At 43.9% G+C, this 69,445-nt stretch overlaps 8 non-coding genes across 8 annotated transcripts; all 8 read left to right on the top strand.

Annotated features, from left to right (window-relative positions):
* The first annotated feature begins 13,428 nt into the window (after positions 1-13,428).
* Positions 13,429-13,501, top strand: trnav-aac (transfer RNA valine (anticodon AAC)). The gene has a single exon. It is a non-coding gene; the product is annotated as a tRNA-Val (tRNA).
* Positions 13,502-14,082: 581 nt separating this feature from the next.
* On the top strand, positions 14,083-14,155 carry trnav-cac (transfer RNA valine (anticodon CAC)). Its single transcript has one exon. It is a non-coding gene; the product is annotated as a tRNA-Val (tRNA).
* Positions 14,156-15,370: 1,215 nt separating this feature from the next.
* On the top strand, positions 15,371-15,443 carry trnav-cac (transfer RNA valine (anticodon CAC)). Its single transcript has one exon. It is a non-coding gene; the product is annotated as a tRNA-Val (tRNA).
* A 16,186-nt stretch (positions 15,444-31,629) lies between these two features.
* trnav-aac (transfer RNA valine (anticodon AAC)) lies at positions 31,630-31,702 on the top strand. Its single transcript has one exon. It is a non-coding gene; the product is annotated as a tRNA-Val (tRNA).
* Positions 31,703-32,280: 578 nt separating this feature from the next.
* trnav-cac (transfer RNA valine (anticodon CAC)) lies at positions 32,281-32,353 on the top strand. Its single transcript has one exon. It is a non-coding gene; the product is annotated as a tRNA-Val (tRNA).
* A 1,214-nt stretch (positions 32,354-33,567) lies between these two features.
* Positions 33,568-33,641, top strand: trnav-cac (transfer RNA valine (anticodon CAC)). The gene has a single exon. It is a non-coding gene; the product is annotated as a tRNA-Val (tRNA).
* Positions 33,642-51,103: 17,462 nt separating this feature from the next.
* trnav-cac (transfer RNA valine (anticodon CAC)) lies at positions 51,104-51,176 on the top strand. The gene has a single exon. It is a non-coding gene; the product is annotated as a tRNA-Val (tRNA).
* Positions 51,177-67,871: 16,695 nt separating this feature from the next.
* On the top strand, positions 67,872-67,944 carry trnav-aac (transfer RNA valine (anticodon AAC)). Its single transcript has one exon. It is a non-coding gene; the product is annotated as a tRNA-Val (tRNA).
* Positions 67,945-69,445: the final 1,501 nt, after the last annotated feature.

Raw genomic sequence — 69,445 nt, 5'->3', positions numbered from 1 at the left:
GCGGCTTCTCTGTTTTACATTTATTATCAAGTCCTAATAAATATATTGTCTGTAAATAATATTGCGTTGTAGTGAATGTCTAAGGCTATTTTCAAAGGTCTAAAAAAGCTAAAGGTTTTGAATGTCCTGGACATGTTGTTTTAAGTTTGATTTCTGTCGCCGTTTAAAGATGTAAATGTAATGTATATTTTTATTCTTCCCAAGACTCTTGGGATAGTCATTCTGTGGATGAGCTATTGAGAACAATTACCCCGTCTAAGTGGGATCAAACATCTTCCCCGGTGAGATCACCGAGAGGATCCCCCACGGTGGTCTTGGAGACCCCCCAACATCTACTCAGGCCACAGCCTTCTGGGGGTAATTCAACACCCCAGATTCAGCCCGCCGCATTGTCGGGCGGAACAAATACAGGCATCCAACAACCTCATGGGTCGCCGTCAGTCAGGGCTGACACACCACCCAACGACGGCCTGGTTTCAACATCGTTCCCCCAGACCCATTTCTTGGCTACAGAAACGCGGAACAGTACCCCGCGCTTGGCCAGGGTGTCACCGCAAAGGCCTTCTTGGTCTCCGTCCATGAGTATACGCTCGCTCCCTGCCTCCTTCGACCGAGATTTACCGGAGCGACCATCCTTTGAAGCTGAGCCAGGCCACCAGCCCCCGGAGCTACTTCCTGAAGGTCGGCATGAGTTGCTACATACTTTGTTACAAAATCAAAGACTTGTGTTAGTGGGGCAAAACCTGGTGATAGAGAGCCAAAACACCCTTATTAATACCCTTACTAACGAATTGTACCGTATTTAATGTTTTAATAGACACAAAACGCCTTACTATTGTGGGTTGTTGGAAAAATAAAAAATAAATTAAAAAATGTCCTGACTTGGTAAAAGAACTCACAAACTAAAGGATTATGAACAAGCTAGGGCCCCAAAAAGACCTTCCCGAGAGAACATCCCCGGCCCTGTTGTGAACTCCTCTGATGTCCCAATGAACCTGGAACTATTACAAATGATAAATGATTTAAATAACCCCCAATTACCACTGATAGAATGTGAATTAACAGACTTACCGGTGAACCCCGACCTGTTACAGATGGTCAATGATCTAAATAACCACCTCCCACCGGTAGCGCTTATAGAGGTTCACCCCCTAGTTCACCCCGATTTGTTTGAAATGGTGGAGGCTTTGGAGGAGCTACCCCGACCAAATTCTGCCCCTATTATAAATGATTTGAGACAATTAGAACACAGGATGGCGGCAGAAGCAGCCATCACTATAGAGGAGGGTCTTGACATTAACCGGTTGGATATCTTTGAAGGACTTTTACAGGCTTTAAATGAGCCTCCTCAAAAAGGGGGTTTTGTAGATGTCAGCAGTGGGGGTGTTCGGAATGTGGAGGGTTCTGAGACTGATAAGGCTGTGGAGGACATGCTCTGTGAGAATGTAGGGGGTGAAGGCTTTGTTCAAAATGATGATGTGTCCAAGAGTACCAGTGATCCCGTGATTATAGATAGACCGGCCTATAACAATTTTGAAATGATTCAGCGTTTTAATTTTGCAGAACTTTTAAATTGTGACAATTATGCAGAAATATTTGTCAACATACACGAGGCCTTGCAGAAAATGCTTGAACAGGTTGCTGAAAGGGTCAGACCTCGAGATGTTGTACAGTTAGAACTCAGAGGGGATGATTTGTTTAGCAACCTATCTGTAATGCTGAGTGGAGATAATTTAGACGTCTGGCTAAAATCGAAGCGTTATTGCAAAGTAACGCAGCCATCATAGCTGATGAAAGTCTGTCTCTGGTAATGAATGTGGTTCGTAACCCTGAGGGTGGGGCGCTTAGAAGACTGTCGAAATGCTTGAAGAACGACATAATTAGGACCAAGCTCAGGCAATTAGTGGTGAGTTCCAGTGGGGACAATAAGCTCTGTTTTGCTTACAGTTTAATAAAACTACTCACCCCCGACATGCCTGAACCCCAAGCTCTGCAAGAGGCTTTAATGCTTCATCAGAGGGCCGGCTTAAACTCTCAACAGATGGTTGCCTTTTCAGACATCACCAAGTTTGAGGAGTTGTTGTCTTTAAAAATTGTTGTGTGGTACCGTTGTGAGGTAAAGGAAGTATTTGTGAAATTTCAGATACATCCTGAAACCCTTACACAGACACTGTTTCTCTTCCTAAGTGATAGTCATTACTTTGGAATAAAGAGTTTGACGGCTTTTTTGGGTTGTTCGTATGTTTGTCATTGGTGTTATAAGGCCTTCAATGATAAGCTTAAGCACCGCTGTGACGGTTACTGTAACGTCTGTTTCAATCCGCAATGTCGTAAGGGTTTGGCCCCTACCATCCGATGTAAAGATTGCTTAAGGATTTGTCTCTCAGCGTTCTGTTTTTCCGAGCATAAGGTACAGAGGGCCGCTGCTGAGGGGGTTAAAAAACGGAGTTATTGTGATCAAACTAAATATTGCCCGCAGTGTTGCCTCCAGTACCGTTTTCATGAGGTTAAACCACACAAATGTCTGGAGCCGAGATGCAGGATCTGTAATGCTGATTTAACCCCGGGGTCCGAACACCAGTGCTTTATTCAGCCGGTTAAAAAGGAGCCGCCGCACAACCGGTATGTCTTTTTTGCTTTTGAATGCCGGCAAGAAAACGGGGTCCACGTTGCTAATTATATACACTGTATTGACATGTTGGATCGTGAGTGGTCAGCTAGCGGTGAGAGTTGTGTCAGGGATTTCTTTACGCGGTATCGCGGTCCAAAATACCTCAATTACACATTTATTGCCCACAATGCTAAGGGTTATGATTCTTACATTTTGATGAAGTATCTGGTGGAAAATGGGGTGACCCCAAAAATAATAGCTCAGGGTAGCAAGATCATGTGTTTCACCGACGAAGCTTTCAACTAACGTTACATAGACTCGTTAAATTTCCTCCCCATGAAATTGAGCGCTTTGCCTAAGGCTCTGGGTTTTGAGGCTCAGAAGAAAGGTTGGTTCTGCCATTTTTTTAATACTAAGGACACTCAAAATTATCGAGGGTCCTACCCGCCCGCCTCTTATTATGGGGTTGATACTATGATGTCTCATGAGAGGGAGGAATTCTTTAAATGGTACAATACGGTTAAGGGAGGTGTTTTTGATTTCCGAGAAGAGATGGCCGCTTATTGTAAAAATGATGTGGTGATCCTTAAAGAAGCCTGTGTGCGTTTCCGCGCCGAGGTTATCAACACATCGGGTCTCGACCCTTTGCAAAGTGTGACCATAGCGTCTCTCTGCATGAAAATGTATCGGTCCAATTTCTTGCAGAAAAACACTATAGCGGTCACCACTTCTGACAACTATCGTGCTAGACAAAAGAACTTTTCGACTGTCTCCATACAGTGGCTGGAATACCTGAGTGCCCGGGATAACATCTTCATCAGACATGCTTTAAATCAAGGGGAAGTCAAAATGGGGCCTTATTACTTAGACGGTTTTAGCGACGTGTCCGGGCGGCGTACCGCTTATGAGTTTGCAGGTTGTATTTACCATGGCTGTCCTCAGTGCTTCGACCCAAACACCTTTAACCCCGTAACACAAAAACTCTGCGGTGATATGTACTATGATTTCCAGGAACGAATTGAAACTTTAAAAAACACCTATGGTTTGAACGTGCTGGTGATTTGGAAACACGAGTGGACGACCCTGAAGCAACAGGAAGCGGGGGTACAACGGTTTATGGAAACCTTGGACTTTCCTGAACGTCTAGAGCCCCGGGATGCGTTATTTGGGGGTCGTACCAACGCCCTCTGTTTACATTATGAGGTAAAGGAGGGTGAGAGAGTAGATTACTATGATTTCACCAGTCTGTACCCTTATGTCAACAAGACCAAAATGTACCCGGTGGGGCGTCCAACCATTGTTTATCGTGACTTTCTCGAAATCGGACATTACTTTGGTTTGATCAAAGTCACCATGTACCCTCCTCGCGAGCTGTTCTTACCCGTGTTGCCTTACAGGTGTTCGGGAAAATTGATATTCCCTCTGTGTAGAACGTGTGTGGAAACTGAAAATCAAACTACCTCTTGTCTGCACAGTGATGAAGAGAGAGCGCTGACGGGTGTCTGGTGTAGCATTGAGCTTGACAAGGCGGTGGAGAAAGGTTACAGAGTCGGTAAGGTGAATGAGGTTTGGCATTTTTCTGAAAAATCTGATACTCTTTTTGCTGATTACATTATGACCCATCTGAAAGGGAAACAGGAGGCATCGGGCTATCCCTCATGGTGTGTTGACTCCGCGGCCAAAGAGCGATACGTTCAGCAATATTTTGAAAAGGAAGGGATCCGTCTAGAGCCGGGGAACATAACTGTCAACCCCGCCAAGAGACAAATGTCCAAACTGATTTTAAACAGTCTGTGGGGTAAGTTTGGGGAAAGAAATTACCGTCTAAACACAACCTTGATTAAAACCCCTGAACAGTTTATAGAATTTATGTTTTCCAAACAACATGCAGTATCACACTTTCAATTCTTAAATGACCACGTGGCACAGGTCCAGTTGAGGGCCCCTAAAGATTTCCCCACCAAACAGGGGAACGTTAATGTTTTCATAGCGGTTTTTACCACGGCTTACGCCCGGCTTGAACTGTACAACTTAATGGATCAGTTGCAGGAACGCACGCTCTATCATGATACTGACTCTGTAATTTTTGTCACCAGGCCAGGGGATTGGGTCCCTCCCCTCGGGGACTACCTTGGGGAGTTAACGAGCGAACTAGATCCTCAGGACCACATAGTGGAGTTTGTTTCAGGGGGTCCTAAGACTTACGCATACAGAACGGCTGCGGGTAAGACCTGTATGAAAGTTAAGGGTTTCACTCTGAACCATTGTAACAACAAGCTCATTAACATCAAGTCTCTGACGACCCTGGTAGAAAGTTTTGTAACCGAGAAAGACGCGCCTCCTCGTGAGATTATTACAGCCGGAAATCAGATCTATCGCAATAAAAAGGGGTACACGTTGGAAAATAGATCACTAAACAAACGATTCAGGGTGGTGTACAATAAAAGAGTGTTGAAGACTGATTATACCACTCTGCCTTATGGATATTAGCGGTGGTTTTGATAACAGACTTCAACACCCTTTCTCCTGTATTATAGCCGGTCCCTCCAATTCGGGGAAGAGCTATCTTATAAAGAACATCATAGAAGATGTGGACGCAACCGTGTCCCAAGCTCTTGACAACATAGTGTGATGTTACTCTTGCTGGCAACCTCTCTACGATGATTTGGCTTCGAAAAAAAATAATCTGAAATTTGTGCAAGGTCTCCCCGCCTCGTTGTGTGACGATGACTTGTTCCCGCCCGGTCAAACTAATCTAGTGATCCTTGATGACCTGATGGAGCAGGCCGGTGACAACAGTGAAGTGGAAAAAGCTTTCACAAAGTACACTCATCATAGGAATTTAAGTATTATTTATTTAGTTCAAAATCTATTTTTTCAAGGTAAAAAAAGCCGCACTATTAATTTAAATGCCAATTATATAATTCTTTTTAAAAACCCCAGAGATAAACTACAGGTCACCGTCTTGGCTCGTCAAATATACCCTAACCAGACCAAGTTCTTTTTGGAGGCATTTAAAGATGCCACCAAAAAACCCTACGGGTACTTGATTGCGGACTTAAAAGCACAAACCCCAGAAGACTTTCGCCTCAGAACAGGTTTGTGCCCACCCGATAGGCCGGCAGTGTATGTGTTAAAGAAAAGGAAATAAATAAGAATGTCTGTTCGGATTAAAAGAAATCTGCCACTTTTGCAAATGTTATTTGAGGGGAGCCCGCGCCATAGGAAAGCTGTGCTGGCAGGGGCCCCCTCGGATTTGATCGAGACCCTGTGTGAAATAGCTTTTAACATCTTACGCGGTAATATACCCCTAACCCCTTCTCAACATTCTAAACTCAAAAAACAAAAAGCGGTTATCAAGATCATCGCTAATAAGAAGTATTCTATTAAAAGAAAAAGAAAGAAGATTAATCAAACCGGGGGTTTTATAGGACCGCTGTTGAGCATAGCCGTGCCTTTCCTAACCAGTCTTCTAGCTTCCAGAGTGGGTTAATAATGGAATATGCTCAGAAAATGTTTTTGATCCCTCAGGAGCAGCTTGAGAAACTGAGAAAAAATGTTGTCGGGCCAGAGCCCATTAGACAAACGGCCGAAAACAACCTGGACTCTGAAATGAAAGCTATACAGGCCAGGGCCGATTTAAATCAGTATTCCAAAGCCCAGTTGTATACCAACACGTTACAGCGCTACCTCCGTCTGGTTAGACAGGGTGAAAAAGATCAATACATTTTAACTTAAACCATGGCCTGTCAAGAAAATGTTTCTGGGGCTGATGCGGGGGGTACGGTTGATAAAGATGTTGCGGTGACCGAACCTGTTGAGAGTTCAGAGGGAGATGTTGTAACGGATGTTTTGAGAAACATGCCGGCCAGAAGCAAAAGACATGCACAATATATCCTGCACAAAATGGTTCAGAAACCGCGGGTAACTGCTTGGAATGAACAGGGTGAATTTGTTTTTAAAGGACAACTGATCAAAGGTTCACACATGTTTGATTTGTTGAAGAGTGTCACTAGCACTAATAAGGTACCCGATAGTCGCCGACCTGTAGGCTGGAATGCTTACCTACAGGCGATGGCCTGTCTGAACATGCCCCAATCCACAGTTCCTAACCAGGAAACGCGACAAAAAATCCGTCTGTGTAAAGAGGTGGAGCCTGATCTGACTCCGATATCTCATTACTCTGACCGTGCTGAGCGACCATCCTCAGGATCTATCCATCGTTGGGAAGCTTATTAATATCATGTTTTTATTTGTCTCCCCTGTAAATAATGACCCGACAAACAATTTTTTTTTTTTTTTTTTTTTTTCAAATGTTGTACATTTATTTATACCATAACCCCTGCTTTGTATAAGAATTGTGTTGAATAAAAACAAAACTAATGATTCAAAGGCTGTTTTCATTATTTTTCCCCCTTAACACGCATGACATCTTTTAAAATCCTCACAAGAACACCCCATCTGTATACATGGCTGGCTAGGGTCGTAAGTCATTGTGTTATAAGGGGGGGTCCACAGTGTCCTGACAAACTCTGCCACTTTTTTATCATTTTGGCCTAAATCCTCACTGTACAAGGCCATAATATCGGGGTATGACCTTCCTTTAGATCTATGATATAAGAAAAACACACAGTGTTGACCACAAGTGAAGGTCTGAAGACTTTGTACTTGACGACCGCTGTAAATGGTTTCTTGACAGTTGTTGAGCAGAAAGTTATTTATCTTCCGAGGGAAAGGTCTGAAATCCGGGGGGTTTGCATAGGAATCAAAAAATTCACGACGGTGGTCCTCCCTTAGATAAATAGCCAGCCAATGTTCTCCGGGCATATTTTTAGGGTGTGTGTTGATTATGTACATTGCAGGTAAATTCTTGATCTTAAATTTAGGCAGCTGATCGCAGGCGTAGACTCCTTGAAACAGTTTCCGTGAGCCGGCCAGGGCATTCATGATGTGGTTGAGCTCTCTGGTGTTCATTTTAATAATAATCATACAGAACGTTTCTCCTCTGATTCTCCTCAATAATGTTGTCAAACACAGCATTCACGACCATATTTACAGTGCGTGGTAGAGGCTGCTTGAAACGCATCACCAAACGCATATTGCACGTCTTCATCAGTGAAAAATGTTGTCCACACTCTTCGTCAGGGGTCAGGTTGAAACCGTACAGGGTGTAACCGCTGCAGTATTCCCGGCGATCGATCAGCAGAGTTTGATCCTTGAGATGGCGACCCGTAGCCAGTACTAGACTGTAATATTCACGAACCGCATTGCCGTTTTCAAAGTCAGGTTGAAAAGGTCTGGATGGAACCTGCACACCATCGATGTACAACGCTACAAATTCCGCGTTATAATGTTTAAAGATAAAGGGGTTCTTGTTGTAAACCCCGGTAAATGCATCATTATCCACGAGACCTATAATAACCTGTTTTGGGAGCTGTCCTAGAAACAGATTTTCCTGGTTCATCACCCGTGTCCCTGCGGGGATACTGTGGACTTTCATATAGACTCTTTCGATCGGGTACTTGGCGTTTGCCGTCATTAACGCCTGCGCGTGTCCTAGTTTAACCGCCGGGGAGACGGACACTTTTTTCACAAACAGCGAGGCCGATAATATGGTCAGTTTATATTTTTCAGTATCAGGGGTCATCAGACAAAAAGCACTTTTACTACGGATCATTTTAATTTTAATGTCTACCCCGTTGAGCATGAGTTTTTCTTGGAAAAATATGTCTGCATGGATATGCCCCATTAGCTCAAAGGTCCTCCCTTCTGTTGAAAATGCCGTTCTTTTTTGCAAACCCTTATTGAGTCCCTCCGGATCCTTGTCGTCCATAGCTTCCGGGATGTCTTTGAAGAAAAGGCCGGGGTTGAACTGTTTGCTTAGGGTCTCCTCACTATAATTAAGGATACACTCCATCATGGCTCTATAGGGGTAAGTATTGCTGCTTTGACTAATGAGCCGATCTCCCAGGGTCACATCCACCTGTGAAAACATGGTGGCCACCGGGTAATTGATGACCCCAGCGTTGGTCGTCTTCTCGATTGCATCGCCATCCTCATCAGTCACTTTACAGTTCATTAAAATAAATGTGTTATTCAAATCAATATAATCCTCGCCATTGCCAGCCATAAAAAACTCCAGAGGGGCCGTGTCTGAAATTGCAGAAAGAGGGGGAATCTCTACATATATGATCTTATCTATACTCGTTTGAGTGTATGGAACTGTAAACAGATCCAGTTCTGATTTGACGCATTCTTCCGATAGACTGTGGACAAAAGACATGTTTAAAAGATGTATCCTGAGGCTCTATTTTTCTTTCTTTTAGACTTTCTTTTTGCAGGTTTTTTCTTGTGCTGCTTCCTTCTCCGAGTGTTTCCACGATATGTTGGAGAATGAGAGATTCTTCGTTTTTTGTTAGCCACGGATCTTCGTCGCCCTGGTGGACACATGCTGTTTCTTCTTTTACCCCCCCTCCTCGCCATTACCATGAGACCCGAACCCTCCTGATGCTCATGGCTAGCTGCCCGGTTCATAACATTGGTGAACACGTCACTAACAATATTTTTAGCCGCTGATTTCAAGTGGGGTCTGGCTATAGCAAAGCCTCTCTTAAGCAGGGGTACGGCCATTCTAAAGAGACCACGAAAGAGTCCTCCTAGACCGGCGCCATACATTGTGGGGGCTCCTACAAAACCGGGCAAGCCGTTCCATCTTGCATCTTGTAATAATCCACATAGGCGCTAGGATCTACATAACCCCTCGAGGTAGCCATTTTAATAATGTACACACTGTTTCAGGGGTCGAAAATGTAGTTTGACATTAACTTTACCGAAGCGGAAGGGTACGTTGATATTCTGATCCGATTTTACTTCGATCGTGATGTTGTCAAATTGGGTCTTTGAGACTGGTACGTAGTGTGGTTTGTCATAAGTAATTGTGACCATGTCATTGCTTTTACCTTTAATAAGTACATTTCTCAAAAGGGGGACATAACTATCCCCGACCCTCTGGTGGGTTATGATATCCGTATACACATAAAGAGTGTAAAAGCCGCCCCACCACTTCTGAGAACCTGCTCTCTGTGTCAGAATAGAACCCAAATATACGCCCCAGTTGGCCGCTGGTTTGAATGCTAATACCTGGTTTTGACACCTTGTACACTCTGTTTTTAATAGGGTTGTAATATAGCTTGATGTTGGGGGTGCCTTCTGAGAACTGTTTATGCATCTCATCTAATATTTTATCCACATTGTCATAATAACCTCCTTGTATCGTGAATATCCATTGATTTTAACATCATCAAAAATGGCGAAGGTGGCATCCTTATCTTGTAAAACAGCCCAAGTGTAAGGATACTGTATTTCCGCCAACCCCACTTCCCACGACCCCCTTAGATCTATAGATTTTCCAAATTGTACCGTGTAACTGGATATTTCATTTTTAGGGTATATATCGAGAGAGGCGTTACTGGGTAGAGTCATGTAGAAGCCTCCTGATTCCATCTTGAGTACCGAAAGTAATGCCCCCAACACACCCACGGGCATGTTGTTATAAGGATTGAATATCGCAAACCTGTTGTTCCGGGACCCAACTATTGAACTTTTCAGGCCATCCAAGCCATTTCACCAACACGTATTTTTTCCGGTTCTGGGTTTTTTCAGCTAATATCTTTTCAACTCTGTATACACTGTCTTTACCCACAATCATTTTTTGTAACTCGGCTAACCTTTGGCAAAAGAACTCCTTAGCTTTGAAACGCGAACCACATCACCGATGTTGAACTTATAAGTAGTTTTTCCCTTCTTAATAAATGGTCCGTATAATTCTTTATAGACCTTAAAAGAATTACTTTGATCAACATCTATAGGCTTCATTTTAATACTGGTGTGATACCCTTGGTTGTAAGCATCGATAAAATCCTGAACTTTATCAAAATACTTGAACGTGTTGACCGCTGTAAAATATCTCCAGATTTTGGTCTTCATGGTGCGGTTAAACCTCTCCACTACCAATGCCTTAAGCTCATTACCGGTGGTGAAATGATGTATTTTGTGTCTCTTCAGTAGATTCTGAAATTCTCTGTTGAGAAACTCTTTTCCTTTATCAGTCTGCAGTTTTTTAGGACATCGACCCTGGGACAATATATCCTCAAAGGCCCTTGTCACCGCCCGACCTGTTTTTTTATGTAGAATGCGAGCCCAGGCATATTTTGATAACACATCGATACACATCAACATCAATTTGTGACCATTGTTATGTTTTGATAAATTTGACATATCGACTAGATCCATTTGCCATTGTGAGTCTATGTCAGTTGCATATACGCGGTTTCTTTTAAAGTTAATCCTGAGAGGTTTATGTAAGGTATAGGCGTCTTGTTCCCGTAACCATTCTGAAACAACCACATCATTAACCTTCACTCCGGCCTCAGCGAGTCCTCTTTGAAAACCCTTCTTACCCGCCAAACCCCCAATCTTGGCTGGGTTGTAGTATAGTTCCTGCATTTGGGGAGCTTGCCGAGTCATTCTGTCAAATAACCAAACAGACCCACACTATGCGCAAAGTTTTTATACAAGGTTTTTTATTCAACTTCAGGAGAGCAGATACCCCTTTTTAGACATTTGAGAAAAGTATAACATACACAACAATTTTTTCTACGGTCCAGACAAAAAGAAATCAGATGATTGGTTACTTGATCTATATCAACAAATATACCTGTTTCTTTATCTTGTAGGCACACACCTCAGTTACATATGTAAATAAAACAACAATATGACCTATTTTAAAAGTAAACAGAGGTGTATTAAACATGCTCAGCAAAAGGTCATACAGATGTTGATGAAATGGCCTAATATCATTCTTGGCCCCCTTGAGCGCTTCATCCCAGTGTTCGTACCCCCCGGTCTTTGTTACAGCAGCCATTCACTTTTCCAGGTTTGAAAGTTGATCCTCATCGATGGTTAAATCTGTAGAGAAAAGGCTCGCGTTGGCTACTTTTCGGTCAAGCACATGGTGTAATAGCGCTCTCAGGTTAGCTGCAGAGTGTTGATGACAGAACCAGTTGCAGAAGCAGTCCAGAACATTCCCCATGTTCAAAGTCCCTTAGTTCAGGTCAGAGTCTGAATCAGTGGCGTAGATGTCGAATTCCTCGTCGCTGCCCCCAGCTTTAACTTCTTTATGGAAGAAATAAGCTTTTAGCTTGCCAGCGGTTTTTCTACTCGGCTCATCCAGGTCATTGACCAGCTGCCCAAGTTTCTCTATTATAAACGGCTCCTTTTTCAGCTCCAGCAAAATCTCATCTATGATTTTCTGGACTTGTCCCGCAGTGACATGTATGTGGGAGTAAGACAGCGCCTTGATTAGTGCCGGTTTCAGCCACGGTTTGTTCAGTCTTCTGTAAAACACGTTGAAATAGAACAGGAAATAGTAACGGTCTGGTTCAAACAAACAACTGTGTCTCAACTGACTGGGGTGATTCACTTCACACCCCCGACAGACTTCTTTCAAAGCTCTGTCGTTGAGAGCACTCAGAATATACACCAGGGTGCTTTTAACCACTCTGCTTACTTGGTCACATACCCCGGGCATAAATCCTGCGTCTTCATCACGCCCCTGGGACAGTCCGATGCTCATTGGGTCGCCTGGTGGTTTGTGGGGTGTTTCTACATCCATTGGACTGACCCCCTCCTGAGACGCACAGACGGTAGACAGTTCGGCAAAATCGAGGCCCTCCATGAGCTCCAGAGGCTGGGGATCCCCGAGACTCATTTGGACATCCATCGCACCGCATGTTGTTTCGTCCTGAGGGACCGGGGTCTGAGGTCTTGGAGGGTAACCGCAGTCAGAGGGTTCCAGAGTGTATACAAAATCTGGGGAATAGAACCAGGGGTGATCCCGGGTTTGAAGAGGCCTGTAGAGCCTGTCGACGTCCGCAGCTTTCGGGTAAGACATTCTCTTTAATTTTAAACCATGAATGAATTGTTGCGCCTTTTATCCTATCTCTTCACTACGTCACGACACACCGCCCTCTTAGAAGAGAGTAGCCCCTGAGCCGTCAGACCCCCCTCCAAAACCCCACACGTCGTCGGTTTTATCATCGTCGTCGTCATTCAAGGGGGATATATAATCCATAATCCAGCATATTCTCCTTCTAACCAAATCCAGTTGCGAACATTTGGTCAAGATGTCAAAACCATCATTTATACAGTTTATGACCTCTTTCAAGAACGGCCAGTCCACGGCGTCAAACATAATTTCTGTAACCTGTTTTTCTGGATCCTCCACACCCCCTTCAATAGGGTTTGTAATCAGGGTACTGCTAAACAAAACCTTACGATCTGTAGTTTGAGATAGACTCTTCACCACTCTACCGTAGTTCTGCAAGCTTTCCCATTCACACCTTTCAAAACCCTGAGTCGGAGACTCCATTTCGCATTCTCTTGGACCCTCTTGCAAGCCTTCTAGAGTCTTATCCACAAGCCCCAGATCTCTCCAGGCCATCACCTTCAACCAGTCCTCATAAGAGTATTCAATTACCGTCTCAAAAGGTTCCAACGTACCCTCCTTCTCTCCCAAAGCAAAAAGCTCCACTCCAACACAGCTGGGATCCCTTTTAAAGCGCAGGGCGACCTGCCTTTGAAAGAGTTTCCAAAGTGTCCTGATGTGCCCTTTAGCAATGCCAAACAGGTCTGTGAAAATGGCATCCTTTCGCGGCACTTCAGACGCCATCTCACAGTCTAGCCGACCTGAAATGCGTGAGCCCGTTTTACGAGCAGGCTTCAACGGTAACCGTTTGAAGCAAGACGTTGCGGTGTCAGTTTCCGTAGTGTAGCGGTTATCACGTTCGCCTAACACGCGAAAGGTCCCCGGTTCGAAACCGGGCGGAAACAGCCTGCTGTGGGCCGGTCCGTTTCATCCTGTTTGCCCTCGTGGTTCCCCGGAGGCGGTGGGTAGCTTTTCTTCATTGGAGTGCCCGAAATCGGTGCTCTCAGAGCGTCCGTCCGTCGACAGGTTGAAATTGTAAACGCTGGTGTAGCCACTTTTAATTAAAATCTGATGATGATGATGATGATGATGTTGTTGTTGTTGTTGTTCCTGTTGTTGTTCTTGTTGTCATCGTGGTCGCCGTCATTATTATTGTTAAAGTAAAGCAGTAGTTAGATTTGTTGCTACCGTAAGGTGCAGAAGGCACAATAGCTCTGTGATTGTCTGATGGTGGCACAAGACGAGCAGCAGCTGTTTGAACAAGCCATTGAGCATCACCTTGTTGGGGTAAGTGTAAGTCTTGTCATTGCTCAGGGCGTTCTTCCTTTGAAAGAGTTTCCAAAGTGTCCTGATGTGCCCTTGAGCAATGCAATATAGGTCAGTGAAAATAGAAACCTTTATCTCACAGGCTGGCCCACGGGAAACGCCTGTGTGCGTTTTACCAGCCGGCTTCGATAGGAGTTATTCGAAATACCAGGACGGGTTGGTTTCCGTAGTGTAGTGGCTATCACGTTTGCCTCACACGCGAAAGGTCCCCGGTTCGAAACCGGGTGGAAACAACCCGTGGTGCACGTGTGCCAGTGCCGTGTTACCCGTCCCCCATCTCTCTGCCCCAAGGGTGGCTGTCATTTTCTCTTCCTCGGAGTGGCAAGAAATCCTGACCTTGAGAACAAACGATGTATGAAGGGTAGCTTTGCGAGGCGCTGGAACTGACACTTTTAAAATCGATACATGTTGTTGCTGTTACAATACGACCGTAGCAGGATCGGCGACATTGCTGTTACTCTTATGTAGTTGAAGGCGCAAAATAGCTCTGATAGTCTGGTGGTGACGGAAGACCACCAGCCGTTTGAACAAGCCATTCAGCATCACCTTGTTGGGCTAAGTGCAGGCACTGTCTGATCGCAGGGCGTCCTGCCTTTGAAAGAGTTTCCGAAGTATCCCGAAATCGGTGCACTCAGAGCATCCGTCCGTCGACAGGATGAAATTGTAAACGCTGGTGTAGCCACTTTTAATTAAAATCTGATGATGATGATGATGATGATGTTGTTGTTCTTGTTGTTGTTCTTGTTGTTCTTGTTGTCGTCGTGGTCGCCGTCATTATTATTGTTAAAGTAAAGCAGTAGTTAGATTTGTTGCTACCGTAAGGTGTAGAAGGCACAATAGCTCTGATAGTCTGGTGGTGAAGGAAGACCACCAGCCGTTTGAACAAGCCATTCAGCATCACCTTGTTGGGCTAAGTGCACGCACTGTCTGATCGCAGGGCGTCCTGCCTTTGAAAGAGTTTCCGAAGTATCCCGAAATCGGTGCACTCAGAGCGTCCGTCCGTCGACAGGTTGAAATTGTAAACGCTGGTGTAGCCACTTTTAATAAAAATCTGATGATGATGTTATTGTTCTTGTTGTTGTTGTTGTTGTTCTTGTTTTTCTTTTTGTCGTCGAGGTCGCCGTCATTATTATTGTTAAAGTAAAGCTACCGTAAGGTGTAGAAGGCACAATAGCTCTGTGATTGTCTGATGGTGGCACAAGACGAGCAGCAGCTGTTTGAACAAGCCAGTGAGCATCACCTTGTTGGGGTAAGTGTAAGTCTTGTCATAGCTCAGGGCGTTCTTCCTTTGAAAGAGTTTCCAAAGTGTCCTGATGTGTCCTTGAGCAATGCAAAATAGGTCAGTGAAAATAGAAACCTTTATCTCACAGGCTGGCCCACGGGAAACGCCTGTGCGCGTTTTACCAGCCGGCTTCGATGGGAGCCATTCGAAACACCACGACAGGTCGGTTTCCGTAGTGTAGTGGCTATCACGTTCGCCTCACACGCGAAAGGTCCCTGGTTCGAAACCGGGCGGAAACAACCCGCGGTGCACGCGTGATAGTGCTTTGTTATCTGTCCCTGTAACGCGGCCGGCCATCGTTTTCTCTTCCTCGGAGTGTCAAGAAATCCTGACCTTGAGAACAAACGATCACAGAAGGGTAGCTTTGCGAGGCGCTGGAACTGACAGTTTTAAAATCGATACATGTTGTTGCTGTTACAATACGACCGTAGCAGGATCGGCGACATTGCTGTTACTCTTATGAGTAGATAGTAGGGTTTTATGGGCGCGGCCTATTTTGTTATGACGTATGCCCTAAGCTTATTAATATTCCTACGTCATAATTGGGGGGCGTGATTTTAGGTAGAGTTATTTCCTTAATTATTCCTACGTCATATCCGTCAGAAAGTGTACACCCATAAAACCCTGAACAACAAGGCCGCCCATAACCTGTTGTTCTTGTTGTTCTTGTTGGTCAACTGTAGAGTGTGAATGGGTCGGCTCTTCCTGTAGTGTTTGGGGGTCTTTTTTAAATATACATGTAATGGTTTAGTAAATCTAAACCGTTATAAGATCAACAAGTTCTGTTGTCTGTAATGGTCCCAGGTCTTAACAATGCCAGTTTTGAATAGTGCGTTTATCATATTCACACTGTCTCTGTCTGTCTCTCTCTCTCTCTCGCCCAATCATTTTATAAGATCAACAAGTTCTGTTGTCTGTTATGATCCCAGGTCCTAACAATGCCTGTTTTGCATAGGGTACTTATGTTATCCACACTGTATCTGGCTCTGTCTCTCCCCTCAAATTTAATTAAAAATAAAATTAAAAAAGAGGGTGTGTGTGTGGGTGTTTGTGTGTATAGGTTAATTGTTTTTGTAAAAAAAAAAAAAAAAAGCTGTGGTTATATTTTATCTCTCACATAATGTGTTCAGTCGTTTTACTTAAATACATTCTAGGGTCTTAAAGCTCATAAGAGTTAGACTTAAGATAAGGATATGCTTTTAAGGTATTTTAGCAGTCTCAATCCCTGATGATAAGGAATCGTTTAAAAAATAAAAACAACTGATCACTCAATGCTAAATAGATCACAACACTCAAGGCTAAATCACTCACACCATGGGTGGCGGGGGTGGGCTCAGACAACAGTACGTATGGCATGTGGTATCAAAACATTCAGAATACTTTTAACCTATATAATTTATAAGCTTTGTAAAATAAACCCAAATATCTCTTTTGCGGGGATAAACGCTGTTCTGAGTAGTTTGTGACTTGTTTAATACCAAACAAAGCATCGCTATTAAAAAAAAAAAAAAAATCACTGTAAAAGCGCTAGTTATTTTAGATCTTTATAGTTATTTTCTTGGCTCAGGTTGTTTTTTAGCGCTTATAAAGGCCTGAAATATTCTTAGTGGTTTGTTGACTATAGGTCTTGATGCACAAAGGCCAGACCAGAACAATGCCTTACACGCAGATCCGGCATGTGGCCATCAGTATAAGTATGAAGGTCTGGTCTTCAGCTCGACAGACTCTTACTGACCTTTCGATTTAAGACTAAAGATCAACAATGTCCGGAAACAACATCAGCGACTTCGATTTAAATGAGTTTTTAGGCAAGTCTTCAGATTATTTTCATTGACTCAGAGCGTGTTGTGTGCATGTATTGTAAATAAGGCTATAACATCTGTTTTAAGTTCTGTAAAATTATTTTTCAGCCAGTCAACAGGAGTTAATTCCCAACGCTGAGGAGATCATCTGGAACAACGACGGTAAGATTTTTGTGTTTGCGCTCATGGGTTCTTATGTATGGGTGTGTGTGGTTTTGAAGCGGCTCATTAGAGTTATGAAAACGTTTTAATATATATTAATGCCGGTCTCTTTAATTACACAGAAACTATCGAAAGGCCTGTGATTAATGTCTCCGAGGATCGACCAAGAGAAGTGGTTGTCCCTAGACAGACTGTCTGCCGACCGGGTAAGAACTAAATCCCTGTTTGTTTGTATAACGTTTCTGTAAGATGTTTGAGTCCAGTTTTGTTAATTTTAAAAAATTATCCTGTCTAACAGTATTAAGAAACGTGGTTCGAGACAACGAAAGGCCTTCCACATCGAGGGCTTGTTTCGTTTTACCTTCGAGAACCGTAACCTTTCAAGAATCTGAAAGGCCGTCAGCCCCGGTATCTGATAGCTGTGAGTATATGTCTGCAGCCTGTAAGAGGTTAAAGCTTTTTATAAAGCGGTGTGGTTAAAGGTTAAACATGTCTCTTACCTTCACAGTGGTGCAAAAAGCTAAACCAGCCGAAAAAAATAAGAAACGATTATTCTGTGGAGGTAAGTAAGATCTTTCAAACTTTAATGTTTTTAAAAGGGCTTTGTTTGCCCGTTGAGGGCTAATATTTAAGCGATGGGTGACCGTTTCCTGTAGGGCGGGGGGTTCTGGGAAAGATCTTTAGAAGTCCGGACAGGTCTAGGCTTGTTTCTGGGGAACGTGTTTAGAAATGACCGATTGCCGTACCGTCTGGTTAGGAAGTAAAGCCGTCCGAAAGGGTTTAGTAAGTTGTTTGGCTTATCTCCCGCTATTATACTTCTGTTTTAAAGTGGTTGTAGGAAAAGGCTTGAAGGTGTTCATTGTATTTAATATTTAAACAGATCGTGAAAACGTTTGTGAAACAGGAAGTCCCGGGATCAGGAATCGTTTACACTTGGAAGGTTCGTTTAAAAATGAAATGTTGTTGTGTGTGTGTGTGTTTTATTAACAATATTACAGTTTTTAAAGAAACATTTAAGAAACAGTTTATTTACAGCGGCTTCTCTGTTTTACATTTATTATCAAGTCCTAATAAATATATTGTCTGTAAATAATATTGCGTTGTAGTGAATGTCTAAGGCTATTTTCAAAGGTCTAAAAAAGCTAAAGGTTTTGAATGTCCTGGACATGTTGTTTTAAGTTTGATTTCTGTCGCCGTTTAAAGATGTAAATGTAATGTATATTTTTATTCTTCCCAAGACTCTTGGGATAGTCATTCTGTGGATGAGCTATTGAGAACAATTACCCCGTCTAAGTGGGATCAAACATCTTCCCCGGTGAGATCACCGAGAGGATCCCCCACGGTGGTCTTGGAGACCCCCCAACATCTACTCAGGCCACAGCCTTCTGGGGGTAATTCAACACCCCAGATTCAGCCCGCCGCATTGTCGGGCGGAACAAATACAGGCATCCAACAACCTCATGGGTCGCCGTCAGTCAGGGCTGACACACCACCCAACGACGGCCTGGTTTCAACATCGTTCCCCCAGACCCATTTCTTGGCTACAGAAACGCGGAACAGTACCCCGCGCTTGGCCAGGGTGTCACCGCAAAGGCCTTCTTGGTCTCCGTCCATGAGTATACGCTCGCTCCCTGCCTCCTTCGACCGAGATTTACCGGAGCGACCATCCTTTGAAGCTGAGCCAGGCCACCAGCCCCCGGAGCTACTTCCTGAAGGTCGGCATGAGTTGCTACATACTTTGTTACAAAATCAAAGACTTGTGTTAGTGGGGCAAAACCTGGTGATAGAGAGCCAAAACACCCTTATTAATACCCTTACTAACGAATTGTACCGTATTTAATGTTTTAATAGACACAAAACGCCTTACTATTGTGGGTTGTTGGAAAAATAAAAAATAAATTAAAAAATGTCCTGACTTGGTAAAAGAACTCACAAACTAAAGGATTATGAACAAGCTAGGGCCCCAAAAAGACCTTCCCGAGAGAACATCCCCGGCCCTGTTGTGAACTCCTCTGATGTCCCAATGAACCTGGAACTATTACAAATGATAAATGATTTAAATAACCCCCAATTACCACTGATAGAATGTGAATTAACAGACTTACCGGTGAACCCCGACCTGTTACAGATGGTCAATGATCTAAATAACCACCTCCCACCGGTAGCGCTTATAGAGGTTCACCCCCTAGTTCACCCCGATTTGTTTGAAATGGTGGAGGCTTTGGAGGAGCTACCCCGACCAAATTCTGCCCCTATTATAAATGATTTGAGACAATTAGAACACAGGATGGCGGCAGAAGCAGCCATCACTATAGAGGAGGGTCTTGACATTAACCGGTTGGATATCTTTGAAGGACTTTTACAGGCTTTAAATGAGCCTCCTCAAAAAGGGGGTTTTGTAGATGTCAGCAGTGGGGGTGTTCGGAATGTGGAGGGTTCTGAGACTGATAAGGCTGTGGAGGACATGCTCTGTGAGAATGTAGGGGGTGAAGGCTTTGTTCAAAATGATGATGTGTCCAAGAGTACCAGTGATCCCGTGATTATAGATAGACCGGCCTATAACAATTTTGAAATGATTCAGCGTTTTAATTTTGCAGAACTTTTAAATTGTGACAATTATGCAGAAATATTTGTCAACATACACGAGGCCTTGCAGAAAATGCTTGAACAGGTTGCTGAAAGGGTCAGACCTCGAGATGTTGTACAGTTAGAACTCAGAGGGGATGATTTGTTTAGCAACCTATCTGTAATGCTGAGTGGAGATAATTTAGACGTCTGGCTAAAATCGAAGCGTTATTGCAAAGTAACGCAGCCATCATAGCTGATGAAAGTCTGTCTCTGGTAATGAATGTGGTTCGTAACCCTGAGGGTGGGGCGCTTAGAAGACTGTCGAAATGCTTGAAGAACGACATAATTAGGACCAAGCTCAGGCAATTAGTGGTGAGTTCCAGTGGGGACAATAAGCTCTGTTTTGCTTACAGTTTAATAAAACTACTCACCCCCGACATGCCTGAACCCCAAGCTCTGCAAGAGGCTTTAATGCTTCATCAGAGGGCCGGCTTAAACTCTCAACAGATGGTTGCCTTTTCAGACATCACCAAGTTTGAGGAGTTGTTGTCTTTAAAAATTGTTGTGTGGTACCGTTGTGAGGTAAAGGAAGTATTTGTGAAATTTCAGATACATCCTGAAACCCTTACACAGACACTGTTTCTCTTCCTAAGTGATAGTCATTACTTTGGAATAAAGAGTTTGACGGCTTTTTTGGGTTGTTCGTATGTTTGTCATTGGTGTTATAAGGCCTTCAATGATAAGCTTAAGCACCGCTGTGACGGTTACTGTAACGTCTGTTTCAATCCGCAATGTCGTAAGGGTTTGGCCCCTACCATCCGATGTAAAGATTGCTTAAGGATTTGTCTCTCAGCGTTCTGTTTTTCCGAGCATAAGGTACAGAGGGCCGCTGCTGAGGGGGTTAAAAAACGGAGTTATTGTGATCAAACTAAATATTGCCCGCAGTGTTGCCTCCAGTACCGTTTTCATGAGGTTAAACCACACAAATGTCTGGAGCCGAGATGCAGGATCTGTAATGCTGATTTAACCCCGGGGTCCGAACACCAGTGCTTTATTCAGCCGGTTAAAAAGGAGCCGCCGCACAACCGGTATGTCTTTTTTGCTTTTGAATGCCGGCAAGAAAACGGGGTCCACGTTGCTAATTATATACACTGTATTGACATGTTGGATCGTGAGTGGTCAGCTAGCGGTGAGAGTTGTGTCAGGGATTTCTTTACGCGGTATCGCGGTCCAAAATACCTCAATTACACATTTATTGCCCACAATGCTAAGGGTTATGATTCTTACATTTTGATGAAGTATCTGGTGGAAAATGGGGTGACCCCAAAAATAATAGCTCAGGGTAGCAAGATCATGTGTTTCACCGACGAAGCTTTCAACTAACGTTACATAGACTCGTTAAATTTCCTCCCCATGAAATTGAGCGCTTTGCCTAAGGCTCTGGGTTTTGAGGCTCAGAAGAAAGGTTGGTTCTGCCATTTTTTTAATACTAAGGACACTCAAAATTATCGAGGGTCCTACCCGCCCGCCTCTTATTATGGGGTTGATACTATGATGTCTCATGAGAGGGAGGAATTCTTTAAATGGTACAATACGGTTAAGGGAGGTGTTTTTGATTTCCGAGAAGAGATGGCCGCTTATTGTAAAAATGATGTGGTGATCCTTAAAGAAGCCTGTGTGCGTTTCCGCGCCGAGGTTATCAACACATCAGGTCTCGACCCTTTGCAAAGTGTGACCATAGCGTCTCTCTGCATGAAAATGTATCGGTCCAATTTCTTGCAGAAAAACACTATAGCGGTCACCACTTCTGACAACTATCGTGCTAGACAAAAGAACTTTTCGACTGTCTCCATACAGTGGCTGGAATACCTGAGTGCCCGGGATAACATCTTCATCAGACATGCTTTAAATCAAGGGGAAGTCAAAATGGGGCCTTATGACTTAGACGGTTTTAGCGACGTGTCCGGGCGGCATACCGCTTATGAGTTTGCAGGTTGTATTTACCATGGCTGTCCTCAGTGCTTCGACCCAAACACCTTTAACCCCGTAACACAAAAACTCTGCGGTGATATGTACTATGATTTCCAGGAACGAATTGAAACTTTAAAAAACACCTATGGTTTGAACGTGCTGGTGATTTGGAAACACGAGTGGACGACCCTGAAGGAACAGGAAGCGGGGGTACAACGGTTTATGGAAACCTTGGACTTTCCTGAACGTCTAGAGCCCCGGGATGCGTTATTTGGGGGTCGTACCAACGCCCTCTGTTTACATTATGAGGTAAAGGAGGGTGAGAGAGTAGATTACTATGATTTCACCAGTCTGTACCCTTATGTCAACAAGACCAAAATGTACCCGGTGGGGCGTCCAACCATTGTTTATCGTGACTTTCTCGAAATCGGACATTACTTTGGTTTGATCAAAGTCACCATGTACCCTCCTCGCGAGCTGTTCTTACCCGTGTTGCCTTACAGGTGTTCGGGAAAATTGATGTTCCCTCTGTGTAGAACGTGTGTGGAAACTGAAAATCAAACTACCTCTTGTCTGCACAGTGATGAAGAGAGAGCGCTGACGGGTGTCTGGTGTAGCATTGAGCTTGACAAGGCGGTGGAGAAAGGTTACAGAGTCGGTAAGGTGAATGAGGTTTGGCATTTTTCTGAAAAATCTGATACTCTTTTTGCTGATTACATTATGACCCATCTGAAAGGGAAACAGGAGGCATCGGGCTATCCCTCATGGTGTGTTGACTCCGCGGCCAAAGAGCGATACGTTCAGCAATATTTTGAAAAGGAAGGGATCCGTCTAGAGCCGGGGAACATAACTGTCAACCCCGCCAAGAGACAAATGTCCAAACTGATTTTAAACAGTCTGTGGGGTAAGTTTGGGGAAAGAAATTACCGTCTAAACACAACCTTGATTAAAACCCCTGAACAGTTTATAGAATTTATGTTTTCCAAACAACATGCAGTATCACACTTTCAATTCTTAAATGACCACGTGGCACAGGTCCAGTGGAGGGCCCCTAAAGATTTCCCCACCAAACAGGGGAACGTTAATGTTTTCATAGCGTTTTTTACCACGGCTTACGCCCGGCTTGAACTGTACAACTTAATGGATCAGTTGCAGGAACGCACGCTCTATCATGATACTGACTCTGTAATCTTTGTCACCAGGCCAGGGGATTGGGTCCCTCCCCTCGGGGACTACCTTGGGGAGTTAACGAGCGAACTAGATCCTCAGGACCACATAGTGGAGTTTGTTTCAGGGGGTCCTAAGACTTACGCATACAGAACGGCTGCGGGTAAGACCTGTATGAAAGTTAAGGGTTTCACTCTGAACCATTGTAACAACAAGCTCATTAACATCAAGTCTCTGACGACCCTGGTAGAAAGTTTTGTAACCGAGAAAGACGCGCCTCCTCGTGAGATTATTACAGCCGGAAATCAGATCTATCGCAATAAAAAGGGGTACACGTTGGAAAATAGATCACTAAACAAACGATTCAGGGTGGTGTACAATAAAAGAGTGTTGAAGACTGATTATACCACTCTGCCTTATGGATATTAGCGGTGGTTTTGATAACAGACTTCAACACCCTTTCTCCTGTATTATAGCCGGTCCCTCCAATTCGGGGAAGAGCTATCTTATAAAGAACATCATAGAAGATGTGGACGCAACCGTGTCCCAAGCTCTTGACAACATAGTGTGGTGTTACTCTTGCTGGCAACCTCTCTACGATGATTTGGCTTCGAAAAAAAATAATCTGAAATTTGTGCAAGGTCTCCCCGCCTCGTTGTGTGACGATGACTTGTTCCCGCCCGGTCAAACTAATCTAGTGATCCTTGATGACCTGATGGAGCAGGCCGGTGACAACAGTGAAGTGGAAAAAGCTTTCACAAAGTACACTCATCATAGGAATTTAAGTATTATTTATTTAGTTCAAAATCTATTTTTTCAAGGTAAAAAAAGCCACACTATTAATTTAAATGCCAATTATATAATTCTTTTTAAAAACCCCAGAGATAAACTACAGGTCACCGTCTTGGCTCGTCAAATATACCCTAACCAGACCAAGTTCTTTTTGGAGGCATTTAAAGATGCCACCAAAAAACCCTACGGGTACTTGATTGCGGACTTAAAAGCACAAACCCCAGAAGACTTTCGCCTCAGAACAGGTTTGTGCCCGCCCGATTGGCCGGCAGTGTATGTGCTAAAGAAAAGGAAATAAATAAGAATGTCTGTTCGGATTAAAAGAAATCTGCCACTTTTGCAAATGTTATTTGAGGGGAGCCCGCGCCATAGGAAAGCTGTGCTGGCAGGGGCCCCCTCGGATTTGATCGAGACCCTGTGTGAAATAGCTTTTAACATCTTACGCGGTAATATACCCCTAACCCCTTCTCAACATTCTAAACTCAAAAAACAAAAAGCGGTTATCAAGATCATCGCTAATAAGAAGTATTCTATTAAAAGAAAAAGAAAGAAGATTAATCAAACCGGGGGTTTTATAGGACCGCTGTTGAGCATAGCCGTGCCTTTCCTAACCAGTCTTCTAGCTTCCAGAGTGGGTTAATAATGGAGTATGCTCAGAAAATGTTTTTGATCCCTCAGGAGCAGCTTGAGAAACTGAGAAAAAATGTTGTCGGGCCAGAGCCCATTAGACAAACGGCCGAAAACAACTTGGACTCTGAAATGAAAGCTATACAGGCCAGGGCCGATTTAAATCAGTATTCCAAAGCCCAGTTGTATACCAACACGTTACAGCGCTACCTCCGTCTGGTTAGACAGGGTGAAAAAGATCAATACATTTTAACTTAAACCATGGCCTGTCAAGAAAATGGTTCTGGGGCTGATGCGGGGGGTACGGTTGATAAAGATGTTGCGGTGACCGAACCTGTTGAGAGTTCAGAGGGAGATGTTGTAACGGATGTTTTGAGAAACATGCCGGCCAGAAGCAAAAGACATGCACAATATATCCTGCACAAAATGGTTCAGAAACCGCGGGTAACTGCTTGGAATGAACAGGGTGAATTTGTTTTTAAAGGACAACTGATCAAAGGTTCACACATGTTTGATTTGTTGAAGAGTGTCACTAGCACTAATAAGGTACCCGATAGTCGCCGACCTGTAGGCTGGAATGCTTACCTACAGGCGATGGCCTGTCTGAACATGCCCCAATCAACAGTTCCTAACCAGGAAACGCTACAAAAAATCCGTCTGTGTAAAGAGGTGGAGCCTGATCTGACTCCGATATCTCATTACTCTGACCGTGCTGAGCGACCATCCTCAGGATCTATCCATCGTTGGGAAGCTTATTAATATCATGTTTTTATTTGTCTCCCCTGTAAACAATGACCCGATAAACAATTTTTTTTTTTTTTTTTTTTTTCAAATGTTGTACATTTATTTATACCATAACCCCTGCTTTGTATAAGAATTGTGTTGAATAAAAACAAAACTAATGATTCAAAGGCTGTTTTCATTATTTTTTCACCTTAACACGCATGACATCTTTTAAAATCCTCACAAGAACACCCCATCTGTATACATGGCTGGCTAGGGTCGTAAGTCATTGTGTTATAAGGGGGGGTCCACAGTGTCCTGACAAACTCTGCCACTTTTTTATCATTTTGGCCTAAATCCTCACTGTACAAGGCCATAATATCGGGGTATGACCTTCCTTTAGATCTATGATATAAGAAAAACACACAGTGTTGACCACAAGTGAAGGTCTGAAGACTTTGTACTTGACGACCGCTGTAAATGGTTTCTTGACAGTTGTTGAGCAGAAAGTTATTTATCTTCCGAGGGAAAGGTCTGAAATCCGGGGGGTTTGCATAGGAATCAAAAAATTCACCACGGTGGTCCTCCCTTAGATAAATAGCCAGCCAATGTTCTCCGGGCATATTTTTAGGGTGTGTGTTGATTATGTACATTGCAGGTAAATTCTTGATCTTAAATTTAGGCAGCTGATCGCAGGCGTAGACTCCTTGAAACAGTTTCCGTGAGCCGGCCAGGGCATTCATGATGTGGTTGAGCTCTCTGGTGTTCATTTTAATAATAATCATACAGAACGTTTCTCCTCTGATTCACCTCAATAATGTTGTCAAACACAGCATACACGACCATATTTACAGTGCGTGGTAGAGGCTGCTTGAAACGCATCTCCAAACGCATATTGCCCGTCTTCATCAGTGAAAAATGTTGTCCACACTCTTCGTCAGGGGTCAGGTTGAAACCGTACAGGGTGTAACCGCTGCAGTATTCCCGGCGATCGATCAGCAGAGTTTGATCCTTGAGATGGCGACCCGTAGCCAGTACTAGACTGTCATATTCACGAACCGCATTGCCGTTTTCAAAGTCAGGTTGAAAAGGTCTGGATGGAACCTGCACACCATCGACGTACAACGCTATAAATTCCGCGTTATAATGTTTAAAGTTAAAGGGGTTCTTGTTGTAAACCCCGGTAAATGCATCATTATCCACGAGACCTATAATAACCTGTTTTGGGAGCTGTCCTAGAAACAGATTTTCCTGGTTCATCACCCGTGTCCCTGCGGGGATACTGTGGACTTTCATATAGACTCTTTCGATCGGGTACTTGGCGTTTGCCGTCATTAACGCCTGCGCGTGTCCTAGTTTAACCGCCGGGGAGACGGACACTTTTTTCACAAACAGCGAGGCCGATAATATGGTCAGTTTATATTTTTCAGTATCAGGGGTCATCAGACAAAAAGCACTTTTACTACGGATCATTTTAATTTTAATGTCTACCCCGTTGAGCATGAGTTTTTCTTGGAAAAATATGTCTGCATGGATATGCCCCATTAGCTCAAAGGTCCTCCCTTCTGTTGAAGAGGCCGTTCTTTTTTGCAAACCCTTATTGAGTCCCTCTGGATCCTTGTCGTCCATAGCTTCCGGGATGTCTTTGAAGAAAAGGCCGGGGCTGAACTGTTTGCTCAGGGTCTCCTCACTATAATTAAGGATACACTCCATCATGGCTCTATAGGGGTAAGTATTGCTGCTTTGACTAATGAGCCGATCTCCCAGGGTCACATCCACCTGTGAAAACATGGTGGCCACCGGGTAATTGATGACCCCAGCGTTGGTCGTCTTCTCGATTGCATCGCCATCCTCATCAGTCACTTTACAGTTCATTAAAATAAATGTGTTATTCAAATCAATATAATCCTCGCCATTGCCAGCCATAAAAAACTCCAGAGGGGCCGTGTCTGAAATTGCAGATAGAGGGGGAATCTCTACATATATGATCTTATCTATACTCGTTTGAGTGTATGGAACTGTAAACAGATCCAGTTCTGATTTGACGCATTCTTCCGATAGACTGTGGACAAAAGACATGTTTAAAAGATGTATCCTGAGGCTCTATTTTTCTTTCTTTTAGACTTTCTTTTTGCAGGTTTTTTCTTGTGCTGCTTCCTTCTCCGAGTGTTTCCACGATATGTTGGAGAATGAGAGATTCTTCGTTTTTTGTTAGCCACGGATCTTCGTCGCCCTGGTGGACACATGCTGTTTCTTCTTTTACCCCCCCTCCTCGCCATTACCATGAGACCCGAACCCTCCTGATGCTCATGGCTAGCTGCCCGGTTCATAACATTGGTGAACACGTCACTAACAATATTTTTAGCCGCTGATTTCAAGTGGGGTCTGGCTATAGCAAAGCCTCTCTTAAGCAGGGGTACGGCCATTCTAAAGAGACCACGAAAGAGTCCTCCTAGACCGGCGCCATACATTGTGGGGGCTCCTACAAAACCGGGCAAGCCGTTCCATCTTGCATCTTGTAATAATCCACATAGGCGCTAGGATCTACATAACCCCTCGAGGTAGCCATTTTAATAATGTACACACTGTTTCAGGGGTCGAAAATGTAGTTTGACATTAACTTTACCGAAGCGGAAGGGTACGTTGATATTCTGATCCGATTTTACTTCGATCGTGATGTTGTCAAATTGGGTCTTTGAGACTGGTACGTAGTGTGGTTTGTCATAAGTAATTGTGACCATGTCATTGCTTTTACCTTTAATAAGTACATTTCTCAAAAGGGGGACATAACTATCCCCGACCCTCTGGTGGGTTATGATATCCGTATACACATAAAGAGTGTAAAAGCCGCCCCACCACTTCTGAGAACCTGCTCTCTGTGTCAGAATAGAACCCAAATATACGCCCCAGTTGGCCGCTGGTTTGAATGCTAATACCTGGTTTTGACACCTTGTACACTCTGTTTTTAATAGGGTTGTAATATAGCTTGATGTTGGGGGTGCCTTCTGAGAACTGTTTATGCATCTCATCTAATATTTTATCCACATTGTCATAATAACCTCCTTGTATCGTGAATATCCATTGATTTTAACATCATCAAAAATGGCGAAGGTGGCATCCTTATCTTGTAAAACAGCCCAAGTGTAAGGATACTGTATTTCCGCCAACCCCACTTCCCACGACCCCCTTAGATCTATAGATTTTCCAAATTGTACCGTGTAACTGGATATTTCATTTTTAGGGTATATATCGAGAGAGGCGTTACTGGGTAGAGTCATGTAGAAGCCTCCTGATTCCATCTTGAGTACCGAAAGTAATGCCCCCAACACACCCACGGGCATGTTGTTATAAGGATTGAATATCGCAAACCTGTTGTTCCGGGACCCAACTATTGAACTTTTCAGGCCATCCAAGCCATTTCACCAACACGTATTTTTTCCGGTTCTGGGTTTTTTCAGCTAATATCTTTTCAACTCTGTATACACTGTCTTTACCCACAATCATTTTTTGTAACTCGGCTAACCTTTGGCAAAAGAACTCCTTAGCTTTGAAACGCGAACCACATCACCGATGTTGAACTTATAAGTAGTTTTTCCCTTCTTAATAAATGGTCCGTATAATTCTTTATAGACCTTAAAAGAATTACTTTGATCAACATCTATAGGCTTCATTTTAATACTGGTGTGATACCCTTGGTTGTAAGCATCGATAAAATCCTGAACTTTATCAAAATACTTGAACGTGTTGACCGCTGTAAAATATCTCCAGATTTTGGTCTTCATGGTGCGGTTAAACCTCTCCACTACCAATGCCTTAAGCTCATTACCGGTGGTGAAATGATGTATTTTGTGTCTCTTCAGTAGATTCTGAAATTCTCTGTTGAGAAACTCTTTTCCTTTATCAGTCTGCAGTTTTTTAGGACATCGACCCTGGGACAATATATCCTCAAAGGCCCTTGTCACCGCCCGACCTGTTTTTTTATGTAGAATGCGAGCCCAGGCATATTTTGATAACACATCGATACACATCAACATCAATTTGTGACCATTGTTATGTTTTGATAAATTTGACATATCGACTAGATCCATTTGCCATTGTGAGTCTATGTCAGTTGCATATACGCGGTTTCTTTTAAAGTTAATCCTGAGAGGTTTATGTAAGGTATAGGCGTCTTGTTCCCGTAACCATTCTGAAACAACCACATCATTAACCTTCACTCCGGCCTCAGCGAGTCCTCTTTGAAAACCCTTCTTACCCGCCAAACCCCCAATCTTGGCTGGGTTGTAGTATAGTTCCTGCATTTGGGGAGCTTGCCGAGTCATTCTGTCAAATAACCAAACAGACCCACACTATGCGCAAAGTTTTTATACAAGGTTTTTTATTCAACTTCAGGAGAGCAGATACCCCTTTTTAGACATTTGAGAAAAGTATAACATACACAACAATTTTTTCTACGGTCCAGACAAAAAGAAATCAGATGATTGGTTACTTGATCTATATCAACAAATATACCTGTTTCTTTATCTTGTAGGCACACACCTCAGTTACATATGTAAATAAAACAACAATATGACCTATTTTAAAAGTAAACAGAGGTGTATTAAACATGCTCAGCAAAAGGTCCTACAGATGTTGATGAAATGGCCTAATATCATTCTTGGCCCCCTTGAGCGCTTCATCCCAGTGTTCGTACCCCCCGGTCTTTGTTACAGCAGCCATTCACTTTTCCAGGTTTGAAAGTTGATCCTCATCGATGGTTAAATCTGTAGAGAAAAGGCTCGCGTTGGCTACTTTTCGGTCAAGCACATGGTGTAATAGCGCTCTCAGGTTAGCTGCAGAGTGTTGATGACAGAACCAGTTGCAGAAGCAGTCCAGAACATTCCCCATGTTCAAAGTCCCTTAGTTCAGGTCAGAGTCTGAATCAGTGGCGTAGATGTCGAATTCCTCGTCGCTGCCCCCAGCTTTAACTTCTTTACGGAAGAAATAAGCTTTTAGCTTGCCAGCGGTTTTTCTACTCGGCTCATCCAGGTCATTGACCAGCTGCCCAAGTTTCTCTATTATAAACGGCTCCTTTTTCAGCTCCAGCAAAATCTCATCTATGATTTTCTGGACTTGTCCCGCAGTGACATGTATGTGGGAGTAAGACAGCGCCTTGATTAGTGCCGGTTTCAGCCACGGTTTGTTCAGTCTTCTGTAAAACACGTTGAAATAGAACAGGAAATAGTAACGGTCTGGTTCAAACAAACAACTGTGTCTCAACTGACTGGGGTGATTCACTTCACACCCCCGACAGACTTCTTTCAGAGCTCGGTCGATGAGAGCACTCAGAATATACACCAGGGTGCTTTTAACCACTCTGCTTACTTGGTCACATACCCCGGGCATAAATCCTGTGTCTTCATCACGCCCCTGGGACAGTCCGATGCTCATTGGGTCGCCTGGTGGTTTGTGGGGTGTTTCTACATCCATTGGACTGACCCCCTCCTGAGACGCACAGACGGTAGACAGTTCGGCAAAATCGAGGCCCTCCATGAGCTCCAGAGGCTGGGGATCCCCGAGACTCATTTGGACATCCATCGCACCGCATGTTGTTTCGTCCTGAGGGACCGGGGTCTGAGGTCTTGGAGGGTAACCGCAGTCAGAGGGTTCCAGAGTGTATACAAAATCTGGGGAATAGAACCAGGGGTGATCCCGGGTTTGAAGAGGCCTGTAGAGCCTGTCGACGTCCGCAGCTTTCGGGTAAGACATTCTCTTTAATTTTAAACCATGAATGAATTGTTGCGCCTTTTATCCTATCTCTTCACTACGTCACGACACACCGCCCTCTTAGAAGAGAGTAGCCCCTGAGCCGTCAGACCCCCCTCCAAAACCCCACACGTCGTCGGTTTTATCATCGTCGTCGTCATTCAAGGGGGATATATAATCCATAATCCAGCATATTCTCCTTCTAACCAAATCCAGTTGCGAACATTTGGTCAAGATGTCAAAACCATCATTTATACAGTTTATGACCTCTTTCAAGAACGGCCAGTCCACGGCGTCAAACATAATTTCTGTAACCTGTTTTTCTGGATCCTCCACACCCCCTTCAATAGGGTTTGTAATCAGGGTACTGCTAAACAAAACCTTACGATCTGTAGTTTGAGATAGACTCTTCACCACTCTACCGTAGTTCTGCAAGCTTTCCCATTCACACCTTTCAAAACCCTGAGTCGGAGACTCCATTTCGCATTCTCTTGGACCCTCTTGCAAGCCTTCTAGAGTCTTATCCACAAGCCCCAGATCTCTCCAGGCCATCACCTTCAACCAGTCCTCATAAGAGTATTCAATTACCGTCTCAAAAGGTTCCAACGTACCCTCCTTCTCTCCCAAAGCAAAAAGCTCCACTCCAACACAGCTGGGATCCCTTTTAAAGCGCAGGGCGACCTGCCTTTGAAAGAGTTTCCAAAGTGTCCTGATGTGCCCTTTAGCAATGCCAAACAGGTCTGTGAAAATGGCATCCTTTCGCGGCACTTCACACGCCATCTCACAGTCTAGCCGACCTGAAATGCGTGAGCCCGTTTTACGAGCAGGCTTCAACGGTAACCGTTTGAAGCAAGACGTTGCGGTGTCAGTTTCCGTAGTGTAGCGGTTATCACGTTCGCCTAACACGCGAAAGGTCCCCGGTTCGAAACCGGGCGGAAACAGCCTGCTGTGGGCTGGTCCGTTTCATCCTGTTTGCCCTCGTGGTTCCCCGGAGGCGGTGGGTAGCTTTTCTTCATTGGAGTGCCCGAAATCGGTGCTCTCAGAGCCTCCGTCCGTCGACAGGTTGAAATTGTAAACGCTGGTGTAGCCACTTTTAATTAAAATCTGATGATGATGATGATGATGTTGTTGTTGTTGTTGTTGTTGTTGTTGTTCTTGTTGTCATCGTGGTCGCCGTCATTATTATTGTTAAAGTAAAGCAGTAGTTAGATTTGTTGCTACCGTAAGGTGCAGAAGGCACAATAGATCTGTGATTGTCTGATGGTGGCACAAGACGAGCAGCAGCTGTTTGAACAAGCCATTGAGCATCACCTTGTTGGGGTAAGTGTAAGTCTTGTCATTGCTCAGGGCGTTCTTCCTTTGAAAGAGTTTCCAAAGTGTCCTGATGTGCCCTTGAGCAATGCAATATAGGTCAGTGAAAATAGAAACCTTTATCTCACAGGCTGGCCCACGGGAAACGCCTGTGTGCGTTTTACCAGCCGGCTTCGATAGGAGTTATTCGAAATACCAGGACGGGTTGGTTTCCGTAGTGTAGTGGCTATCACGTTTGCCTCACACGCGAAAGGTCCCCGGTTCGAAACCGGGTGGAAACAACCCGCGGTGCACGTGTGCCAGTGCCGTGTTACCCGTCCCCCATCTCTCTGCCCCAAGGGTGGCTGTCGTTTTCTCTTCCTCGGAGTGGCAAGAAATCCTGACCTTGAGAACAAACGATGTAAGAAGGGTAGCTTTGCGAGGCGCTGGAACTGACACTTTTAAAATCGATACATGTTGTTGCTGTTACAATACGACCGTAGCAGGATCGGCGACATTGCTGTTACTCTTATGTAGTTGAAGGCGCAAAATAGCTCTGATAGTCTGGTGGTGACGGAAGACCACCAGCCGTTTGAACAAGCCATTCAGCATCACCTTGTTGGGCTAAGTGCAGGCACTGTCTGATCGCAGGGCGTCCTGCCTTTGAAAGAGTTTCCGAAGTATCCCGAAATCGGTGCACTCAGAGCGTCCGTCCGTCGACAGGATGAAATTGTAAACGCTGGTGTAGCCACTTTTAATTAAAATCTGATGATGATGATGATGATGATGTTGTTGTTCTTGTTGTTGTTCTTGTTGTTCTTGTTGTCGTCGTGGTCGCCGTCATTATTATTGTTAAAGTAAAGCAGTAGTTAGATTTGTTGCTACCGTAAGGTGTAGAAGGCACAATAGCTCTGATAGTCTGGTGGTGAAGGAAGACCACCAGCCGTTTGAACAAGCCATTCAGCATCACCTTGTTGGGCTAAGTGCACGCACTGTCTGATCGCAGGGCGTCCTGCCTTTGAAAGAGTTTCCGAAGTATCCCGAAATCGGTGCACTCAGAGCGTCCGTCCGTCGACAGGTTGAAATTGTAAACGCTGGTGTAGCCACTTTTAATAAAAATCTGATGATGATGTTATTGTTCTTGTTGTTGTTGTTGTTGTTCTTGTTTTTCTTTTTGTCGTCGAGGTCGCCGTCATTATTATTGTTAAAGTAAAGCTACCGTAAGGTGTAGAAGGCACAATAGCTCTGTGATTGTCTGATGGTGGCACAAGACGAGCAGCAGCTGTTTGAACAAGCCAGTGAGCATCACCTTGTTGGGGTAAGTGTAAGTCTTGTCATAGCTCAGGGCGTTCTTCCTTTGAAAGAGTTTCCAAAGTGTCCTGATGTGTCCTTGAGCAATGCAAAATAGGTCAGTGAAAATAGAAACCTTTATCTCACAGGCTGGCCCACGGGAAACGCCTGTGCGCGTTTTACCAGCCGGCTTCGATGGGAGCCATTCGAAACACCACGACAGGTCGTTTTCCGTAGTGTAGTGGCTATCACGTTCGCCTCACACGCGAAAGGTCCCTGGTTCGAAACCGGGCGGAAACAACCCGCGGTGCATGCGTGCTAGTGCTTTGTTATCTGTCCCTGTAACGCGGCCGGCCATCGTTTTCTCTTCCTCGGAGTGTCAAGAAATCCTGACCTTGAGAACAAACGATCACAGAAGGGTAGCTTTGCGAGGCGCTGGAACTGACAGTTTTAAAATCGATACATGTTGTTGCTGTTACAATACGACCGTAGCAGGATCGGCGACATTGCTGTTACTCTTATGAGTAGATAGTAGGGTTTTATGGGCGCGGCCTATTTTGTTATGACGTATGCCCTAAGCTTATTAATATTCCTACGTCATAATTGGGGGGCGTGATTTTAGGTAGAGTTATTTCCTTAATTATTCCTACGTCATATCCGTCAGAAAGTGTACACCCATAAAACCCTGAACAACAAGGCCGCCCATAACCTGTTGTTCTTGTTGTTCTTGTTGGTCAACTGTAGAGTGTGAATGGGTCGGCTCTTCCTGTAGTGTTTGGGGGTCTTTTTTAAATATACATGTAATGGTTTAGTAAATCTAAACCGTTATAAGATCAACAAGTTCTGTTGTCTGTAATGGTCCCAGGTCTTAACAATGCCAGTTTTGAATAGTGCGTTTATCATATTCACACTGTCTCTGTCTGTCTCTCTCTCTCTCTCGCCCAATCATTTTATAAGATCAACAAGTTCTGTTGTCTGTTATGATCCCAGGTCCTAACAATGCCTGTTTTGCATAGGGTACTTATGTTATCCACACTGTATCTGGCTCTGTCTCTCCCCTCAAATTTAATTAAAAATAAAATTAAAAAAGAGGGTGTGTGTGTGGGTGTTTGTGTGTATAGGTTAATTGTTTTTGTAAAAAAAAAAATAAAAAGCTGTGGTTATATTTTATCTCTCACATAATGTGTTCAGTCGTTTTACTTAAATACATTCTAGGGTCTTAAAGCTCATAAGAGTTAGACTTAAGATAAGGATATGCTTTTAAGGTATTTTAGCAGTCTCAATCCCTGATGATAAGGAATCGTTTAAAAAATAAAAACAACTGATCACTCAATGCTAAATAGATCACAACACTCAAGGCTAAATCACTCACACCATGGGTGGCGGGGGTGGGCTCAGACAACAGTACGTATGGCATGTGGTATCAAAACATTCAGAATACTTTTAACCTATATAATTTATAAGCTTTGTAAAATAAACCCAAATATCTCTTTTGCGGGGATAAACGCTGTTCTGAGTAGTTTGTGACTTGTTTAATACCAAACAAAGCATCGCTATTAAAAAAAAAAAAAAAATCACTGTAAAAGCGCTAGTTATTTTAGATCTTTATAGTTATTTTCTTGGCTCAGGTTGTTTTTTAGCGCTTATAAAGGCCTGAAATATTCTTAGTGGTTTGTTGACTATAGGTCTTGATGCACAAAGGCCAGACCAGAACAATGCCTTACACGCAGATCCGGCATGTGGCCATCAGTATAAGTATGAAGGTCTGGTCTTCAGCTCGACAGACTCTTACTGACCTTTCGATTTAAGACTAAAGATCAACAATGTCCGGAAACAACATCAGCGACTTCGATTTAAATGAGTTTTTAGGCAAGTCTTCAGATTATTTTCATTGACTCAGAGCGTGTTGTGTGCATGTATTGTAAATAAGGCTATAACATCTGTTTTAAGTTCTGTAAAATTATTTTTCAGCCAGTCAACAGGAGTTAATTCCCAACGCTGAGGAGATCATCTGGAACAACGACGGTAAGATTTTTGTGTTTGCGCTCATGGGTTCTTATGTATGGGTGTGTGTGGTTTTGAAGCGGCTCATTAGAGTTATGAAAACGTTTTAATATATATTAATGCCGGTCTCTTTAATTACACAGAAACTATCGAAAGGCCTGTGATTAATGTCTCCGAGGATCGACCAAGAGAAGTGGTTGTCCCTAGACAGACTGTCTGCCGACCGGGTAAGAACTAAATCCCTGTTTGTTTGTATAACGTTTCTGTAAGATGTTTGAGTCCAGTTTTGTTAATTTTAAAAAATTATCCTGTCTAACAGTATTAAGAAACGTGGTTCGAGACAACGAAAGGCCTTCCACATCGAGGGCTTGTTTCGTTTTACCTTCGAGAACCGTAACCTTTCAAGAATCTGAAAGGCCGTCAGCCCCGGTATCTGATAGCTGTGAGTATATGTCTGCAGCCTGTAAGAGGTTAAAGCTTTTTATAAAGCGGTGTGGTTAAAGGTTAAACATGTCTCTTACCTTCACAGCGGTGCAAAAAGCTAAACCAGCCGAAAAAAATAAGAAACGATTATTCTGTGGAGGTAAGTAAGATCTTTCAAACTTTAATGTTTTTAAAAGGGCTTTGTTTGCCCGTTGAGGGCTAATATTTAAGCGATGGGTGACCGTTTCCTGTAGGGCGGGGGGTTCTGGGAAAGATCTTTAGAAGTCCGGACAGGTCTAGGCTTGTTTCTGGGGAACGTGTTTAGAAATGACCGATTGCCGTACCGTCTGGTTAGGAAGTAAAGCCGTCCGAAAGGGTTTAGTAAGTTGTTTGGCTTATCTCCCGCTATTATACTTCTGTTTTAAAGTGGTTGTAGGAAAAGGCTTGAAGGTGTTCATTGTATTTAATATTTAAACAGATCGTGAAAACGTTTGTGAAACAGGAAGTCCCGGGATCAGGAATCGTTTACACTTGGAAGGTTCGTTTAAAAATGAAATGTTGTTGTGTGTGTGTGTGTTTTATTAACAATATTACAGTTTTTAAAGAAACATTTAAGAAACAGTTTATTTACAGCGGCTTCTCTGTTTTACATTTATTATCAAGTCCTAATAAATATATTGTCTGTAAATAATATTGCGTTGTAGTGAATGTCTAAGGCTATTTTCAAAGGTCTAAAAAAGCTAAAGGTTTTGAATGTCCTGGACATGTTGTTTTAAGTTTGATTTCTGTCGCCGTTTAAAGATGTAAATGTAATGTATATTTTTATTCTTCCCAAGACTCTTGGGATAGTCATTCTGTGGATGAGCTATTGAGAACAATTACCCCGTCTAAGTGGGATCAAACATCTTCCCCGGTGAGATCACCGAGAGGATCCCCCACGGTGGTCTTGGAGACCCCCCAACATCTACTCAGGCCACAGCCTTCTGGGGGTAATTCAACACCCCAGATTCAGCCCGCCGCATTGTCGGGCGGAACAAATACAGGCATCCAACAACCTCATGGGTCGCCGTCAGTCAGGGCTGACACACCACCCAACGACGGCCTGGTTTCAACATCGTTCCCCCAGACCCATTTCTTGGCTACAGAAACGCGGAACAGTACCCCGCGCTTGGCCAGGGTGTCACCGCAAAGGCCTTCTTGGTCTCCGTCCATGAGTATACGCTCGCTCCCTGCCTCCTTCGACCGAGATTTACCGGAGCGACCATCCTTTGAAGCTGAGCCAGGCCACCAGCCCCCGGAGCTACTTCCTGAAGGTCGGCATGAGTTGCTACATACTTTGTTACAAAATCAAAGACTTGTGTTAGTGGGGCAAAACCTGGTGATAGAGAGCCAAAACACCCTTATTAATACCCTTACTAACGAATTGTACCGTATTTAATGTTTTAATAGACACAAAACGCCTTACTATTGTGGGTTGTTGGAAAAATAAAAAATAAATTAAAAAATGTCCTGACTTGGTAAAAGAACTCACAAACTAAAGGATTATGAACAAGCTAGGGCCCCAAAAAGACCTTCCCGAGAGAACATCCCCGGCCCTGTTGTGAACTCCTCTGATGTCCCAATGAACCTGGAACTATTACAAATGATAAATGATTTAAATAACCCCCAATTACCACTGATAGAATGTGAATTAACAGACTTACCGGTGAACCCCGACCTGTTACAGATGGTCAATGATCTAAATAACCACCTCCCACCGGTAGCGCTTATAGAGGTTCACCCCCTAGTTCACCCCGATTTGTTTGAAATGGTGGAGGCTTTGGAGGAGCTACCCCGACCAAATTCTGCCCCTATTATAAATGATTTGAGACAATTAGAACACAGGATGGCGGCAGAAGCAGCCATCACTATAGAGGAGGGTCTTGACATTAACCGGTTGGATATCTTTGAAGGACTTTTACAGGCTTTAAATGAGCCTCCTCAAAAAGGGGGTTTTGTAGATGTCAGCAGTGGGGGTGTTCGGAATGTGGAGGGTTCTGAGACTGATAAGGCTGTGGAGGACATGCTCTGTGAGAATGTAGGGGGTGAAGGCTTTGTTCAAAATGATGATGTGTCCAAGAGTACCAGTGATCCCGTGATTATAGATAGACCGGCCTATAACAATTTTGAAATGATTCAGCGTTTTAATTTTGCAGAACTTTTAAATTGTGACAATTATGCAGAAATATTTGTCAACATACACGAGGCCTTGCAGAAAATGCTTGAACAGGTTGCTGAAAGGGTCAGACCTCGAGATGTTGTACAGTTAGAACTCAGAGGGGATGATTTGTTTAGCAACCTATCTGTAATGCTGAGTGGAGATAATTTAGACGTCTGGCTAAAATCGAAGCGTTATTGCAAAGTAACGCAGCCATCATAGCTGATGAAAGTCTGTCTCTGGTAATGAATGTGGTTCGTAACCCTGAGGGTGGGGCGCTTAGAAGACTGTCGAAATGCTTGAAGAACGACATAATTAGGACCAAGCTCAGGCAATTAGTGGTGAGTTCCAGTGGGGACAATAAGCTCTGTTTTGCTTACAGTTTAATAAAACTACTCACCCCCGACATGCCTGAACCCCAAGCTCTGCAAGAGGCTTTAATGCTTCATCAGAGGGCCGGCTTAAACTCTCAACAGATGGTTGCCTTTTCAGACATCACCAAGTTTGAGGAGTTGTTGTCTTTAAAAATTGTTGTGTGGTACCGTTGTGAGGTAAAGGAAGTATTTGTGAAATTTCAGATACATCCTGAAACCCTTACACAGACACTGTTTCTCTTCCTAAGTGATAGTCATTACTTTGGAATAAAGAGTTTGACGGCTTTTTTGGGTTGTTCGTATGTTTGTCATTGGTGTTATAAGGCCTTCAATGATAAGCTTAAGCACCGCTGTGACGGTTACTGTAACGTCTGTTTCAATCCGCAATGTCGTAAGGGTTTGGCCCCTACCATCCGATGTAAAGATTGCTTAAGGATGTGTCTCTCAGCGTTCTGTTTTTCCGAGCATAAGGTACAGAGGGCCGCTGCTGAGGGGGTTAAAAAACGGAGTTATTGTGATCAAACTAAATATTGCCCGCAGTGTTGCCTCCAGTACCGTTTTCATGAGGTTAAACCACACAAATGTCTGGAGCCGAGATGCAGGATCTGTAATGCTGATTTAACCCCGGGGTCCGAACACCAGTGCTTTATTCAGCCGGTTAAAAAGGAGCCGCCGCACAACCGGTATGTCTTTTTTGCTTTTGAATGCCGGCAAGAAAACGGGGTCCACGTTGCTAATTATATACACTGTATTGACATGTTGGATCGTGAGTGGTCAGCTAGCGGTGAGAGTTGTGTCAGGGATTTCTTTACGCGGTATCGCGGTCCAAAATACCTCAATTACACATTTATTGCCCACAATGCTAAGGGTTATGATTCTTACATTTTGATGAAGTATCTGGTGGAAAATGGGGTGACCCCAAAAATAATAGCTCAGGGTAGCAAGATCATGTGTTTCACCGACGAAGCTTTCAACTAACGTTACATAGACTCGTTAAATTTCCTCCCCATGAAATTGAGCGCTTTGCCTAAGGCTCTGGGTTTTGAGGCTCAGAAGAAAGGTTGGTTCTGCCATTTTTTTAATACTAAGGACACTCAAAATTATCGAGGGTCCTACCCGCCCGCCTCTTATTATGGGGTTGATACTATGATGTCTCATGAGAGGGAGGAATTCTTTAAATGGTACAATACGGTTAAGGGAGGTGTTTTTGATTTCCGAGAAGAGATGGCCGCTTATTGTAAAAATGATGTGGTGATCCTTAAAGAAGCCTGTGTGCGTTTCCGCGCCGAGGTTATCAACACATCAGGTCTCGACCCTTTGCAAAGTGTGACCATAGCGTCTCTCTGCATGAAAATGTATCGGTCCAATTTCTTGCAGAAAAACACTATAGCGGTCACCACTTCTGACAACTATCGTGCTAGACAAAAGAACTTTTCGACTGTCTCCATACAGTGGCTGGAATACCTGAGTGCCCGGGATAACATCTTCATCAGACATGCTTTAAATCAAGGGGAAGTCAAAATGGGGCCTTATGACTTAGACGGTTTTAGCGACGTGTCCGGGCGGCATACCGCTTATGAGTTTGCAGGTTGTATTTACCATGGCTGTCCTCAGTGCTTCGACCCAAACACCTTTAACCCCGTAACACAAAAACTCTGCGGTGATATGTACTATGATTTCCAGGAACGAATTGAAACTTTAAAAAACACCTATGGTTTGAACGTGCTGGTGATTTGGAAACACGAGTGGACGACCCTGAAGGAACAGGAAGCGGGGGTACAACGGTTTATGGAAACCTTGGACTTTCCTGAACGTCTAGAGCCCCGGGATGCGTTATTTGGGGGTCGTACCAACGCCCTCTGTTTACATTATGAGGTAAAGGAGGGTGAGAGAGTAGATTACTATGATTTCACCAGTCTGTACCCTTATGTCAACAAGACCAAAATGTACCCGGTGGGGCGTCCAACCATTGTTTATCGTGACTTTCTCGAAATCGGACATTACTTTGGTTTGATCAAAGTCACCATGTACCCTCCTCGCGAGCTGTTCTTACCCGTGTTGCCTTACAGGTGTTCGGGAAAATTGATGTTCCCTCTGTGTAGAACGTGTGTGGAAACTGAAAATCAAACTACCTCTTGTCTGCACAGTGATGAAGAGAGAGCGCTGACGGGTGTCTGGTGTAGCATTGAGCTTGACAAGGCGGTGGAGAAAGGTTACAGAGTCGGTAAGGTGAATGAGGTTTGGCATTTTTCTGAAAAATCTGATACTCTTTTTGCTGATTACATTATGACCCATCTGAAAGGGAAACAGGAGGCATCGGGCTATCCCTCATGGTGTGTTGACTCCGCGGCCAAAGAGCGATACGTTCAGCAATATTTTGAAAAGGAAGGGATCCGTCTAGAGCCGGGGAACATAACTGTCAACCCCGCCAAGAGACAAATGTCCAAACTGATTTTAAACAGTCTGTGGGGTAAGTTTGGGGAAAGAAATTACCGTCTAAACACAACCTTGATTAAAACCCCTGAACAGTTTATAGAATTTATGTTTTCCAAACAACATGCAGTATCACACTTTCAATTCTTAAATGACCACGTGGCACAGGTCCAGTGGAGGGCCCCTAAAGATTTCCCCACCAAACAGGGGAACGTTAATGTTTTCATAGCGTTTTTTACCACGGCTTACGCCCGGCTTGAACTGTACAACTTAATGGATCAGTTGCAGGAACGCACGCTCTATCATGATACTGACTCTGTAATCTTTGTCACCAGGCCAGGGGATTGGGTCCCTCCCCTCGGGGACTACCTTGGGGAGTTAACGAGCGAACTAGATCCTCAGGACCACATAGTGGAGTTTGTTTCAGGGGGTCCTAAGACTTACGCATACAGAACGGCTGCGGGTAAGACCTGTATGAAAGTTAAGGGTTTCACTCTGAACCATTGTAACAACAAGCTCATTAACATCAAGTCTCTGACGACCCTGGTAGAAAGTTTTGTAACCGAGAAAGACGCGCCTCCTCGTGAGATTATTACAGCCGGAAATCAGATCTATCGCAATAAAAAGGGGTACACGTTGGAAAATAGATCACTAAACAAACGATTCAGGGTGGTGTACAATAAAAGAGTGTTGAAGACTGATTATACCACTCTGCCTTATGGATATTAGCGGTGGTTTTGATAACAGACTTCAACACCCTTTCTCCTGTATTATAGCCGGTCCCTCCAATTCGGGGAAGAGCTATCTTATAAAGAACATCATAGAAGATGTGGACGCAACCGTGTCCCAAGCTCTTGACAACATAGTGTGGTGTTACTCTTGCTGGCAACCTCTCTACGATGATTTGGCTTCGAAAAAAAATAATCTGAAATTTGTGCAAGGTCTCCCCGCCTCGTTGTGTGACGATGACTTGTTCCCGCCCGGTCAAACTAATCTAGTGATCCTTGATGACCTGATGGAGCAGGCCGGTGACAACAGTGAAGTGGAAAAAGCTTTCACAAAGTACACTCATCATAGGAATTTAAGTATTATTTATTTAGTTCAAAATCTATTTTTTCAAGGTAAAAAAAGCCACACTATTAATTTAAATGCCAATTATATAATTCTTTTTAAAAACCCCAGAGATAAACTACAGGTCACCGTCTTGGCTCGTCAAATATACCCTAACCAGACCAAGTTCTTTTTGGAGGCATTTAAAGATGCCACCAAAAAACCCTACGGGTACTTGATTGCGGACTTAAAAGCACAAACCCCAGAAGACTTTCGCCTCAGAACAGGTTTGTGCCCACCCGATTGGCCGGCAGTGTATGTGCTAAAGAAAAGGAAATAAATAAGAATGTCTGTTCGGATTAAAAGAAATCTGCCACTTTTGCAAATGTTATTTGAGGGGAGCCCGCGCCATAGGAAAGCTGTGCTGGCAGGGGCCCCCTCGGATTTGATCGAGACCCTGTGTGAAATAGCTTTTAACATCTTACGCGGTAATATACCCCTAACCCCTTCTCAACATTCTAAACTCAAAAAACAAAAAGCGGTTATCAAGATCATCGCTAATAAGAAGTATTCTATTAAAAGAAAAAGAAAGAAGATTAATCAAACCGGGGGTTTTATAGGACCGCTGTTGAGCATAGCCGTGCCTTTCCTAACCAGTCTTCTAGCTTCCAGAGTGGGTTAATAATGGAATATGCTCAGAAAATGTTTTTGATCCCTCAGGAGCAGCTTGAGAAACTGAGAAAAAATGTTGTCGGGCCAGAGCCCATTAGACAAACGGCCGAAAACAACTTGGACTCTGAAATGAAAGCTATACAGGCCAGGGCCGATTTAAATCAGTATTCCAAAGCCCAGTTGTATACCAACACGTTACAGCGCTACCTCCGTCTGGTTAGACAGGGTGAAAAAGATCAATACATTTTAACTTAAACCATGGCCTGTCAAGAAAATGGTTCTGGGGCTGATGCGGGGGGTACGGTTGATAAAGATGTTGCGGTGACCGAACCTGTTGAGAGTTCAGAGGGAGATGTTGTAACGGATGTTTTGAGAAACATGCCGGCCAGAAGGAAAAGACATGCACAATATATCCTGCACAAAATGGTTCAGAAACCGCGGGTAACTGCTTGGAATGAACAGGGTGAATTTGTTTTTAAAGGACAACTGATCAAAGGTTCACACATGTTTGATTTGTTGAAGAGTGTCACTAGCACTAATAAGGTACCCGATAGTCGCCGACCTGTAGGCTGGAATGCTTACCTACAGGCGATGGCCTGTCTGAACATGCCCCAATCAACAGTTCCTAACCAGGAAACGCTACAAAAAATCCGTCTGTGTAAAGAGGTGGAGCCTGATCTGACTCCGATATCTCATTACTCTGACCGTGCTGAGCGACCATCCTCAGGATCTATCCATCGTTGGGAAGCTTATTAATATCATGTTTTTATTTGTCTCCCCTGTAAATAATGACCCGATAAACAATTTTTTTTTTTTTTTTTTTTTCAAATGTTGTACATTTATTTATACCATAACCCCTGCTTTGTATAAGAATTGTGTTGAATAAAAACAAAACTAATGATTCAAAGGCTGTTTTCATTATTTTTTCACCTTAACACGCATGACATCTTTTAAAATCCTCACAAGAACACCCCATCTGTATACATGGCTGGCTAGGGTCGTAAGTCATTGTGTTATAAGGGGGGGTCCACAGTGTCCTGACAAACTCTGCCACTTTTTTATCATTTTGGCCTAAATCCTCACTGTACAAGGCCATAATATCGGGGTATGACCTTCCTTTAGATCTATGATATAAGAAAAACACACAGTGTTGACCACAAGTGAAGGTCTGAAGACTTTGTACTTGACGACCGCTGTAAATGGTTTCTTGACAGTTGTTGAGCAGAAAGTTATTTATCTTCCGAGGGAAAGGTCTGAAATCCGGGGGGTTTGCATAGGAATCAAAAAATTCACCACGGTGGTCCTCCCTTAGATAAATAGCCAGCCAATGTTCTCCGGGCATATTTTTAGGGTGTGTGTTGATTATGTACATTGCAGGTAAATTCTTGATCTTAAATTTAGGCAGCTGATCGCAGGCGTAGACTCCTTGAAACAGTTTCCGTGAGCCGGCCAGGGCATTCATGATGTGGTTGAGCTCTCTGGTGTTCATTTTAATAATAATCATACAGAACGTTTCTCCTCTGATTCACCTCAATAATGTTGTCAAACACAGCATACACGACCATATTTACAGTGCGTGGTAGAGGCTGCTTGAAACGCATCTCCAAACGCATATTGCCCGTCTTCATCAGTGAAAAATGTTGTCCACACTCTTCGTCAGGGGTCAGGTTGAAACCGTACAGGGTGTAACCGCTGCAGTATTCCCGGCGATCGATCAGCAGAGTTTGATCCTTGAGATGGCGACCCGTAGCCAGTACTAGACTGTCATATTCACGAACCGCATTGCCGTTTTCAAAGTCAGGTTGAAAAGGTCTGGATGGAACCTGCACACCATCGACGTACAACGCTATAAATTCCGCGTTATAATGTTTAAAGTTAAAGGGGTTCTTGTTGTAAACCCCGGTAAATGCATCATTATCTTCGAGACCTATAATAACCTGTTTTGGGAGCTGTCCTAGAAACAGATTTTCCTGGTTCATCACCCGTGTCCCTGCGGGGATACTGTGGACTTTCATATAGACTCTTTCGATCGGGTACTTGGCGTTTGCCGTCATTAACGCCTGCGCGTGTCCTAGTTTAACCGCCGGGGAGACGGACACTTTTTTCACAAACAGCGAGGCCGATAATATGGTCAGTTTATATTTTTCAGTATCAGGGGTCATCAGACAAAAAGCACTTTTACTACGGATCATTTTAATTTTAATGTCTACCCCGTTGAGCATGAGTTTTTCTTGGAAAAATATGTCTGCATGGATATGCCCCATTAGCTCAAAGGTCCTCCCTTCTGTTGAAGAGGCCGTTCTTTTTTGCAAACCCTTATTGAGTCCCTCTGGATCCTTGTCGTCCATAGCTTCCGGGATGTCTTTGAAGAAAGGCTGAACTGTTTGCTTAGGGTCTCCTCATTATAATTAAGGATACACTCCATCATGGCTCTATAGGGGTAAGTATTGCTGCTTTGACTAATGAGCCGATCTCCCAGGGTCACATCCACCTGTGAAAACATGGTGGCCACCGGGTAATTGATGACCCCAGCGTTGGCCGTCTTCTCGATTGCATCGCCATCCTCATCAGTCACTTTACAGTTCATTAAAATAAATGTGTTATTCAAATCAATATAATCCTCGCCATTGCCAGCTATAAAAAACTCCAGAGGGGCCGTGTCTGAAATTTCCACGATATGTTGGAGAATGAGAGATTCTTCGTTTTTTGTTAGCCACGGATCTTCGTCGCCCCCTGGTGGACACATGCTGTTTCTTCTTTTACCCCCCTCCTCGCCATTACCATGAGACCCGAACCCTCCTGATGCTCATGGCTAGCTGCCCGGTTCATAACATTGGTGAACACGTCACTAACAATATTTTTAGCCGCTGATTTCAAGTGGGGTCTGGCTATAGCAAAGCCTCTCTTAAGCAGGGGTACGGCCATTCTAAAGAGACCACGAAAGAGTCCTCCTAGACCGGCGCCATACATTGTGGGGGCTCCTACAATACCGGGCAAGCCGTTCCCGGCTTGCATCTTGTAATAATCCACATAGGCGCTAGGATCTACATAACCCCTCGAGGTAGCCATTTTAATAATGTACACACTGTTTCAGGGGTCGAAAATGTAGTTTGACAATAACTTTACCGAAGCGGAAGGGTACGTTGATATTCTGATCCGATTTTACTTCGATCGTGATGTTGTCAAAGTGGGTCTTTGAGACTGGTACGTAGTGTGGCTTGTCATAAGTAATTGTGACCATGTCATTGCTTTTACCTTTAATAAGTACATTTCTCAAAAGGGGGACATAACTATCCCCGACCCTCTGGTGGGTTATGATATCCGTATACACATAAAGAGTGTAAAAGCCGCCCCACCACTTCTGAGAACCTGCTCTCTGTGTCAGAATAGAACCCTAATATACGCCCCAGTTGGCCGCTGGTTTGAATGCTAATACCTGGTTTTGACACCTTGTACACTCTGTTTTTAATAGGGTTGTAATATAGCTTGATGTTGGGGGTGCCTTCTGAGAACTGTTTATGAATCTCATCTAATATTTTATCCACATTGTCATAATAACCTCCTTGTATCGTGAATGTCCATTGACTCTTTTTAACATCATCAAAAATGGCGAAGGTGGCATCCTTATCTTGTAAAACAGCCCAAGTGTAAGGATACTGTATTTCCGCCAACCCCACTTCCCACGACCCCCTTAGATCTATAGATTTTCCAAATTGTACCGTGTAACTGGATATTTCATTTTTAGGGTATATATCGAGAGAGGCGTTACTGGGTAGAGTCACGTAGAAGCCTCCTGATTCCATCTTGAGTATCGAAAGTAATGCCCCCAACACACCCGCAGGCATGTTGTTATAAGGATTGAATATCGCAAACCTGTTGTTCCGGGACCCAACTATTGAACTTTTCAGGCCATCCAAGCCATTTCACCAACACATATTTTTTCCGGTTCTGGGTTTTTTCAGCTAATATCTTTTCAACTCTGTATACACTGTCTTTACCCACAATCATTTTTTGTAACTCGGCTTCGTAAAACGTTCCTTCTATATCCTCCCCGTCATAGTCTTTTAACCGGTACACGGGGGGGTCTCTAGCCAACTGTTCGGTAACTGTAAAATATTCGTCAGAAAATGTTTGTTCATAACCTTTGGCAAAAGTACTCCTTAGCTTTGAAACGCGAACCACATCACCGATGTTGAACTTATAAGTAGTTTTTCCCTTCTTAATAAATGGTCCGTATAATTCTATATAGACCTTAAAAGAATTACTTTGATCAACATCTATAGGCTTCATTTTAATACTGGTGTGATACCCTTGGTTGTAAGCATCGATAAAATCCTGAACTTTATCAAAATACTTGAACGTGTTGACCGCTGTAAAATATCTCCAGATTTTGGTCTTTATGGTGCGGTTAAACCTCTCCACTACCGATGCCTTAAGCTCATTACCGGTGGTGAAATGATATATTTTGTGTCTCTTCAGTAGATTCTGAAATTCTCTGTTGAGAAACTCTTTTCCTTTATCAGTCTGCAGTTTTTTAGGACATCGACCCTGGGACAATATATCCTCAAAGGCCCTTGTCACCGCCCGACCTGTTTTATTATGTAGAATGCGAGCCCAGGCATATTTTGATAACACATCGATACACATCAACATCAATTTGTGACCATTATTATGTTTTGATAAATTTGACATATCGACTAGATCCATTTGCCATTGTGAGTCTATGTCAGTTGCATATACGCGGTTTCTTTTAAAGTTAATCCTGAGAGGTTTATGTAAGGTATAGGCGTCTTGTTCCCGTAACCATTCTGAAACAACCACATCATTAACCTTCACTCTGGCCTCAGCGAATCCTCTTTGAAAACCCTTCTTACCCGCCAAACCCCCAATCTTGGCTGGGTTGTAGTATAGTTCCTGCATTTGGGGAGCTTGCCGAGTCTTTCTGTCAAATAACCACACAGACCCACACTATGCGCAAAGTTTTTATACAAGGTTTTTTATTCAACTTCAGGAGAGCAGATACCCCTTTTTACACATTTGAGAAAAGTATAACATACACAACAATTTTTGACAAAAAGAAATCAGATGATTGGTTACTTGATCTATATCAACAAATATACCTGTTTCTTTATCTTGTAGGCACACACCTCAGTTACATATGTAAATAAAACAACAATATGACCTATTTTAAAAGTAAACAGAGGTGTATTAAACATGCTCAGTAAAAGGTCATACAGATGTTGATGAAATGGCCTAATATCATTCTTGGCCCCCTTGAGCGCTTCATCCCAGTGTTCGTACCCTCCGGTCTTTGTTACAGCAGCCATTAACTTTTCCAGGTTTGAAAGTTGATCCTCATCGATGGTTAAATCTGTAGAGAAAAGGCTCGCGTTGGCTACTTTTCTGTCAAGCACATGGTGTAATAGCGCTCTCAGGTTAGCTGCATGGTTAGCTGTTGATGACAGAACCAGTTGCAGAAGCAGTCCAGAACATTCCCCATGTTCAAAGTCCCTTAGTTCAGGTCAGAGTCTGAATCAGTGGCGTAGATGTTGAATTCTTCGTCGCTGTCCCCAGCTTTAACTTCTTTACGGAAGAAATAAGCTTTTAGCTTGCCAGCGGTTTTTCTACTCGGCTCATCCAGGTCATTGAGCAGCTGCCCAAGTTTCTCTATTATAAACGGCTCCTTTTTCAGCTCCAGCAAAATCTCATCTATGATTTTCTGGACTTGTCCCGCAGTGACATGTATGTGGGAGTAAGACAGCGCCTTGATTAGTGCCGGTTTCAGCCACGGTTTGTTCAGTCTTCTGTAAAACACGTTGAAATAGAACAGGAAATAGTAACGGTCTGGTTCAAACAAACAACTGTGTCTCAACTGACTGGGGTGATTCACTTCACACCCCCGACAGACTTCTTTCAGAGCTCGGTCGATGAGAGCACTCAGAATATACACCAGGGTGCTTTTAACTACTCTGCTTACTTGGTCACATACCCCGGGCATAAATCCTGCGTATTCATCACGCCCCCGGGACAGTCCGATGCTCATTGGGTCGCCTGGTGGTTTGTGGGGTGTTTCTACATCCATTGGACTGACCCCCTCCTGAGACGCACAGACGGTAGACAGTTCGGCAAAATCGAGGCCCTCCATGAGCTCCAGAGGCTGGGGATCCCCGAGACTCATTTGGACATCTATCGCACCGCATGTTGTTTCGTCCTGAGGGACCGGGGTCTGAGGTCTTGGAGGGTAACCGCAGTCAGAGGGTTCCGGAGTATATACAAAATCTGGGGAATAGAACCAGGGGTGATCCCGGGTTTGATGAGGCCTGTAGAGCCTGTCGACGTCCGCAGCTTTCGGGTAAGACATTCTCTTTAATTTTAAACCATGAATGAATTGTTGCGCCTTTTATCCTATCTCTTCACTACGTCACGACACACCGCCCTCTTAGAAGAGAGTAGCCCCTGAGCCGTCAGACGGCGTCAAACATAATTTCAGTAACCTGTTTTTCTGGATCCTCCACACCCCCTTCAATAGGGTTTGTAATCAGGGTACTGCTAAACAAAACCTTACGATCTGTAGTTAGAGAAAGACTCTTCACCACTCTACCATAGTTCTGCAAGCTTTCCCATTCACCACCTTTCAAAACCCTGAGTCGGAGACTCCATTTCGCATTCTCTTGGACCCTCTTGCAAGCCATCTAGAGTCTTATCCACAAGCCCCAGATCTCTCCAGGCCATCACCTTCAACCAGTCCTCATAAGAGTATTCAATTACCGTCTCAAAAGATTCCAACGTACCCTCCTTCTCTCCCAAAGCAAAAAGCTCCACTCCAACATAGCTGGGATCCCTTTTAAAGCGGTAACCCCGTCGAGCCCCCCAGAACAACACCCAGGAGCGTTCAATCTTTAAATTGGTGAGTACAGGAACCCTTGCCCGGGATTGTTTCTTGCGGGGTATCATGTTGATGTCGCTGGACATGTTGAAGAAGCGGGATGTTTCTGATGCTGAGAATTAAAGAGGTATTGCCTAAAAGCAGCGCGGGTTCTTAAATAGAGAGGAGAGTTTCGGGGCATTGCCTTCAGAGGGGTGGGGGTATTTATGGGTGGCCTTGTTGTTCAGGGTTTTATGGGTGTACACTTTCTGACGGATATGACGTAGGAATAATTAAGGAAATAACTCTACCTAAAATCACGCCCCCCAATTACGACGTAGGAATATTAATAAGCTTAGGGCATACATCATAACAAAATAGGCCGCGCCCAAAAAACCCTACTATCTACTCTTATGTAGTTGAAGGCGCAGTATAGCTCTGATAGTCTGGTGGTGACGGAAGACCACCAGCCGTTTGAACAAGCCATTCAGCATCACCTTGTTGGGCTAAGTGCAGGCACTGTCAGAGCGCAGGGCGACCTGCCTTTGAAAGAGTTTCCTAAGTGTCCCGAAATCGGTGCACTCAGAGCGTCCGTCCGTCGACAGGTTGAAATTGTAAACGCGGGTGTAGCCACTTTTAATTAAAATCTGATGATGATGATGATGATGATGCTGTTCTTGCTGTTGTTCTTGTTGTTCTTGTTGTCGTCGTGGTCGCTGTCATTATTATTGTTAAAGTAAAGCAGTAGTCAGATTTGTTGCTACCGTAAGGTGTAGAAGGCACAATAGCTCTGATAGTCTGGTGGTGAAGGAAGACCACCAGCCGTTTGAACAAGCCATTCAGCATCACCTTGTTGGGCTAAGTGCAGGCACTGTCAGAGCGCAGGGCGTCCTGCCTTTGAAAGAGTTTCCAAAGTGTCCTGATGTGCCCTTGAGCAATGCAAAATAGGTCAGTGAAAATAGAAACCTTTATCTCACAGGCTGGCCCACGGGAAACGCCTGTGCGCGTTTTACCAGCCTGCTTCGATGGGAGCCATTCGAAACGCCAGGACGGGTCGGTTTTACCAGCAGTCTCCAACGGTAACCGTTCTAAGCAAGAGGTGACGGTGTCAGTTTCCGAAGTGTAGCGGTTATCACGTTCTCCTAACGCACGAAAGGTCCCCGGTTTGAAACCGGGCGGAAAGAGCCTGCTGTGGGCCGGCCCTTTTCGTCCTGCTTGCCCTCGTGGTTCCCCGGAGGCGGTAGGTGGCTTTTCTTCATTGGAGTTCCCGAAATTGGTGGACTCAGAGCGTCCGTCCGTCGACAGGTTGAAATTGTAAACGCTGGTGTAGCCACTTTTAATTAAAATCTGATGATGATGTTATTGTTCTTGTTGTTGTTGTTGTTGTTCTTGTTTTTCTTTTTGTCGTCGAGGTCGCCGTCATTATTATTGTTAAAGTAAAGCTACCGTAAGGTGTAGAAGGCACAATAGCTCTGTGATTGTCTGATGGTGGCACAAGATGAGCAGCAGCTGTTTGAACAAGCCAGTGAGCATGACCTTGTTGGGGTAAGTGTAAGTCTTGTCATAGCTCAGGGCGTTCTTCCTTTGAAAGAGTTTCCAAAGTGTCCTGATGTGTCCTTGAGCAATGCAAAATAGGTCAGTGAAAATAGAAACCTTTATCTCACAGGCTGGCCCACGGGAAACGCCTGTGCGCGTTTTACCAGCCGGCTTCGATGGGAGCCATTCGAAACACCAGGACAGGTCGGTTTCCGTAGTGTAGTGGCTATCACGTTCGCCTCACACGCGAAAGGTCCCTGGTTCGAAACCGGGCGGAAACAACCCGCGGTGCACGCGTGCTAGTGCTTTGTTATCTGTCCCTGTAACGCGGCCGGCCATCGTTTTCTCTTCCTCGGAGTGTCAAGAAATCCTGACCTTGAGAACAAACGATCGCAGAAGGGTAGCTTTGCGAGGCGCTGGAACTGACAGTTTTAAAATCGATACATGTTGTTGCTGTTACAATACGACCGTAGCAGGATCGGCGACATTGCTGTTACTCTTATGAGTAGATAGTAGGGTTTTATGGGCGCGGCCTATTTTGTTATGACGTATGCCCTAAGCTTATTAATATTCCTACGTCATAATTGGGGGGCGTGATTTTAGGTAGAGTTATTTCCTTAATTATTCCTACGTCATATCCGTCAGAAAGTGTACACCCATAAAACCCTGAACAACAAGGCCGCCCATAACCTGTTGTTCTTGTTGTTCTTGTTGGTCAACTGTAGAGTGTGAATGGGTCGGCTCTTCCTGTAGTGGTTGGGGGTCTTTTTTAAATATACATGTAATGGTTTAGTAAATCTAAACCGTTATAAGATCAACAAGTTCTGTTGTCTGTAATGGTCCCAGGTCTTAACAATGCCAGTTTTGAATAGTGCGTTTATCATATTCACACTGTCTCTGTCTGTCTCTCTCTCTCTCTCGCCCAATCATTTTATAAGATCAACAAGTTCTGTTGTCTGTTATGATCCCAGGTCCTAACAATGCCTGTTTTGCATAGGGTACTTATGTTATCCACACTGTATCTGGCTCTGTCTCTCCCCTCAAATTTAATTAAAAATAAAATTAAAAAAGAGGGTGTGTGTGTGGGTGTTTGTGTGTATAGGTTAATTGTTTTAAAAAAAAAAAAAAAAAAAGCTGTGGTTATATTTTATCTCTCACATAATGTGTTCAGTCGTTTTACTTAAATACATTCTAGGGTCTTAAAGCTCATAAGAGTTAGACTTAAGATAAGGATATGCTTTTAAGGTATTTTAGCAGTCTCAATCCCTGATGATAAGGAATCGTTTAAAAAATAAAATGCTAAATAGATCACAACACTCAAGGCTAAATCACTCACACCATGGGGGGCGGGGGTGGGCTCAGACAACAGTAGGTATGGCGTGTGGTATCAAAACATTCAGAATACTTTTAACCTATATAATTTATAAGCTTTGTAAAATAAACCCAAATATCTCTTTTGCGGGGATAAACGCTGTTCTGAGTAGTTTGTGACTTGTTTAATACCAAACAAAGCATCGCTATTAAAAAAAAAAAAAAAAATCACTGTAAAAGCGCTAGTTATTTTAGATCTTTATAGTTATTTTCTTGGCTCAGGTTGTTTTTTAGCGCTTATAAAGGCCTGAAATATTCTTAGTGGTTTGTTGACTATAGGTCTTGATGCTTAAAAATGTTTTTTTGAGAGACCTAAAGGTTCTAATAAAAGTTTAGAGTAGAGAGGAAGAGATCGTCTCCATCTTGGTTTCTATTTGAAATTTGATGCAGTGTCATTTTATTGGTTGGTTTTGATATGTTAATTGGTAACAGGGCGGCACAAAGGCCAGACCAGAACAATGCCTTACAAGCAGATCCGGCATGTGGCCATCAGTATAAGTATGAAGGTCTGGTCTTCAGCTCGACAGACTCATACTGACCTTTCGATTTAAGACTAAAGATCAACAATGTCCGGAAACAACATCAGCGACTTCGATTTAAACGAGTTTTTAGGCAAGTCTTCAGATTATTTTCATTGACTCAGAGCGTGTTGTGTGCATGTATTGTAAATAAGGCTATAACATCTGTTTTAAGTTCTGTAAAATTATTTTTCAGCCAGTCAACAGGAGTTAATTCCCAACGCTGAGGAGATCATCTGGAACAACGACGGTAAGATTTTTGTGTTTGCGCTCATGGGTTCTTATGTATGGGTGTGTGTGGTTTTGAAGCGGCTCATTAGAGTTATGAAAACATTTTAATATATATTAATGCCGGTCTCTTTAATTACACAGAAACTATCGAAAGGCCTGTGATTAATGTCTCGACCAAGAGAAGTGGTTGTCCCTAGACAGGCTGTCTGCCGACCGGGTAAGAACTAAACCCCTGTTTGTTTGTATAACGTTTCTGTAAGATGTTTGAGTCCAGTTTTGTTAATTTTAAAAAAATTATCCTGTCTAACAGTATTAAGAAACGTGGTTCGAGACAACGAAAGGCCTTCCACATCGAGGGCTTGTTTCGTTTTACCTTCGAGAACCGTAACCTTTCAAGAATCTGAAAGGCCGTCAGCCCCGGTATCTGATAGCTGTGAGTATATGTCTGCAGCCTGTAAGAGGTAAAAGCTTTTTATAAAGCGGTGTGGTTAAAGGTTAAACATGTCTCTAACCTTCACAGCGGTGCAAAAAGCTAAACCAGCCGAAAAACATAAGAAACGATTATTCTGTGGAGGTAAGTAAGATCTTTCAAACTTTAATGTTTTTAAAAGGGCTTTGTATGCCCGTTGAGGGCTAATATTTAAGCCATGGGTGACCGTTTCCTGTAGGGCGGGGGCTTCTGGGAAAGATCTTTAGAAGTCCGGACAGGTCTAGGCTTGTTTCTGGGGAACGTGTTTAGAAATGACCGATTGCCGTACCGTCTGGTTAGGAAGTAAAGCCGTCCGAAAGGGTTTAGTAAGTTGTTTGGCTTATCTCCCGCTATTATACTTCTGTTTTAAAGTGGTTGTAGGAAAAGGCTTGAAGGTGTTCATTGTATTTAATATTTAAACAGATTGTGAAAACGTTTGTGAAACAGGAAGTCCCGGGATCAGGAAGCGTTTACACTTGGAAGGTTCGTTTAAAAATGAAATGTTGTTGTGTGTGTGTGTGTTTTATTAACAATATTACAGTTTTTAAAGAAACATTTAAGAAACAGTTTATTTACAGCGGCTTCTCTGTTTTACATTTATTATCAAGTCCTAATAAATATATTGTCTGTAAATAATAAGGCGTTGTAGTGAATGTCTAAGGCTATTTTCAAAGGTCTAAAAAAGCTAAAGGTTTTGAATGTCCTGGACATGTTGTTTTAAGTTTGATTTCTGTCGCCGTTTAAAGATGTAAATGTAATGTATATTTTTATTCTTCCCAAGACTCTTGGGATAGTCATTCTGTGGATGAGCTATTGAGGACAATTACCCCGTCTAAGTGGGATCAAACATCTTCCCCGGTGAGATCACCGAGAGGATCCCCCACGGTGGTCTTGGAGACCCCCCAACATCTACTCAGGCCACAGCCTTCTGGGGGTAATTCAACACCCCAGATTTAGCCCGCCGCATTGTCGGGCGGAACAAATACAGGCATCCAACAACCTCAGGGGTCGCCGTCAGTCAGGGCTGACACACCACCCAACGACGGCCTGGTTTCAACATCGTCCCCCCAGACCCATTTCTTGGCTACAGAAACGCGGAACAGTACCCCGCGCTTGGCCAGGGTGTTACCGCAAAGGCCTTCTTGGTCTCCGTCCATGAGTATACGCTCGCTCCCTGCCTCCTTCGACCGAGATTTACCGGAGCGACCATCCTTTGAAGCTGAGCCAGGCCACCAGCCCCCGGAGCTACTTCCTGAAGGTCGGCATGAGTTGCTACATACTTTGTTACAAAATCAAAGACTTGTGTTAGTGGGGCAAAACCTGGTGATAGAGAGCCAAAACACCCTTATTAATACCCTTACTAACAAATTGTACCGTATTTAATGTTTTAATAGACACAAAACGCCTTACTATTGTGGGTTGTTGGAAAAATAAAAAATAAATTAAAAAATGTCCTGACTTGGTAAAAGAACTCACAAACTAAAGGATTATGAACAAGCTAGGGCCCCAAAAAGACCTTCCCGAGAGAACATCCCCGGCCCTGTTGTGAACTCCTCTGATGTCCCAATGAACCTGGAACTATTACAAATGATAAATGATTTAAATAACCCCCAATTACCACTGATAGAATGTGAATTAACACACTTACCTGTGAACCCCGACCTGTTACAGATGGTCAATGATCTAAATAACCACCTCCCACCGGTAGCGCTTATAGAGGTTCACCCCCTAGTTCACCCCGATTTGTTTGAAATGGTGGAGGCTTTGGAGGAGCTACCCCGACCAAATTCTGCCCCTATTATAAATGATTTGAGACAATTAGAACACAGGATGGCGGCAGAAGCAGCCATCACTATAGAGGAGGGTCTTGACATTAACCGGTTGGATATCTTTGAAGGACTTTTACAGGCTTTAAATGAGCCTCCTCAAAAAGGGGGTTTTGTAGATGTCAGCAGTGGGGGTGTTCGGAATGTGGAGGGTTCTGAGACTGATAAGGCTGTGGAGGACATGCTCTGTGAGAATGTAGGGGGTGAAGGCTTTGTTCAAAATGATGATGTGTCCAAGAGTACCAGTGATCCCGTGATTATAGATAGACCGGCCTATAACAATTTTGAAATGATTCAGCGTTTTAATTTTGCAGAACTTTTAAATTGTGACAATTATGCAGAAATATTTGTCAACATACACGAGGCCTTGCAGAAAATGCTTGAACAGGTTGCTGAAAGGGTCAGACCTCGAGATGTTGTACAGTTAGAACTCAGAGGGGATGATTTGTTTAGCAACCTATCTGTAATGCTGAGTGGAGATAATTTAGATGTCTGGCTAAAATCGAAGCGTTATTGCAAAGTAACGCAGCCATCTTAGCTGATGAAAGTCTGTCTCTGGTAATGAATGTGGTTCGTAACCCTGAGGGTGGGGCGCTTAGAAGACTGTCGAAATGCTTGAAGAACGACATAATTAGGACCAAGCTCAGGCAATTAGTGGTGAGTTCCAGTGGGGACAATAAGCTCTGTTTTGCTTACAGTTTAATAAAACTACTCACCCCCGACATGCCTGAACCCCAAGCTCTGCAAGAGGCTTTAATGCTTCATCAGAGGGCCGGCTTAAACTCTCAACAGATGGTTGCCTTTTCAGACATCACCAAGTTTGAGGAGTTGTTGTCTTTAAAAACTGTTTTGTGGTACCGTTGTGAGGTAAAGGAAGTATTTGTGAAATTTCAGATACATCCTGAAACCCATACACAGACACTGTTTCTCTTCCTAAGTGATAGTCATTACTTTGGAATAAAGAGTTTGACGGCTTTTTTGGGTTGTTCGTATGTTTGTCATTGGTGTTATAAGGCCTTCAATGATAAGCTTAAGCACCGCTGTGACGGTTACTGTAACGTCTGTTTCAATCCGCAATGTCATAAGGGTTTGGCCCCTACCATCCGATGTAAAGATTGCTTAAGGATTTGTCTCTCAGCGTTCTGTTTTTCCGAGCATAAGGTACAGAGGGCCGCTGCTGAGTGTGTTAAAAAACGGAGTTATTGTGATCAAACTAAATATTGCCCGCAGTGTTGCCTCCAGTACCGTTTTCATGAGGTTAAACCACACAAATGTCTGGAGCCGAGATGCAGGATCTGTAATGCTGATTTAACCCCGGGGTCCGAACACCAGTGCTTTATTCAGCCGGTTAAAAAGGAGCCGCCGCACAACCGGTATGTCTTTTTTGCTTTTGAATGCCGGCAAGAAAACGGGGTCCACGTTGCTAATTATATACACTGTATTGACATGTTGGATCGTGAGTGGTCAGCTAGCGGTGAGAGTTGTGTCAGGGATTTCTTTACGCGGTATCGCGGTCCAAAATACCTCAATTACACATTTATTGCCCACAATGCTAAGGGTTATGATTCTTACATTTTGATGAAGTATCTGGTGGAAAATGGGGTGACCCCAAAAATAATAGCTCAGGGTAGCAAGATCATGTGTTTCACCGACGAAGCTTTCAACTAACGTTACATAGACTCGTTAAATTTCCTCCCCATGAAATTGAGCGCTTTGCCTAAGGCTCTGGGTTTTGAGGCTCAGAAGAAAGGTTGGTTCTGCCATTTTTTTAATACTAAGGACACTCAAAATTATCGAGGGTCCTACCCGCCCGCCTCTTATTATGGGGTTGATACTATGATGTCTCATGAGAGGGAGGAATTCTTTAAATGGTACAATACGGTTAAGGGAGGTGTTTTTGATTTCCGAGAAGAGATGGCCGCTTATTGTAAAAATGATGTGGTGATCCTTAAAGAAGCCTGTGTGCGTTTCCGCACCGAGGTTATCAACACATCGGGTCTCGACCCTTTGCAAAGTGTGACCATAGCGTCTCTCTGCATGAAAATGTATTGGTCCAATTTCTTGCAGAAAAACACTATAGCGGTCACCACTTCTGACAACTATCGTGCTAGACAAAAGAACTTTTCGACTGTCTCCATACAGTGGCTGGAATACCTGAGTGCCCGGGATAACATCTTCATCAGACATGCTTTAAATCAAGGGGAAGTCAAAATGGGGCCTTATGACTTAGACGGTTTTAGCGACGTGTCCGGGCGGCGTACCGCTTATGAGTTTGCAGGTTGTATTTACCATGGCTGTCCTCAGTGCTTCGACCCAAACACCTTTAACCCCGTAACACAAAAACTTTGCGGTGATATGTACTATGATTTCCAGGAACGAATTGAAACTTTAAAAAACACCTATGGTTTGAACGTGCTGGTGATTTGGAAACACGAGTGGACGACCCTGAAGCAACAGGAAGCGGGGGTACAACGGTTTATGGAAACCTTGGACTTTCCTGAACGTCTAGAGCCCCGGGATGCGTTATTTGGGGGTCGTACCAACGCCCTCTGTTTACATTATGAGGTAAAGGAGGGTGAGAGAGTAGATTACTATGATTTCACCAGTCTGTACCCTTATGTCAACAAGACCAAAATGTACCCGGTGGGGCGTCCAACCATTGTTTATCGTGACTTTCTCGAAATCGGACATTACTTTGGTTTGATCAAAGTCACCATGTACCCTCCTCGCGAGCTGTTCTTACCCGTGTTGCCTTACAGGTGTTCGGGAAAATTGATGTTCCCTCTGTGTAGAACGTGTGTGGAAACTGAAAATCAAACTACCTCTTGTCTGCACAGTGATGAAGAGAGAGCGCTGACGGGTGTCTGGTGTAGCATTGAGCTTGACAAGGCGGTGGAGAAAGGTTACAGAGTCGGTAAGGTGAATGAGGTTTGGCATTTTTCTGAAAAATCTGATACTCTTTTTGCTGATTACATTATGACCCATCTGAAAGGGAAACAGGAGGCATCGGGCTATCCCTCATGGTGTGTTGACTCCGCGGCCAAAGAGCGATACGTTCAGCAATATTTTGAAAAGGAAGGGATCCGTCTAGAGCCGGGGAACATAACTGTAAACCCCGCCAAGAGACAAATGTCCAAACTGATTTTAAACAGTCTGTGGGGTAAGTTTGGGGAAAGAAATTACCATCTAAACACAACCTTGATTAAAACCCCTGAACTGTTCATAGAATTTATGTTTTCCAAACAACATGCAGTATCATACTTTCAATTCTTAAATGACCACGTGGCACAGGTCCAGTGGAGGGCCCCTAAAGATTTCCCCACCAAACAGGGGAACGTTAATGTTTTCATAGCGGTTTTTACCACGGCTTACGCCCGGCTTGAACTGTACAACTTAATGGATCAGTTGCAGGAAAGCACGCTCTATCATGATACTGACTCTGTAATCTTTGTCACCAGGCCAGGGGATTGGGTCCCTCCCCTCGGGGATTACCTTGGGGAGTTAACGAGCGAACTAGATCCTCAGGACCACATAGTGGAGTTTGTTTCAGGGGGTCCTAAGACTTACGCATACAGAACGGCTGCGGGTAAGACCTGTATGAAAGTTAAGGGTTTCACTCTGAACCATTGTAACAACAAGCTCATTAACATCAAGTCTCTGACGACCCTGGTAGAAAGTTATGTAACGAGAAAGACGCGCCTCCTCGTGAGATTATTACAGCCGGAAATCAGATCTATCGCAATAAAAAGGGGTACACGTTGGAAAATAGATCACTAAACAAACGGTTCAGGGTGGTGTACAATAAAAGAGTCTTGAAGACTGATTATACCACTCTGCCTTATGGATATTAGTGGTGGTTTTGATAACAGACTTCAACACCCTTTCTCCTGTATTATAGCCGGTCCCTCCAATTCGGGGAAGAGCTATCTTATAAAGAACATCATAGAAGATGTGGACGCAACCGTGTCCCAAGCTCTTGACAACATAGTGTGGTGTTACTCTTGCTGGCAACCTCTCTACGATGATTTGGCTTCGAAAAAAAATAGTCTGTAATTTGTGCAAGGTCTCCCCGCCTCGTTGTGTGATGATGACTTGTTCCCGTCCGGTCAAACTAATCTAGTGATCCTTGATGACCTGATGGAGCAGGCCGGTGACAACAGTGAAGTGGAAAAAGCTTTCACAAAGTACACTCATCATAGGAATTTAAGTATTATTTATTTAGTTCAAAATCTATTTTTTCAAGGTAAAAAAAGCCGCACTATTAATTTATATGCCAATTATATAATTCTTTTTAAAAACCCCAGAGATAAACTACAGGTCACCGTCTTGGCTCGTCAAATGTACCCTAACCAGACCAAGTTCTTTTTGGAGGCATTTGAGGATGCCACCAAAAAACCCTACGGGTACTTGATTGCGGACTTAAAAGCACAAACCCCAGAAGACTTTCGCCTCAGAACAGGTTTGTGCCCGCCCGATTGGCCGGCAGTGTATGTGCTAAAGAAAAGGAAATAAATAAGAATGTCTGTTCGGATTAAAAGAAATCTGCCACTTTTGCAAATGTTATTTGAGGGGAGCCCGCGCCATAGGAAAGCTGTGCTGGCAGGGGCCCCCTCGGATTTGATCGAGACCCTGTGTGAAATAGCTTTTAACATCTTACGCGGTAATATACCCCTAACCCCTTCTCAACATTCTAAACTCAAAAAACAAAAAGCGGTTATCAAGATCATCGCTAATAAGAAGTATTCTATTAAAAGAAAAAGAAAGAAGATTAATCAAACCGGGGGTTTTATAGGACCGCTGTTGAGCATAGCCGTGCCTTTCCTAACCAGTCTTCTAGCTTCCAGAGTGGGTTAATAATGGAATATGCTCAGAAAATGTTTTTGATCCCTCAGGAGCAGCTTGAGAAACTGAGATAAAATGTTGTCGGGCCAGAGCCCATTAGACAAACGGCCGAAAACAACCTGGACTCTGAAATGAAAGCTATACAGGCCAGGGCCGATTTAAATCAGTATTCCAAAGCCCAGTTGTATACCAACATGTTACAGCGCTACCTCCGTCTGGTTAGACAGGGTGAAAAAGATCAATACATTTTAACTTTAACCATGGCCTCTCAAGAAAATGGTTCTGGGGCTGATGCGGGGGGTTCGGTTGATAAAGATGTTGCGGTGACCGAACCTGTTGAGAGTTCAGAGGGAGATGTTGTAACGGATGTTTTGAGAAACATGCCGGCCAGAAGCAAAAGACATGCAGAATATATCCTGCACAAAATGGTTCAGAAACCGCGGGTAACGGCTTGGAATGAACAGGGTGAATTTGTTTTTAAGGGACAACTGATCAAAGGTTCACACGTTTGATTTGTTGAAGAGTGTCACTAGCACTAATAAGGTACCCGATAGTCGCCGACCTGTAGGCTGGAATGCTTTCCTACAGGCGATGGCCTGTCTGAACATGCCCCAATCAACAGTTCCTAACCAGGAAACGCGACAAAAAATCCATCTGTGTAAAGAGGTGGAGCCTGATCTGACTCCGATATCTCATTACTCTGACCGTGCTGAGCGACCATCCTCAGGATCTATCCATCGTTGGGAAGCTTATTAATCTCATGTTTTTATTTGTCTCCCCTGTAAATAATGACCCGACAAACAATTTTTTTTTTTTTTAATTTTTTTTTTCAAATGTTGTACATTTATTTATACCATAACCCCTGCTTTGTATAAGAATTGTGTTGAATAAAAACAAAACTAATGATTCAAAGGCTGTTTTCATTATTTTTTCACCTTAACACGCATGACATCTTTTAAAATCCTCACAAGAACACCACATCTGTATACATGGCTGGCTAGGGTCGTAAGTCATTGTGTTATAAGGGGGGGTCCACAGTGTCCTGACAAACTCTGCCACTTTTTTATCATTTTGGCCTAAATCCTCACTGTACAAGGCCATAATATCGGGGTATGACCTTCCTTTAGATCTATGATATAAGAAAAACACACAGTGTTGACCACAAGTGAAGGTCTGAAGACTTTGTACTTGACGACCGCTGTAAATGGTTTCTTGACAGTTGTTGAGCAGAAAGTTATTGATCTTCCGAGGGAAAGGTCTGAAATCCGGGGGGTTTCCATAGGAATCAAAAAATTCACCACGGTGGTCTTCCCTTAGATAAATAGCCAGCCAATGTTCTCCGGGCATATTTTTAGGGTGTGTGTTGATTATGTACATTGCAGGTAAATTCTTGATCTTAAATTTAGGCAGCTGATCGCAGGCGTAGACTCCTTGAAACAGTTTCCGTGAGCTGGCCAGGGCATTCATGATGTGGTTGAGCTCTCTGGTGTTCATTTTTATAATAATCATACAGAACGTTTCTCCTCTGATTCACCTCAATAATGTTGTCAAACACAGCATACACGACCATATTTACAGTGCGTGGTAGAGGCTGCTTGAAACGCATCTCCAAACGCATATTGCCCGTCTTCATCAGTGAAAAATGTTGTCCACACTCTTCGTCAGGGGTCAGGTTGAAACCGTACAGGGTGTAACCGCTGCAGTATTCCCGGCGATCGATCAGCAGAGTTTGATCCTTGAGATGGCGACCCGTAGCCAGTACTAGACTGTAATATTCACGAACCGCATTGCCGTTTTCAAAGTCAGGTTGAAAAGGTCTGGATGGAACCTGCACACCATCGACGTACAACGCAATAAATTCCGGGTTATAATGTTTAAAGTTAAAGGGGTTCTTGTTGTAAACCCCGGTAAATGCATCATTATCCACGAGACCTATAATAACCTGTTTTGGGAGCTGTCCTAGAAACAGATTTTCCTGGTTCATCACCCGTGTCCCTGCGGGGATACTGTGGACTTTCATATAGACTCTTTCGATCGGGTACTCGGCGTTTTCCGTCATTAACGCCTGCGCGTGTCCTAGTTTAACCGCCGGGAAGACGGACACTTTTTTCACAAACAGCGAGGCCGATAATATGGTCAGTTTATATTTTTCCGTATCAGGGGTCATCAGACAAAAAGCTCTTTTACTACGGATCATTTTAATTTTAATGTCTACCCCGTTGAGCATGAGTTTTTCTTGGAAAAATATGTCTGCATGGATATGCCCCATTATCTCAAAGGTCCTCCCTTCTGTTGAAGAGGCCGTTCTTTTTTGCAAACCCTTATTAAGTCCCTCTGGATCCTTATCGTCCATAGCTACCGGGATGTCTTTGAAGAAAAGGCCGGGGCTGAACTGTTTGCTTAGGGTCTCCTCACTATAATTAAGGATACACTCCATCATGGCTCTATAGGGGTAAGTATTGCTGCTTTGACTAATGAGCCGATCTCCCAGGGTCACATCCACCTGTGAAAACATGGTGGCCACCGGGTAATTGATGACCCCAGCGTTGGCCGTCTTCTCGATTGCATCGCCATCCTCATCAGTCACTTTACAGTTCATTAAAATAAATGTGTTATTCAAATCAATATAATCCTCGCCATTGCCAGCTATAAAAAACTCCAGAGGGGCCGTGTCTGAAATTGCAGAAAGAGGGGGAATCTCTACATATATGCTCTTATCTATACTCGTTTGAGTGTATGGAACTGTAAACAGATCCAGTTCTGATTTGACGCATTCTTCCGATAGACTGTGGACAAAAGACATGTTTAAAAGATGTATCCTGAGGCTCTATTTTTCTTTCTTTGAGACTTTCTTTTTGCAGGTTTTTTCTTGTGCTGCTTCCTTCTCCGAGTGTATCCACGATATGTTGGGGAATGAGAGATTCTTCGTTTTTTGATAACCACGAATCTTCGTCGCCCTGGTGGACACATGCTGTTTCTTCTTTTACCCCCCCTCCTCGCCATTACCATGAGACCCGAACCCTCCTGATGCTCATGGCTAGCTGCCCGGTTCATAACATTGGTGAACACGTCACTAACAATATTTTTAGCCGCTGATTTCAAGTGGGGTCTGGCTATAGCAAAGCCTCTCTTAAGCAGGGGTACGGCCATTCTAAAGAGACCACGAAAGAGTCCCCCTAGACCGGCGCCATACATTGTGGGGGCTCCTACAAAACCGGGCAAGCCGTTCCCGGCTTGCATCTTGTAATAATCCACATAGGCGCTAGGATCTACATAACCCCTCGAGGTAGCCATTTTAATAATGTACACACTGTTTCAGGGGTCGAAAATGTAGTTTGACATTAACTTTACCGAAGCGGAAGGGTACGTTGATATTCTGATCCGATTTTACTTCGATCGTGATGTTGTCAAAGTGGGTCTTTGAGACTGGTACGTAGTGTGGTTTGTCATAAGTAATTGTGACCATGTCATTGCTTTTACCTTTAATAAGTACATTTCTCAAAAGGGGGACATAACTATCCCCGACCCTCTGGTGGGTTATGATATCCGTATACACATAAAGAGTATAAAAGCCGCCCCACCACTTCTGAGAACTTGCTCTCTGTGTCAGAATAGAACCCTAATATACGCCCCAGTTGGCCGCTGGTTTGAATGCTAATACCTGGTTTTGACACCTTGTACACTCTGTTTTTAATAGGGTTGTAATATAGCTTGATGTTGGGGGTGCCTTCTGAGAACTGTTTATGCATCTCATCTAATATTTTATCCACATTGTCATAATAACCTCCTTGTATCGTGAATGTCCATTGACTCTTTTTAACATCATCAAAAATGGCGAAGGTGGCATCCTTATCTTGTAAAACAGCCCAAGTGTAAGGATACTGTATTTCCGCCAACCCCACTTCCCACGACCCTCTTAGATCTATAGATTTTCCAAATTGTACCGTGTAACTGGATATTTCATTTTTAGGGTATATATCGAGAGAGGCGTTACTGGGTAGAGTCACGTAGAAGCCTCCTGATTCCATCTTGAGTATCGAGAGTAATGCCCCCAACACACCCGCGGGCATGTTATTATAAGGATTGAATATCGCAAACCTGTTGTTCCGGGACCCAACTATTGAACTTTTCAGGCCATCCAAGCCATTTCACCAACACATATTTTTTCCGGTTCTGGGTTTTTTCAGCTAATATCTTCTCAACTCTGTATACACTGTCTTTACCCACAATAATTTTTTGTAACTCGGCTTCGTAAAACGTTCCTTCTATATCCTCCCCGTCATAGTCTTTTAACCGGTACACGGGGGGGGCTCTAGCCAACTGTTCGGTAACTGTAAAATATTCGTCAGAAAATGTTTGTTCATAACCTTTGGCAAAAGTACTCCTTAGCTTTGAAACGCGAACCACATCACCGATGTTGAACTTATAAGTAGTTTTTCCCTTCTTAATAAATGATCCGTATAATTTTGTATAGACCTGAAAAGAATTACTTTGATCAACATCTATAGACTTCATTTTAATACTGGTGTGATACCCTTGGTTGTAAGCATCGATAAAATCCTGAACTTTATCAAAATACTTGAACGTGTTGACCGCTGTAAAATATCTCCACATTTTGGTCTTTATGGTGCGGTTAAACCTCTCCACTACCGATGCTTTAAGCTCATTTCCGGTGGTGAAATGATGTATTTTGTGTCTCTTCAGTAGATTCTGAAATTCTCTGTTGAGAAACTCTTTTCCTTAATCAGTCTGCAGTTTTTTAGGACATCGACCCTGGGACAATATATCCTCAAAGACCCTCGTCACCGCTCAACCTGTTTTATTATGTAGAATTCGAGCCCAGGCATATTTTGATTACACATCGATACACATCAACATCAATTTGTGACCATTGTTATGTTTTGATAAATTTGACATATCGACTAGATCCATTTGCCATTGTGAGTCTATGTCAGTTGCATATACGCGGTTTCTTTTAAAGTTAATCCTGAGAGGTTTATGTAAGGTATAGGCGTCTTGTTCCCGTAACCATTCTGAAACAACCACATCATTAACCTTCACTCCGGCCTCAGCGAGTCCTCTTTGAAAACCCTTCTTACCCGCCAAACCCCCAATCTTGGCTGGGTTGTAGTATAGTTCCTGCATTTGGGGAGCTTGCCGAGTCATTCTGTCAAATAACCACACAGACCCACACTATGCGCAAAGTTTTTATACAAGGTTTTTTATTCAACTTCAGGAGAGCAGATACCCCTTTTTAGACATTTGAGAAAAGTATAACATACACAACAATTTTTTCTACGGTCCAGACAAAAAGAAATCAGATGATTGGTTACTTGATCTATATCAACAAATATACCTGTTTCTTTATCTTGTAGGCACACACCTCAGTTACATATGTAAATAAAACAACAATATGACCTATTTTAAAAGTAAACAGAGGTGTATTAAACATGCTCAGTAAAAGGTCATACAGATGTTGATGAAATGGCCTAATATCATTCTTGGCCCCCTTGAGCCCTTCATCCCAGTGTTCGTACCCCCCGGTCTTTGTTACAGCAGCCATTCACTTTTCCAGGTTTGAAAGTTGATCCTCATCGATGGTTAAATCTGTAGAGAAAAGGCTCGCGTTGGCTACTTTTCTGTCAAACACATGGTGTAATAGCGCTCTCAGGTTAGCTGCAGAGTGTTGATGACAGAACCAGTTGCAGAAGCAGTCCAGAACATTCCCCATGTTCAAAGTCCCTTAGTTCAGGTCAGAGTCTGAATCAGTGGCGTAGATGTCGAATTCTTCGTCGCTGCCCCCAGCTTTAACTTCTTTACGGAAGAAATAAGCTTTTAGCTTGCCAGCGGTTTTTCTACTCGGCTCATCCAGGTCATTGAGCAGCTGCCCAAGTTTCTCTATTATAAACGGCTCCTTTTTCAGCTCCAGCAAAATCTCATCTATGATTTTCTGGACTTGTCCCACAGTGACATGTATGTGGGAGTAAGAGAGCGCCTTGATTAGTGCCGGTTTCAGCCACGGTTTGTTCAGTCTTCTGTAAAACACGTTGAAATAGAACAGGAAATAGTAACGGTCTGGTTCAAACAAACAACTGTGTCTCAACTGACTGGGGTGATTCACTTCACACCCCCGACAGACTTCTTTCAGAGCTCGGTCGATGAGAGCACTCAGAATATACACCAGGGTGCTTTTAACCACTCTGCTTACTTGGTCACATACCCCGGGCATAAATCCTGCGTCTTCATCACGCCCCCGGGACAGTCCGATGCTCATTGGGTCGCCTGGTGGTTTGTGGGGTGTTTCTCCATCCATTGGACTGACCCCCTCCTGAGACGCACAGACGGTAGACAGTTCGGCAAAATCGAGGCCCTCCATGAGCTCCAGAGGCTGGGGATCCCCGAGACTCATTTGGACATCCATCGCACCGCATGTTGTTTCGTCCTGAGGGACCGGGGTCTGAGGTCTTGGAGAGTAACCACAGTCAAAGTGTTCCAGAGTGTATACAAAATCTGGGGAATAGAACCAGGGGTGATCCCGGGTTTGAAGAGGCCTGTAGAGCCTGTCGACGTCCGCAGCTTTCGGGTAAGACATTCTCTTTAATTTTAAACCATGAATGAATTGTTGCGCCTTTTATCCTATCTCTTCACTACGTCACGACACACCGCCCTCTTAGAAGAGAGTAGCCCCTGAGCCGTCAGACCCCCCTCCAAAACCCCACACGTCGTCTGTCGTAGTTCTGCAAGCTTTCCCATTCACACCTTTCAAAACCCTGAGTCGGAGACTCCATTTCGCATTCTCTTGGACCCTCTTGCAAGCCTTCTAGAGTCTTATCCACAAGCCCCAGATCTCTCCAGGCCATCACCTTCAACCAGTCCTCATAAGAGTATTCAATTACCGTCTCAAAAGGTTCCAACGTACCCTCCTTCTCTCCCAAAGCAAGAAGCTCCACTCCAACATAGCTGGGATCCCTTTTAAAGCGGTAACCCCGTCGAGCCCCCCAGAACAACACCCAGGAGCATTCAATCTTCAAATTGGTGAGTACAGGAACCCTTGCCCGGGATTGTTTCTTGCGGGGTTTCATGTTGATGTCGCTGGACATGTTGAAGAAGCGGGATGTTTCAGAAGCTGAGAATTAAAGAGGTATTGCCTAAAAGAAGCGCGGGTTCTTAAATAGAGAGGAGAGTTTCGGGGCGTTGCCTTCAGAGGGGTGGGGGTATTTATGGGTGGCCTTGTTGTTCAGGGTTTTATGGGTGTACACTTTCTGACGGATATGACGTAGGAATAATTAAGGAAATAACTCTACCTAAAATCACGCCCCCCAATTATGACGTAGGAATATTAATAAGCTTAGGGCATACGTCATAACAAAATAGGCCGCGCCCAAAAAACCCTACTATCTACTCTTATGTAGTTGAAGGCGCAGTATAGCTCTCATAGTCTGGTGGTGACGGAAGACCACCAGCCGTTTGAACAAGCCATTCAGCATCACCTTGTTGGGTTAAGTGCAGGCACTGTCAGAGCGCAGGGCGTCCTGCCTTTGAAAGAGTTTCCGAAGTGTCCTGATGTGCCCTTTAGCAATGCCAAACAGGTCTGTGAAAATGGCATCCTTTCGCGGCACTTCAGACGCCATCTCACAGTCTAGCCGACCTGAAACGCCTGAGCCCGTTTTACCAGCAGGCTCCAACGGTAACCGTTTGAAGCAAGAGGCGGCATTGTCAGTTTCTGTAGTGTAGCGGTTATCACATTTGCCTAACACGCGAAAGGTCCCCGGTTCGAAACCGGGTGGAAACAGCCTGCTTTGGGCCGGCCCTTTTCGTCCTGCTTGCCCTCGTGGTTCCCCGCAGGCGGTGGGTGGCTTTTCTTCATTGGAGTGCCCGAAATCGGTGCTCTCAGAGCGTCCGTCCGTCGACAGGTTGAAATTGTAAACGCTGGTGTAGCCACTTTTAATTAAAATCTGATGATGATGATGATGATGTTGTTGTTGTTGTTCTTGTTGTTCTTGTTGTCGTCGTAGTCGCCGTCATTATTATTGTTAAAGTAAAGCAGTAGTTAGATTTGTTGCTACCGTAAGGTGTAGAAGGCATAATAGCTCTGATAGTCTGGTGGTGAAGGAAGACCACCAGACGTTTGAACAAGCCATTCAGCATCACCTTGTTGGGCTAAGTGCAGGCACTGTCAGAGCGCAGGGCGTCCTGCCTTTGAAAGAGTTTCCAAAGTGTCCTGATGTGCCCTTTAGCAATGCAAAATAGGTCAGTGAAAATAGAAACCTTTATCTCACAGGCTGGCCCACGGGAAACGCCTGTGCGCGTTTTATCAGCCTGCTTCGATGGGAGCCATTCGAAACGCCAGGACGGGTCGTTTTCCGTAGTGTAGTGGCTATCACGTTTGCCTCACACGCGAAAAGTCCCCGGTTCGAAACCGGGCGGAAACAACCCGCGGTGTATTCGTGCCAGTGCCATGTTACCCGTCGCCATCTCTCTGCCCCAAGGCCGGCCGTTGTTTTCTCTTCCTCGGAGTGGCAAGAAATCCTGACCTTGAGAACAAACGATCGCAGAAGGGTAGCTTTGCGAGGCGCTGGAACTCACACTTTTAAAATTGATACATGTTGTAGCTGTTACAATACGACCGTAGCAGGATCAGCGACATTGCTGTTACTCTTATGTAGTCGAAGGCGCAGTATAGCTCTGATAGTCTGGTGGTGACGGAAGACCTCCAGCCGTTTGAACAAGCCATTCAGCATCACCTTGTTGGGCTAAGTGCAGGCACTGTCAGAGCGCAGGGCGACCTGCCTTTGATAGAGTTTCCTAAGTGTCCCGAAATCGGTGCACTCAGAGCGTCCGTCCGTCGACAGGTTGAAATTGTAAACGCTGGTGTAGCCACTTTTAATTAAAATCTGATGATGATGATGTTGTTGTTGTTATTCTTGTTGTCGTCGTAGTCGCCGTCATTATTAATGTTAAAGTAAAGCAGTAGTTAGATTTGTTGCTACCGTAAGGTGTAGAAGGCACAATAGCTCTGATAGTCTGGTGGTGAAGGAAGACCACCAGACGTTTGAACAAGCCATTCAGCATCACCTTGTTGGGTTAAGTGCAGGCACTGTCAGAGCGCAGGGCGTCCTGCCTTTAAAAGAGTTTCCGAAGTGTCCTGATGTGCCCTTTAGCAATGCCAAACAGGTCAGTGAAAATGGCATCCTTTCGCCGCACTTCTCACAGCCTAGCCGACCTGAAACACCTGAGCCCGTTTTACCAGCAGGCTTTAACGGTAACCATTTGAAGCAAGAGGCAGCGGTGTC

Source organism: Amia ocellicauda, assembly GCF_036373705.1.
Source record: "Amia ocellicauda isolate fAmiCal2 chromosome 11 unlocalized genomic scaffold, fAmiCal2.hap1 SUPER_11_unloc_3, whole genome shotgun sequence".
NCBI lineage: Eukaryota > Metazoa > Chordata > Actinopteri > Amiiformes > Amiidae > Amia > Amia ocellicauda.
Note: the sequence above shows the minus strand (reverse complement) of the source record. Positions and strands in the feature narration are given on the sequence as shown.